At 53.9% G+C, this 68,948-nt stretch overlaps 3 protein-coding genes and 1 non-coding gene across 7 annotated transcripts in view; 1 reads left to right on the forward strand and 3 right to left on the reverse strand.

Annotated features, from left to right (window-relative positions):
* The first annotated feature begins 8,477 nt into the window (after positions 1–8,477).
* Positions 8,478–25,704, forward strand: SLC7A10 (solute carrier family 7 member 10). Of its 3 annotated transcripts, XM_010359602.1 has the most exons (11): positions 8,478–8,775; positions 18,413–18,617; positions 21,339–21,490; positions 21,713–21,838; positions 21,907–22,060; positions 22,813–22,936; positions 23,022–23,125; positions 23,452–23,548; positions 23,733–23,882; positions 24,872–25,049; positions 25,336–25,704. In XM_010359602.1, exons 1-11 carry the CDS (start codon positions 8,625–8,627, stop codon positions 25,464–25,466), a joined length of 1,572 nt encoding a protein of 523 aa, XP_010357904.1. In that variant the 5' UTR covers positions 8,478–8,624; the 3' UTR covers positions 25,467–25,704. The 3 variants fall into 3 exon arrangements, with proteins under 3 accessions (XP_010357904.1, XP_010357905.1, XP_010357906.1); XM_010359603.1 differs by lacking the exon at positions 24,872–25,049 and having other exon boundaries at positions 8,509–8,775; positions 25,386–25,704; XM_010359604.1 differs by lacking the exon at positions 23,733–23,882 and having other exon boundaries at positions 8,509–8,775; positions 24,931–25,049.
* Positions 25,705–26,720: 1,016 nt separating this feature from the next.
* Positions 26,721–41,457, reverse strand: LRP3 (LDL receptor related protein 3). Of its 2 annotated transcripts, none has more exons than XM_030913334.1 (7): positions 40,896–41,457; positions 38,830–38,877; positions 31,406–31,579; positions 29,521–29,735; positions 28,011–29,127; positions 27,647–27,779; positions 26,721–27,378 (listed from the first exon to the last, which is right to left on the reverse strand). In XM_030913334.1, exons 1-7 carry the CDS (start codon positions 41,198–41,200, stop codon positions 26,791–26,793), a joined length of 2,580 nt encoding a protein of 859 aa, XP_030769194.1. In that variant the 5' UTR covers positions 41,201–41,457; the 3' UTR covers positions 26,721–26,790. The 2 variants fall into 2 exon arrangements, with proteins under 2 accessions (XP_030769194.1, XP_010357903.1); XM_010359601.2 differs by having other exon boundaries at positions 31,406–31,544; positions 40,896–41,453.
* An 18,522-nt stretch (positions 41,458–59,979) lies between these two features.
* TRNAT-AGU lies at positions 59,980–60,053 on the reverse strand. Its single transcript has one exon. It is a non-coding gene; the product is annotated as a tRNA-Thr (tRNA).
* A 1,263-nt stretch (positions 60,054–61,316) lies between these two features.
* The window catches only part of WDR88 (WD repeat domain 88), a 46,014-nt gene continuing 38,382 nt past the window's right edge, over positions 61,317–68,948 (reverse strand). Inside the window, exons 10-11 of the mRNA XM_030941597.1 lie at positions 64,665–64,757; positions 61,317–61,709 (exon numbers count right to left, since the gene is read on the reverse strand). Of these exons, the coding sequence (XP_030797457.1) occupies positions 61,533–61,709; positions 64,665–64,757 (270 nt within the window). The 3' untranslated portion in view covers positions 61,317–61,532. The remainder of the gene's footprint in view (positions 61,710–64,664; positions 64,758–68,948) is intronic.

A 68,948-nucleotide genomic window follows, 5' to 3' on the forward strand; every position in this document is an offset into this window, starting at 1 on the left:
TGTCTCGGCCTCCCAAAGTGCTGGGATTATAGGCTTGAGCCACCGCGCCCGGCCCAAAAATTTTTTTTTAAATTTCAGTCTCATTAAGAGTGTTTTAAAGGTTGATAACTGAACAACAGTGAATTGTGGGAGAGGACAGATGTCAAAAAAAGATCCCCACAGGCCCGAAGATGTGGGGCTGAGTGTTGAGTGCATGTGTGGATGAGTGTGTGAATGGTTGTGTGTGATTGTGAATGTGTGGTTGTGTGAGAGGTTGTGTATGGCTGTGTGTAGTTGTGAATGTGCGGTTGTGTGTGTGGTTGTGTGTATGAGTGTGTGAGCATGCAGTTGTGTATGTGGTTGTGAGTGTGCAGTTGTGTGTGGTTATGAGGGTGCAGTCGTGTGTGGTTGTGTGTATGTCACTATGTGAGAGTGAGTATGCGTGGCCGTGTAGGTGGTTGTGTGTGGCTGAGTGCATGTGGTTGTGTGTGTGGTTTTGAGTGTGTGGTTGTGAGCATGAGTGTGTAGGACTGTGTGGGGTTGTGTGTGGTTGTATGTAGCGTGTGGTTGTGTGCATATGAGTGTGTGAGAGTGTGTATGTGGTCATGCATCTGGATATGTGAGTGAATGTGTGTGGTTGCGCATGTGTGTGGTTGTGTGTGGTTGTATGTAGTTGTGGTTGTGTGCATGTGTGTGAGACTGAATGCGTGTGTGATTATGTATGTGTGGTTGTGCATGTGAGCGTATGTGTGAGGTATGAGTGTGTGGGTGTGTGCATGTGAGTGTGTGGTTGTGTGTGTGTGTCTGAGTGTGTGAGATATGACTGTGTGGTTGTGTGCATGTGTGTGAGACTGAATGCGTGTGTGATTATGTTTGTGTGGTTGTGCATGTGAGCATGTGAGTGTGTGAGGTATGAGCGTGTGGGTGTGTGCATGTGTGTGAGAGTATGTGGTTGTGCATGTGTGTGAGAGCGAGTGTGTGGTTGTGCATGTGTGTGTGTGAGGTATGAGTGTGTGGCTGGGTACATGTGTGTGAGTGTGTGGTCATGCATGTAAGTGTGAGAGTGTGTGTGGTTGTGCATGTGTGTGTGGTTGTGTGTGTTGTATGTAGTTATGTGTGGTTGTGTGAGTGTGTTTTCTGGGCAGCCTGGTGTCCTGGTACCTGTCTGTGCTCCTTCCCCGTCTTGTTACTTGGTGAGATTTTGGGGAGGAGATAAGAATGCCCTGGAAATGCCAGGTTGGAAAAGCGAGGTGGAGAAAGGGTGTCCAGGCCAGCCCCCACTCAGGAGCATGCTCACACCCAGGGGTCTCGGGCACTGTCCTAGCTCCCACCCCAGTGGATGATGGTCATGAGAACAGGCCAGGGGACGGGAGGCTGAGGCAGGAGAATGGCGTAAACCCGGGAGGCGGAGTTTGCAGTGAGCTGAGATCTGGCCACTGCACTCCAGCCTGGGTGACAGAGCGAGACACCTTCTCAAAAAAAAAAAAAAAAAAAAAGAACAGGCCAGGGGAGATCACGCCCCAGGGGCGGGCTGCAGGGCCAGGTGCAAATGAGGGCTGCATTGTGGGAGCAGTTTCATCTCTAACTTGGAAATATGTAGGCCTCCCAGGTGTGGGGCTTGAGTGTGTGTTTGCGCCCTTGGCCCACCAGTGCAAGGGTTGAACATGGTTGTTGGGGGGAGGCCCAGGGAGGGTGCAGAGAGGAGGCAGGAAATGCAGGGCGAGGCCAGAGAAGGTGGAGAGAGAGAAGGAGGCAAGCACAACAGAAACAATGTCCAGAGCTGAGAATCCATGAGACAGAAGCAGAGAGGGGGCCATCAACTAGCAGGTGTTTGCAACTTGGAGAGGGAGTGGTTTGGGTTCAGGATGGTAGAAACCAAGGAAAGTCTGGGGCTGCCTGAGGGAATACCTGGGCTGGACCTGGGAGTGAAAAAGAGAATGGAAGTGGCGTGGGAGTGCTGAGTGAGTTTAACACCCACGAGGGACTGTGGAGTCAGAGCAGGCCACAGACCCCCTCCCAGCATGCAGATCCTGACCCACCCAGGACCCTGCCCAGGTCATGTGTAATGTCCCATGTTTGTCAAAGTGTAATCTACACACACACAAACATGCACCAATCACAGAGTGTTCACCTCGTTGAATTTTCATAAACTGAACATATTCGTGAAACCAGCACCCAGATTAATAAGTCAGGCATGACCTGCACTCCAGGGCCCCTCTTCATGCCCCTGCCCAGTTCCTACCCCCAAGAGAGTAAGGATAAACCTCTATCTTGACTTCTAACATCATGCATTTTGCCTATTCTAGAATTATAAATGGAATCATCCCAGAACTGGATCTCTTGAGCCCAAGAGTTCAAGACCAGCCTGGGCAACAGAGCCAGACCCTGTCTTTACAAAAAAAAATTTAAAAATTAGCCAGGTGTGGTGGCGCATGCCTGTAGCTGTAGCTGCTCGGGAGGCTGAGATGGGAGGATCACTTGAGCCCAGATGTTGGAGGCTGAGTGAACTATGATGATGCCATTGCACTCCAGCCTGGGCAATAGGCTGAGTCTCTGTCTCTTAAAAAAAAAAAAAAAATTAATGGAATCATCCCAAAATGTAATCTTGTGTCCAGCTTCTGTTGTTCAACATTGTTTATGAGATTCACCACGTTGCAACATAGTAGTAATTTGCTCATTGCCTTTGTAGCACAGAACTCCGGAATCTACATGTACTCTAAACATGTTAATCCATTTTACTGTGAATGGCTATCTGGGTTGTTTCTAGTTTGGGGCTACTAGGAAGACTGCTGTGAATGATATCGTAAATGCCTTTTAGTACATTTATATATTTATTTCTGTTGGAGACATACCTAGGGGTGTATCTTAGATCGTCTTCTCCAGAAAGCAGTGCCCGCGGCAAAAGCTCAGAAGGTACTTCTGTTTTGTTTTGTGTTTTTAGAGACAGGATCTGGCTCTGTCATCCAGGCTGGACTGCAGTGGTGCAATCATAGCTCATCACTGCAGCCTCAAACTTCTGGGCTCAAAGGATCATCCCACCTCAGCCTCCCGAGCAACTGGGATTACAAGCGTGCACCACCATGCCCAGCTAATTTTTAAATTATTTGCAGAGATGGGGTCTCACTATGTTGCCCAGGCTGGTCTCAAACTGGCCTCAAACAATCCTCCCCCATCAACCTCGCAAGGTACCGGGATTACAGGCGTGAGCCACGGTGCCTGGCCTTAGGTAGAACTTAATTGGGGGGTACAATTACAGGGAATCAAGAGTAAGGGGGAAAGGAAGTGAACAGCGAAGGCATGAGAGCCAATATGAGGGTGAGTTTCAGAGCTGGCCACCACTTGGTACCAAAGGCAGCTGATGCTGAATCTTGTAGTAACATCTTCCAAGAGGTTTTATAAGGAATGTGATTCATAACAGTTCATCTGGGATGAGGTAGAGGGAAGAATTTATCCACTGACTCCCATCTGTCATTTAGCCATCTGTCATTGTCCAAGTGAGATAGGAGACCAGGGAAAATGAGGCAGGAAAATAGCAAAGGGAATTGAAAGTTGGATAAAGGGCAGAATAAGTAAAAGCAGACAGCAGAAGCAGCAAGGTGAAGGGGCAGGTGAGCAAGAAGCCAGACAAAAAGCAAAGGTTCAGCAACCAAAACAAAAGTAAGATAAAAAAGTGAGCAGGGCTAGGCGCAGTGACTCACGCCTGTAATCCCAACACTTTGGGAGGCTGAGGCAGATGGATTACTTGAGGTCAGGAGTTCAAGACCAGCCTGGTAGACATGGTGAAATTCAGTCTCTACTACAAATACAAAAATTAGTCAGGCATGGTGGCGGTTGCCTGTAATCCCAGCTACTCGGGAGGCTGAGGCAGGAAAATTGCTTGAACCGGGAGGCGGAGTTTGCAGTAAGCCACCGAGATTGTGCCACTGCACTCTAGCCTGGATGACAAGAGCGAGACTCTGTCTCAAAAAAATAAAATAAAATAAAGGTGAACAAGACCCCATGGCTGGCAGGATCGTGACCAAACCAGTAAGGGGCTGCTCTTCAGAGATGGGCATGCGCATTGGAGAGAAAAGGTATCCTTAACATAACCTCATTATGGTAATCAGCTACTTAAGGCTCATGCATATGAGCTGCATATCATGTATGTACTTAGGATTATGGGATGGAGGCAAGGTGCAAGCTCACGGGGGCCAAAGTAACTAAGCAACACACCTATCAGTCAAAAAGACAGACACTGGCTAGAGATTAGGCAGCCTTGGGAAGAGGGGAAAAAAAAAAAAAAGTAGAAAGGTCCAAAGTACACCAAACTAATACCGATCTCATCTCACAGAGATCAGTCTGCTCCTCCTCTCTGAGAGTGGAATACTGCACTTAATACACTTTTTGCTATCTGTATGTGTCTCATCCAATTCTTTGTTTGAGTCACCCAGACCCTGGAACTGTGTGGCACCATTCAGTAACACAACGACAGGCCTGAGTGTGTTAACTCTCCTACATTTCTGATTGCAAGTCTGTGGGTGCCAGGTTGGTCCCTTATTATCTCATTCCTCAGGGGCATCAGAGAAGCCCTGAGGGTGAAGGGAGGTGCTGGCAGGTTGTACCTGTACCTGAAGTGGGAGGAAAAGTGGCAAAGCCTTCACACCAAGGTGAGGCTAGAGGCTGGGGAGGTGGCATGATATCCAAGAGCTATCTAATACATAGTGGAGATGCTGGATTTGGAGGTACTGCCAAATAGTTTTCCAAACTGGTGATACCGTCTCCACATCCTTGCCAACACTGGGTGTGTAATTTTCACCATTTTGGTGGCTACTCGGTGGTATCTTACTCTCATTTTAATTTGCATTTCCCTGATGACCCATGAGGTTTGAGCACCTGTTCAGGAGTTTAACAGTCATTGGACATCCTCTTTTGGGAAGCACCTATTTAAAGGCCTTTTTTGTTTGTTTGTTTGTTTGTTTGTTTGAGATGGAGTCTCACTCTGTTGCCCAGGCTAGAGTGCAGTGGCATGATCTCAGCTCACTTCCACCTCTGCCTCACAGGTTCAAGCGATTCTCCTGCCTCAGCCTCCCGAGTAGCTGGGACCGCAGGCACTCACCACCACCCTCCAGCCAATCTCTGCATTTTTACTAGAGACGGGGTTTCACCATGTTGGCCAGGCTGGTCTCAAACTCCTGATCTCAAGTGATTCACCTGCCTTGGCCTTCCAAAGTGCTGGGGTTATAGGTATGAACCACCATGTTTGGCCTGTTTTAAAACTTTTTCCTGTTGACTTGATATGTACTTTTCAATACAAGTTATATGCTTATATTTTTAGATATAAGTCCTTTATCAGCCATATGTATTGAAATAACTGCTCTCATATGTGGCTTACTCATTCCTCTTTAATCATGTTTTTTGACCCACAGAAGTTTCTCATCTTAATGTAGTCCAATCTGTCACTTTCTTACTGTGTTTCTTGTGTCTGTTTAAGAAAATATATCTATTCTCTCCCCTAAGTTTTCTTCTAATAGCTTTGTTGTTTCACGTTTCATACCTACATTTCACATGTACATCACCTGGGACTGGTTTTAGAGTATAATGTAAGGGTGACATTAAAAGGGTTTTGGCTTTTTCCTTCAATATATAGATCCACTTATTGAAAAGCCTGTCCTTTCTCCACTGTTCTGCAATATCAACTTTGTCATAATAAACCAGGATAGGTCTGTTTCTGGATTTCTGTTTTCTTCCACCAATAGATTTGTTTCTCTTTGCATCAATGCCACACTGTCTTCCTTACTGTAGTATAAGTACTCCAGATTTGTTCTTCTTCACATACTTTTTAGAATCAGCTTGTTGAGTTTCATCCCTCCAAAAAAGCCCTGTAATCAACAACAAAGTTGTCTGGTGCTTTGATTAAAATTATATTGGATGTATTTACCAATTCTATAGATCAATGGGGAGACCAACATCTTAAATTCCAATCCATGAACATAGTATATCCCTCCATTAACTTACATCTTTAACAATTTCTCTCAGAAATGTTTTGTAGTTTCTTGCATAAAAATTGTACACATTATTCACTAGATTTATTCTTAGGTATTTGATTCTATGCTATTATTAATTTCATTTTCTAATTATTGCTAGTATATAGAATACAATTAGTTTTTGTATATTAAACTTCTATCTAGTGACTTTGCTAAATGAATTTATCTTCGTTAAATTAACCTGTAATTTTTTTTCCTACATACTGAATCACATCACATGTGAATGGCAGCTTTATCGCTCCCTTTCCTATCTTCATACCTGTTTACTTATTTTTCTTGCCTTATTGCTCTGGCTAGGACCTCCAGTACACCATTGTATAGAATATTGATGAGTGCCAACATCCCTTCTCATTTCCAATCTCAGTAGAAAAGCATTCAAATTTTCACCATTAAACATGATGTCAGCTGTAGGGTTTTTGTTTGTTTCTTGGTTTCTTGGAGATTTGTTTTTAGATAGATACTTTTATCAGATTAAGGAGGTTCTCTTCCATTTCTATTTGCTAAGAGTTCTTTTGTTTGTTTAAATCACGGATGACTGCTTTTTGCATCTGTTGAGGTTTTCCTTTTTTCTCTCTATTAATGTGGAGAATCATGCTGACTGGTTTTTGGATGGTAAACCAATTCTATCTTTTGTTCCCATTGAAGTTTGCAGGTTCTAGTTCAATTCCACGAAAAGGACCTCCTGAGCTATGGGGCCTGGCCGACAACATAGAAACTCCATCCTGTGCAAAGCCGTAGGCCGACCTTTCCCCCACAAACCCATGCTCCACATTCCAGGTCCCAGAGAGACACCCTCGAAAACCACAGGCTTCAGAGCTTTGAGGCTTGCGCCAGCCCCTGCCCCTTGGCAAGCTGCCCCTGACTGCACCAGCCCTGGCTAGACCCTCTCCCAGCAGACCCTAGAGTTGCAAGGGCAACTGAGGGGCTGGGGAGAGTCAAACCAGAAGGTCGAGGCCCCTGGCCCCTAACACCCGCGACAATCAGGGGTCTCCGGAGCCAGGGCTGCCCCCACCCTGCGCGAGGCTCCTTTAAGAGATTCGGCCTCTGAATGGTCTCTGGGGCTGGAGGTGGAGGGCGCCAAGAATGCCGGACTCCGACGACAGAAGCGAGAGGGATGCAGCTTCGCCGGGTGGCCTCCCCCTCCACGTCCCCCCAGCACGTCCACCCTAGATCCTCCCGCTCCTACTCCTACCCCACGTCCCCGCCCCCAACTTCGAAGCTCCCGTACGTCTGCAAACGCCGGCCCCGCCCCGCTCCCACCTCCACGCTCCGCCCCTGCCGGAGACCCGCCCCCGCCCCTTCCCACCCGGGTCCACCCTGCGGCCGTCGGACCCCTGGCAGGGCCCCAGCAAATCCAGAGGCAGCAACTTGGGGGAAGGACGGGGCGCCCGGCGCGGCCTCATCCACATGCAGGGGACGGCGCGTCGCGGCGGCCGCCAGGAAGAAACAAAGGCTGTTCCGCCGCCGGCCGCACCGTGCCAGGCTCGCCCCGCCCGCCGCCCCGGTGGCCCCGACGCGGCCCTCCTGGATCTGCTCCGCCGGCCTCAACTGCGCAGTCCGGACGGCTTCCGGGAGGAGGCAGCCTCCCTCGGATCCCGGCACGCCCGACCCTCTCCCGTGACCACAGTCTCCTTCTCCATGTCCCCCCGGGCATTCAGGTCGCCTGGCCTCCTTGAGCCAGGCTGGATCGCACGGGACCTGCACCAGAGACCGGAGTTCTAGTCCGCTGAGCCCTCACTCTGACCTGGGACGAGGAGCCTGTAGTGGGGACCTCAGGCCACAGAGGTGGCCCAGAGCCTGGTGGGGTGGGAGAGCAGTGTCCAGGACTCCTCACAGGCCTTGAGTCCCCGTGATGAGGATGAGGGCCCCCGAGATCTTCACCTCAACCCTCAGGCCTTTGATCCAGGGTGCATAGGACACCCAGACCCCTCAGAGGAGTTCCAGACCTCAACCCCCATCCCTCCTGAGGTTGTCCGCCTGGGAGCCAAGGGGGCACGAGGAAGGCTTTGGTCTCAGCCCTGCACTTGCTTGGCGATCGCTACTGATCTCTGGGCCTCAACTTCCGCCTGTAGAATGGACTCACCCTGGGAGCTGTCTCCTACACACACACACACACACACACACACACACACACACCGTGCAGGCATGGAGTACTAAAGGGAGCACACACTGGATGCCCACATGCGGCCAGCTCCTATTCTTGCCGTCCCCCTCAGCCTCCCTGAGCGCAGGGATTGTCTTGTCTCGGAGCTCTGCTCCCCCACCCCGCCCTAAGAATGGATGTAACTCAGGCAACTGCCACCAGTCCCTTCCTTCGCCCAACTGGGAAGTCCTTCCTAGATCTGCCCCAAGTCCTCTCCTTCCTTCCCAGGCCGGGACTGGGGGAGGGGGCGTTCCCTTTAAGGGAGGCGGGGGAGGGGGCTGCGGGCCGGCCCTCCTTCCGCCCCTCCCGGGCCCCCGCCACCCGGGGGCCCCAGTCCCGGGCCCCGCGCCAGCGCATGCGCCCGCCTGTGGGCGCTGTCCCGACTGCGAGGGCCGTGAGCTCACCGACCGACGAACGGACGGGCGGCCGGCCGGACAGACGGGGCAGCGCAGGGAGCGGGAACGCGGCGGCACAGCGACATGGCCGGCCACACGCAGCAGCCGAGCGAGCGCGGGAACCCCAGCCCTGCGCCCTCGCCCTCCCCGGTCCCAGGCCCCGTCCCCGGCGCCTCGGAGCGAGTGGCGCTCAAGAAGGAGATCGGGCTGCTGAGCGCCTGCACCATCATCATCGGTGAGCGGGACCCAGGTGGGAGGGTGCCGGGCGGAGGCCGAACGAGGGGCGCCCCCTCTCCGGGAGCTCGGACGGGTCTGCCTGGGGCACCTGCGGTCTGGCCTCAGAGAGCGCTATGACTGCTGGGAGGGCAGGGGCTGCTGGCCCAGGGTGCCAAAGCTCCGTGTTCCCACCTCCCTGCCGCCGGCACCTGGGGGAGTTTTGGGTCCGTCCACCGCTGGACTCTTCCTCCTGACTCGATTTTGCTGCGGGGCTTTTACAAGGCAGTTACCCTCAGTTTCCTCATCTGTGAAATGGCCATGACCGCAGTCCTGCAATTAGCGCAGGAACTTGACCAGTTTAGGGGCTGGTCAGGCTGCGGCAGGCTGAGCTCCCCAAGTTCTGGACTGTGGGTCAGTCTGAGTACCTACTGTGGGCAGGGTCCAGGTGCCACGCAGTGCAGTGACTTATTCTTGGAAAGCAGGAGGGCCTGTGAGTAGAGTGAACAAGCTCGCAGCCGGCGCAGTGGGGATGGATGTTCAGAGCATGCGATGACTGCAGGGTTTGGCAGCAGGGCTCAGGAGAGGGGGCGGGTTAGCCAGCAATTGGGGGAAGAGGGCAGCAGTGGGCAGACCCAGCCTGCAGAAGGCCAGCTGCTCCCTGGGCTGGGATCCTGGTGGGCACTGGGCACTGGCCTGGTCTGGAGGCCCTGGACTCCAAAGTCTCCCTCTGAGAATGGGTCCAAAGTCCCCACCTGAGAATGGGTCCATGTCCTCCTGCCCCCACATAGGGGTTTCTGGGTAGGCAGAGAGCTCAGGGGTCATGGGAATGGCAGTGGTATTTTTCCACTCTCTGTCCCGAGTCATGGATACTGACTACTCCAGACTTATTTCTTTGTCTACACAGGGTGCCTCTGAGCCCCTCCAGGGAGGGACAGGAGAGATGGTTTAGGGGGATGAGTAACTGGGGCCTTGACTGTTCTCACCTTACTGCCAACCAGTCTTCCCGGTCCCCTGCCAGTGAGAGCCGCTTGTGTCTTCACTGTCCTCCCACCCTCAGACCCCTGGAGATGGAGAAAGTTTGGGGGCTTAGTAGGGCAGACCCAGTGTCTTCACCTCGTCCTCTCCCACCCCCACATTAGCAGCTCTTCCCATCCAGAGTTGCCCCTGAACACAGCCCCTGGCCAGGTCACTCCACCATCTCACCGCCTCCCCTTAGAATGCTGCCTCCTAGAACCTGGTCCAGACCTGGCCCTGGGAGCTTCTTGGCCTAGGATGCCCCTGCCTGACAGACGGTCTACTGGAAGGAAGGGCTGGTTCCAGGGATTTGGCCAGGGTGCTGGTTAGAGCTTTTTCTTGGCCCATACCCCCTCCAGGAACTGTCCTCCAGGGAAGGGGAAGCTCACACCATGAGCGGGTCATAGGATTGAGACCATGCCTAGAGGCAGCTACAGCGCCAGGCAGGTGCAGAGAGACACAGCTCTGCCTGGGCTCCTCAGCTAAGCCCAGCATCCTTGACCTGTCTTCCTACTCTGTCCCCTCCCCACATCCCATCCTCCCCAGGCCACAGGGAGGCTGCCTGGCTCCTCTCTTCCCAGAAGGGGGTCCCGGTGGTAGTGGTGGTGGTGGTGGTGGCGGCAGTGGTGGTGGTGGTGGTGGTGATGGTGGAGGTGGTGGTGGGAGTGGAGAAGGCCAACTCCACCATCACCCCCTCCTTTTCCAGGACAGACTCTAAGTTTCCCATGCAGCCCAGGTCTGCCCTGACAGCTCCCCTACCCTTCAGTTCCTTCCTGCTGTGCCAGGTCCACTACCTTGGCCTGCAAACCTTGAAGACTGAGCCAGGGTGAAGGGCCACTTGGCCAACCAATTCAGCTACAGAACCCAAGCCCAGAGCACTCAGTGGTGGTCTTGGGGAGCCTTGGTCTTGGCCTGGCCTGGGGAGCCTTGGAGGGTTACAGCAGGCAGGAGGCTGGACGGGGCAGGACAAAACAAGGAGAGATCAACCTCAACCAGAAGGTGATAGGAGGTGGGGACTGGGCAGATGAGGACTGAGCTGGGGTCTGCACTGCCTTCCCCACCTGAAGTCCTAAGGGTCTCCCCTCCCCAGCCCACCCTACCTTTCTGCCCCAGGTGGGCTCACTCTCTCTCCACCAATACACTGGGGAGCCTGGTCAGAATCAAAAATGTCTGCAAAGTGTCATATTTTAGCTCTAAAAGTCTTACAAATTTGACGTCCTGCTTCATCTTTCTTTCTTTCCTTCTCTCTCTCTCTCTCTCTCTCTCTCTCTCTCTCTCTCTCTCTCTCTCTCTTTCTCTCTTTCTTTCTCTTTTTTTTTTTCTGAGACAGTGTCTGGCTGTGTCCCCCAGGCTGGAGTACAGTGCCGCAATCTCAGCTCATTGCAACCTCCGCCTCCGGGGTTCAAGTAATTCTTCTGCGTCAGCCTCCTGAGTAGCTGGGATTATAGGCACACACCACCGTATCCAGCTAATTTTTTGTAATTTCAGTAGAGACAGAGTTTCACCATGTTGGCCAGGCTGGTCTTGAACTCCTAACCTCAAGTGATCTGCCTGCCTCGGCCTCCTAAAGTGCTGGGATTACAGGTGTGAGCCACCCTGCCCAGCCAACATCCTGCTTCATAATCTACCTTTGTTTGTTACTATTACTGAACATGTTATTTCCAAAACTTCCACAGCTACCCTCCTAGGAGATCCTATCACTCTCTCCCACATATACCCTCTGCTCCAGCTCAGACTGGGAAGTGAGGCTTTCGAGAATGGGAAGACCTGGAAGAGCAGGCTATGGGCCGGCGTGAGACTCACGTCAAGTATGCTTAGGGCAGTGCCCGCCGGCCACCGCAAGCGCAGATGGAAGGGAATTGGCCAGGCTGGAGGAAATAGAACTGGGGCAGGGGTTCTGTAGGACATGGTCACATCCAACATCTGTTCAGAAAAACACCTCTTACTGCCTTATGAAAATGTGTTATTCCTTTATCTCATTTGAATCTCATGCCCACCTTGCAGGGTAGGAATTTTAATACTCATTTTACAGAGTGGAAACTAAGGTTGGAAGTGAAATGATACTGCTCCAAGTGGTAGGCTCAGGATTCGGAACCAGATTTGGACTCTATTCCCAATCCAGTGCCCTTTATTATTTTATTTTATTTTATTTTATTTTATTTTATTTTATTTTATTTATTTGATTTTATATTTTTGAGACAAGGTCTTGCTCCATAGCACAAACTATAGTGCAGTGGCATGATCATAGCTCACTGCAGCCTTGACCTCCCAGGCTCAAGCAATCTTCCCACCTCAGCCTTCCAAGCAGCTGGAACCACAGGTGCCCGCCACCATGTCTGGCTAATTTTTGTATTTTTTGTAGAGACTGGGTTTTGCCGTGTTGCGCAGGCTGATCTCAAATTCCTAGACTCGAGTGATCCTCCCACCTCAACCTCCCAGAGTGTTAGGGTTACAGGCGGGAGCCACCGTGCCCAGTCCCGGTGCCCTTTACACTATTCTGATGCTGGGCGAATTGGGGCTAGAGTCAGAGCCCTTGATGGGGGAGGATGGGGGACTGAGCTGGGAGTTTGTCCAACTAGGCTTCACTGAGCTCCTATCCTACTCCACTACGGGTGGAGAAACAGACGGCCAGGGAAGTCTGCCTCCCCCTCGGCGGCTGGACTCATAGGACCTCTCATACTGACCCAGGAACCTCGGCCAGCTCCCTCGCAGGATCCACAACCCAAGGAACACACCCAGGTCCTCCAAAGTGGGAGTCCCCCCTGGGTCTGCTGACCAGGCCCTTCCTCTGCTCTCTCTTTGACTTTAGAGTCCAGCTCCTGCAGGGGTTTGTGAGCCAGATGTGTGTTCAGGGACTCAGGAGTTGACGTCATGAACCTCATCTCCTCAGGAACTAATCCCTGCTCACCCAGCCTCAGCCAGGACCCTCCTGGTCTCCAGGGCTGCAGGTGGCTGGGCTTCCCAGGGGGGGTAGACCTCTGCAGAACCCCAGCCCCTCTTCACCGGGGCACTGGGAACTGGGCACTGGGAACTGTGCAGGGCTTGCCTCTTCCCCACCACAGTCCCATTTACAGGTAAGGAAACTGAGGCAACCTGCCCTGGGGTCAGATACCCTCAGTGTGCTCCGGGACCCCAAGGGAAGTCCCAACTATAATTTCAGGGGCCTGCCAGTCCTGGGCACACTTATCCATCTATTCAACCACTACATACTGAATGGTGTCAGGCACTGGCTTATGTGCCAGAGACACCATGGGGGTCAAGACAGACAAAATCCATCTTCTGGAGCTGACATCCTGGTGTGGGAGTCACGCAAACAAGATGAACAAGCTGAATGCATGTCTTGTTAAGTGCTAAGACCAGACAGTCAAGCCAGGAAGGAGGATGGAGAGAGCCAGGGTGTGGGATTTCAGGTTGGAAATGAGCTGAGATCTGGGGTGGGGTTCAGTGTGAGCAGGGCATTGCAAGCTATGTTAAGGGCATTGCCTTTTGTTCTCTGTGAGGCAGGAACTCTGGGTTTTGAGCAGAGGGGTGATGGAATGGGGCTAAACAGGACTCACTATGGAAAAGAGGCAGTGGGGGAATAAGTGGGAGGAGGAGGAAGGCCATTCAGAAGGCTACCTACCTGGGTCTCCCCGGTCAAGAGACCACAGTGGCTCAGGGCCGGGCGGTGGCCATGGTGGTGTCAGAGGAGGTTCCATTCTGGATGAGTTTGGAAGATGACAGCCAAAGGATTTGTGATGGAATGGATGTCCTGGGGGAGAAAGAGAGGAATCATGGGTGACTCAAGGTTGTGGTCCAAGCAATTGGGAGGATGTTTTGCCATTTATTGATCAGGGAAGACTGAGAGGAGCACTTTGGGGGCAAGGAGGTGAAAGTCGGGAATTCCATTTTGAACATGGAAAGTCTATGATGTCCGCTGCTGAGTGGTTTGTTGCATATACAGATTTCATTTAGCAGAGCGGTCTATGCTAGGGATATAAATCTAGGAGTTGCCAGCAGAAGTCAAGGTAATAGATGAGGTCTATCTATCTATCTATCTATCTATCTATCTATCTATCATCTATCTATCTATCTATCTATCAAGAAAGCATAGAAAGAAAAAAGAAGAAGCCCCAGGACTGAGCCCTGGGCACCCAGTGTCTAAAAGTCAAGCAAGATAAGGGATTCTGAAAAGGAGAAGCCGGTAAGGCTGGGGGGAGGCCAGGAGGCCGAGTGAGGAGGAAGGAATCCACTTGCCACATGTTGCTGATGAGTCAATAACGTGGCCTAGGGCTCGACTATTGCATTTGGCAATGTGGAACTCACTGGTGACAGTGAGAAGCCTCAGCCAGGAGACAGGGTCCCGGGCGAGGTTTGCTTGGCTGGGCTGGCTGGGCTGAACGAGCCGGAGAGGGCTGCACACTTCCGCTCATCTCCTGTCTCCAAAGGAAAGTGGGTTAGGCTGGAGGCGGGTGCTGGCCAGGTGGCAGTTCCAGGCACATCCTGGATGTCCCCACTCACCTCCTTGGGGTGCTGCCCAGACCTCAGAGGTCACAGTCGTCATCCCGGAAAGGTACCTGACACAGGCCTGCTGTGAGGACGTGAGGACACCCGTGCGCTTGGTGGGGTAGGCTTCACCCAGGCCACAGCTGGTCACCCCGCGGTGTTGGGGTCCCAGGTGACTCAGGTCTCAGAGGAAAGATGGGGCTGCCTAGGGGGTCTCCAAGGCAGATGGCAGTGCGTAGTGAGATCCAAAAGCACTTTCCATGGCCTCTGATGTGCCAGACGGGATCAAGAGAATGCCTGCATCAAATAAAAGAATCCCTTTCCAGCCATCATCCAGGTACCACAGTTGTGGGGCGACGTCCAGATTGCAGGGGCCAAGGTGGCTGGTCAGGGAGAGCTTCCTGGAGGTGGTGTTGCTTCAGGGAGACCAGTGAGCTGGGGAGAGGCCTACCACAGTGGGGGACAGGGCCCCTGAGCAGACTGTTTCCTTGGCCCAGCACAGACATGCAGGGTGCATCCTCCCTGCTGAAGTCAGGGTTGGACTAGCCCTCTGCTGCCCCCTAGCCCAGTGGCCCCACCTGGCAAATGGGGAAACTGGGGCTCAGAAGGGCAGTACTAGCCTGAGTCACACTGTCAGGTCCGGAATGTGCTTCAAGGCATGAGGACTGGTGCCAGTGTCTTGGCCCGACAGGCCCTCCCTGCCCCTTCCCCAAATCAGACTGCACATTCCCTACACACACCACGGGAGGTGGCTCGCTCTGCAACTTGACCTCCACGGGCCTCCCCTGTGACCTCCGTGGTCTGCCGCTGCCTCCAGAAATAGGTCAGCGCACACCACAGTGGCCACGGGGAACAATGGCCCTTTCTTCGTTCCTCCAAGAAGCCGAGTAAGCCCCATCAGGCCAAACATCTTAATGTGATAAAAGCTACCCAGCGAAGTCTCAAGGAAGAGGGGCGGGTGGTGTAGACTCTGGGAAGGACGACTTGGGGGACACTCACTTCCTCGCCTACCTGCCCGGAGCTCTGGCCCCTGGAGGACCTGCAGGGACCACTGAGCTGTCATCCCACTGGGTGGACAGGAATGTAGAGGCCTCAGAACCCGCATGTCTCTGGTCAGCCATGGGTCAGACACCCAACAGGGGCTCAGTGGTATCTCCAGGCCCATCCCGCGCCCCCTCATCCTGTTCCACTCTGAGTTCCTGCCCCTTTAAACCAGGGTGCCCCAAGGACTGGGCCTCTTCATTGCTGCTTCCAGAATCAGGTAGATCTGCTTGGCTGAAATACGGAGTCTGGGAAGGGAGACCCTCCTGCACCAGTGGGAGGAACCCCGGCAGCCCCCTTCCAGCTCCACTGATCTGGCCGGGCATGGTGGCTCAAGCCTATAATCCCAGAACTTTGGGAGGCCGAGGTGGGTGGATCACTTGAGGTCAGGAGTTCAAGACCAGCCCGGTCAACATGGCAAAACCCCATCTCTACTAAAAAAATAAAATAAAATAGAAATCCACCAGTCCCTCCCACACCCTTCCTATAATCATTGGAGCACTGGAGGCCCCCATCCCTGTCCACAGCCCCCTCCCTCCTCCATGCCCAAGCCTGCAGCCCCGGCTGCTCCATGCAGTGCCCCACCCACCCTTCATGGTGCCGGGAGCAGCCAGTGTGGGGGGTGCATGATGCGATTTTCTGCCACCTTCAAACATGCTCCTGGGGGAGATGCTGCGAGTGGTCTAGGCCCAGAGGGAGAAACCCCTGAGGACCTCAGAGACACTGGCTAACGCCTGTGGTCCTTTGAGTCACAAGGGAGGAAGTCCTGAACTGTGGCCTGAGGCCACGTGTTCAAAACAATAGTGGCCTCCCCACCCCTGGCGAGCCCAGTATCCGAGTCTTCAGCCACTGGGCACAAGGCTAGTGATATGGCCCCTAGAAGATTGGGTGCCAGATATGGCTTCCCCCAGAGCTCCACCCAGGAGGCCCCGCCAAGCAGAAGCATGGTGGGCTCTCTGCAGGGTGGGTGGCTCAGGGCCTGGGATGCTCCCAGCGTGAACATGCTCAGCTCCTTCCAAGGCCACCCAGCCCCCGCTGGCTTCCAACCTCCCTGGCTTTCGGCAAATCCCACTCCGCCAGGTCCTGAGAACAGAGGCCCTGCTGCCGGATGGAGGGAACTCAAAGGCTCTTTAGAAACCTTACAGCCCACCCAGGCCCAGACCCCTCTGCCAGATGAGGGAGGCACTTCTCTCCCCCGAGAAGTAGACTAAGGGTACAGCTTACCTCTGGGGGTTGAGGCACAGGAATTAGTTCATCCTTATCTGGATGTATTTAGGGCTCCTGGGATGTGACCGGAAAACCGAGTGGGGCGTCGTAGCTGTCCAGACTGGAAATCTGTGTCGGCCAGGGCGGGGGGCGGGCGGTGGGGGAGCCCCGTGGACAAGGAGTGAATACAAATTGGCGGCTACAACCGTGTCCTTATCCAGCCCTCTGTGGGCCTGGCAGGTAGAGGAGGCGGGCTCCACTCTGAAGGAGATAGATCCGTCCTCTCAGGACCTGGTCTGGTGTGGCTACTGCATAGAGGCCGAGCCGCAGGTGCTACCAGGGCTGTTTGTTCATAGGGCCTGAGGTTCTGGGTTTATTTCTTCTTAGACAGGCCCTAGTGCAGATCTCCAGTGAGGTTACCTGATTCATGTGCACAGATGGTGAGATCTATATAACCCAGAACATTGTCCCTCTTTGCGGAGCTCAGGGCTCAGCAGGCACTCCGAGTCTTGCTCATCCTGGGAACCCGTTCTACAGACCACAGCTGGCCCCTCTGAACGTTTCCCATCATGTCAGAAAGCAGAGGGGCCAGGCACGGTGGCTCTCGCCTGTAATCCCTGCACTCTGGGAGGCCGAAGTGGGTAGTCGATTGAGCCCAGGAGTTCGAGACCAGCCTCGGCAACATAGCAGAACCCCTCAACTCTACAGTTTTTTTTTTTAATTAGCCGGGTGTGGTGGCACTCACCTGTAATTCTAGCACTTTGGGAAGTCAAGCAGGGAGGGCCACTTGAGCCCAGGAGTTGGAGACCAGCCTGGGCAATATAATGAGACCCTGTCTCTACAAAAAGTAAAAAAAAAAAAAAAAAAAAAAAAAGGCTGGATGTGGTAATACACCTGGAGTCCCAGCTAGTAGGGAGACTGAGGTGGGAGAATCTCTTGAGCCCAGGAGTCCCAGGCTGCAGTGAGCTATGATCACACCACTGCACCCAGCCAGGGTGGCAGAGCGAGACCCTGTCTGAATGAAAGAAAGAAGGCCAGGCACAGTGGTTCACACCTATAATCCCAGCACTTTGGGAGGCCGAGGCAGGTGGCTCACTTGAGGTTAGGAGTTTGAGACCAGCCTGATCAACATAGTGAAACCCTGTCTCTACTAAAAAAATACAAAAAATATTAGTCAGGCATGGTGGCTCACGCCTGTAATCCTACTACTTGGGAGAGGCTGAGGCAGCAGAATTGCTTGAATCCAGGAAGTGAAGGGAAGAAAAGGAAAGAAAGGAGAGAGCAGAGGAGAGGAAACTGAAGTAGGAAGAGAAGCCCAAACCTGATGTGGTCAAAGAGGGCTTCATGGAGGAGATGCTACTTCCTGAGCCACTCCATGAGTTTGGACTTTGGCCGGTGGGAAAGCAGCAGGAGAGTGGTTGAAGTCCTATGTTAGGGGCCAGCTCTGGCCAGCGGGCTGGAGGCAGGACAAGTGGCTGTAGGCTGATACGCCTGGGGCTCTGAGTAGACGTGAGGGTTGAGCATGGGCCTTGTGGGGTGCCTGAAGAGCCACCGTCTGCCATCACTCAGGTAGTTCAGCCTCCTCATTTTGCTGGCCCCGCCTCACAGGGGCAATGGAGGGCTGAGGAAGTCAGACAGGGACCGTCTCTGGCAGAGGGGCCTGGCCGGCTGGATGAGGTACCATTTCCCATGTCAGGGACTGAGGAAGGGGCAGATAATAAGCCCAGAATGGCATTTGCTGGGCTTGGGGGGCCAGTGGCATTCTATACCTCCAGCCCACTTCCTGCCTCCTCCTCCTCCAGGAAGCACCCTGGGCTCTCTTCCTCCTGGCAGCAGGCAGATCCCCACACAGAAGGCCAGGCTGTGAAAGGGACCCCAGGCCTGATGCCTCCCCATCTCTCCCCCAACAGGGAACATCATCGGCTCGGGCATCTTCATCTCGCCCAAGGGGGTCCTGGAGCACTCGGGCTCCGTAGGTCTGGCCCTGTTCGTCTGGGTCCTGGGTGGGGGCGTGACAGTTCTGGGCTCCCTCTGCTATGCAGAGCTGGGAGTCGCCATCCCCAAGTCCGGCGGGGACTACGCCTACGTCACAGAGATCTTCGGGGGCCTGGCTGGGTGAGTGTGGGGCACCAGCGGGTAGGGGCACACCCTCTCAGAAACGGGATGGCCAAATAAGCCCTGGCGTCCGTTTCCACTCCTGCTTCCAGCTTCCTAGGGAGGTCGTGAGGGTGGATGGAGAGAAGGTGTGGGGGTGCTGCACAGCCTTCTGAGGCCAGGGCAGGTGGAACTGAGGCCCATCCCACCCCACTGATGTGTGTTGGGCACTCCTATAGGCCTCTGGGCGTCTCTGGATCTCCTTTTCAATAGAGGTCCCTCTGAACCCCACCCCCTGCCTCGTACTCAAGGAGGGGGGATGCTTACTGTCTGAAACCCCTAGGTAATATGAGTGCCCAGGCGAGGAGGGGCCTCGATTTTGGTAAACCCATATGTTGCATGAGGAGCAAGGAGGAAAGTGTGACATTCTTATCATATACCCTGCAGCATGAGGTGCTCTTTTTTTTTTTTTTTTTTTTTTTTTTTTGAGACAGAGTCTTGCTCTGTTGCCCAGGCTGAAGTGCAGTGGCATGCTCTCAGCTCACTGCAACCTCTGCCTTCCGAGTTCAAGTGATTCTCCTGCCTCAGCCTCCTGAGTAGCTGGGATTATAGGCACCCGCCACCGTGCTTGGCTAATTTTTTTTGTGTTTTTAGTAGAGACAGGGTTTCCCCATGTTGACCAGGCTGGTCTGGAACTCCTGACCTCAGGTGATCCACCCAACTCAGCCTCCCAAGTGGTAGGATTACAAGAGTGAGCCTCGGCGCCCGGCCAGAGGTCTCCTTTCCATAGCACCCTGCTATCCTTCCTTCCTTCACCAGGGAACATTTGTTGAGCACCTACTGTGAGCCTGGGGGTGGAGAGGCAGTGATAGAAAGGTCTGTCACTGTACTCAAGCTGCTCACAGAGCAGAGAGGAAGCAGCCCCTTAAATGGGATTAAGGCCTGGAGGAGCCTTGCTTTAAGAGTGTGTACAAGAGGCAGCAGCCACACAGCAAAGAGAATGGTGTGCGCCACCTAGGGAGAACTCCCAGGAAAGCAATGCTTGCCCTGAGGTTGGGAGGAAGAGGATTTTCCCCGCCTGGGCTAGCTGACCAGTGAGGAAAGTATCCCAGGACGGGAGAAATGTGAACAGAGGGTGCGGTGGCCCAGATGAGCGCAGGGAGTCTGCTGTAGCTAGAGGTGAGGTCAGGTTGGGTTTACGGCACTCACCGGGGCTTGGAGAGCATCAGGGGATTGAAGCTGTTGTATTTGTTCAGCTGCGTTGTGGCAAGAGCTGCAAAGGTACAGGCAGATTCTAAAATCATTTAGGAGCCTGATTCGAGAGGACCGGGCAGTCAGCTTGGGAGAGGTGGGTGCAGCCGGAGTGGCACCCACTTCCCTACTGAGAGTCTCCTAGATGGTCTGGAGCTCAGAGGAAAAGTATGGGCTGAAATTTACGAAGTTTGGTTCTGAGGGATATGAGCCAGGGGTCCTTAACTGGGCAGCCTTGCATGGGGGGACCTGCCAGGGCTTGCATGCCACTCTGGGTGCATCTCTGGCACTCTCCTCTGGGAAGAGGGTCCTCAAAGGGGCTGGGACCCAAGAAAGCAGAATAATCGTGCTTCAGGCCTGGAGTGTAAAGAGGGCCGGGGAGAGAGAAGAGGGCCAGGACCTCATCCCTGGGCACGGAACATGGCGGGGTGGGCAGAGGGGATGCCTGGCAGGGGAGGAGGGCCATGGAGCTAGGATGTCCCAGAAGCCGAGCGGGGATGGTTGTGCAGAGCAAGGGGCAGGTGATCCAGAGATGGCTGATGTCCCTGATGAAGCAGTCCTCTCCCTGGAGGGCTGGCCAGGGGCTAGGACCACCCCCAAGGGCAGACCTGCCCCTGGGTACAGGAGAGCCCCTGAGAACATGTCAGACTCACAGCTGGGTGCCCTGCAGAGGCAAGATTTAGGTAGAAGGGGCATCCATCACCCTCCACCCCCAGCCAGGGCTCTTGGTGAGGTCTAGTCTCTGCACCCCATAGGTTTCCCTCAGGGGGACACAGCTCGGAGTCACCCATCTTCAGCCACAGTACTCTGTGAGAGCCAGGGCTGAAGCTGAGAGGTCTAGGGACAGATACCCTGGCTCAGGAAACAGCCTGCGTCCAATGGGGAGCCTAGTTGTCATTAGAAAAGTGTTTGGTGGCTGGGCACAGTGGCTCATGCCTGTAATCCCAGCACTTTGGGAGGCCGAGGCAGGTGGATGACGAGGTCAGGAGATCAAGACCATCCTGGCTAACATGGTGAAACCCCGTCTCTACTAAAAATATAAAATATTAGCGGGGCGTGGTGGCGGGTGCCTGTGGTCCCACTGAGGCTGAGGCAGAAGAATGACGTGAACCCGGGAGGCAGAGGTTGCAATGAGCCGAGATCATGCCACTGCACTCCAGCCTGGGCAACAGAGCGAGACTCCGTCTCAAAAAAAAAAAAAAAGAAAAGAAAAGCGAGCGTTTGTTGCCCATGTTGTTCCCAGCGCCTGCCCCACAGCAACCCTGTCAATGTTTAAGTATGTGTAATGCCTTCTCTGTTAAAACAGTCTATCAATGCAGCCACAAGACCTCAACAAGGTCAACCCTGCCTCCCTGGACTGGTGCCAGCCTCTGGCAGCCTCGCCAGCCCCCGGGTGCCGGGCCCAGGGCAGCCCTGCTGCACACATCAGGGCTGGGTTGGCTGGGAAGGGCTCTGGGCCGCCTGAGCCACTCCCGCCCCTGCTCCTTCCAGCTTTCTGCTGCTCTGGAGCGCCTTCCTCATCATGTACCCCACCAGCCTGGCTGTCATCTCCATGACTTTCTCCAACTACGTGCTGCAGCCCGTGTTCCCCAACTGCATCCCCCCTGCCACAGCCTCCCGGGTGCTGTCCATGGCCTGCCTGAGTAAGCGTCCCCCTTGGGCAGCTGTCCCCAGATCAGCCGCCTGCCTGGCCCCACCCTGTCCTGAGCGGGAGGACAGAGGGGTGAGATTTCCCTTTGGATCTGGGGTTCTTGCATTCCAGCTGCTGGAGGGGATGCCATTCTCAGGCCACCTGGGCTGGACTTGGCCATGGTCCAGTGTAAAAGGTCCTGGCCTCAGCGCCCACCCCCCACTTCCCTCCACAGTGCTCCTGACGTGGGTAAACAGCTCCAGCGTGCGCTGGGCCACACGCATCCAGGACATGTTCACAGGCGGGAAGCTGCTGGCCTTGTCGCTCATCATCGGCATGGGCCTTCTCCAGATCTTCCAAGGTAAGGCCAAGTGGGGGTGAGGGCCGGGCTGGGGAGATAGTGCTGACCCCCGACTTCTGGGCCTCCAGGACACTTCGAGGAGCTGAGGCCCAGCAATGCCTTTGCTTTCTGGATGACGCCCTCCGTGGGACACCTGGCCCTGGCCTTCCTCCAAGGCTCCTTCGCCTTCAGTGGCTGGAACTTCCTCAACTATGTCACTGAGGAGATGGTTGATGCCCGAAAGTGAGTGGGGCCCCCAACCAGGCCCTGGGAAGCAGCCAGGCCCTCTGGTGGGAGAGGCAGTCTCTCCGCTCAGCCCCACTGCCACCCGAGGCTCAGGCTGGTCCTCGGTGGCCCACGCCTGTTGCCCTGCAAAAATGGCCCTGGAAAGATAGCCGGGGGGCTTGCATTCTAGCCTGGCCCTGTTTTCTCTGGCTATGGACACATCACAGCCCCTTGCAGGGCCTCAGAAAGGCTGAATATCATCATCCTGCTGTAAATAGATCCCGAGATTTGCATTTGGCCTAAAATTATGCATATGCATACAATATGGTCCCTACGAATGAAGCCAATGACTGCGTCTGATGCTCAGCCAGGGATCTCAACAGTGAACCTTTGCAGCTGAGCAAGCTGGGACTGGAGAGTTCCAGGAAGACTCTGGGTCTATGGACTGGGCTCTGGGGCCATTTTGGGGAATTTTCCAGGCCGATTTTGGCTGTATGCAATTTTGTCTTTCTGCACAGACATCAGACCGTGTCCTCAGGATGTGATGGGGCCCCTTCCCCATCTCCCATCCTACCAGCCTGTGTCCAGGTGGGGATGGGCAGGGCAGACATAGGGTCCCCTTGCCTCGTGCAGCAATGCTGCCCCCTTTCCTGCCCCAACACCCCTGGCAGACACAAGAGATGGAGACTCTGAGCCGCTCCCGTGGCTGGGTCTCCAGGGTCCTGCACCCTCAGGAGGTGACGCTGACACACTCCACTGCCTGTCCCCAGGAACCTACCTCGCGCCATCTTCATCTCCATCCCACTGGTGACCTTTGTGTACACCTTCACCAACATCGCCTACTTCACAGCCATGTCCCCCCAGGAGCTGCTCTCCTCCAATGCGGTGGCTGTGGTGAGTGGGCCCTTGCTCGGTCCCTGGCTCCTGCCCAGGCCCCTGCCCCGGCCTCACACACAGCCTCTCTCCTGTGCCCACCCAGACCTTCGGGGAGAAGCTGCTGGGCTACTTTTCTTGGGCCATGCCCGTCTCCGTGGCTCTGTCAACCTTCGGAGGGATCAATGGCTACCTGTTCACCTACTCCAGGTGACTGCACTGGGGAGACGTGGGCATGGGGAGGGAAGGTTGGGGCACAGGTGTGCGCAAGTCATGCGGGGGGGCCAGAGGAAGGGAAACCTGTCGGGGGAGGAGTCCGCCTGAAGCTGGGGTGATGATCCCACCGGTAACAAGTATCTGATCACAACTGGGAGGCAAAGAAAGCAAGAGGGAGGCAGGTTGAACAAGGTGAAGAACTGTCCGGTGGGGCTGCTGGGCCCGAAGTGGGAGGTCAGAGGCGACAGTTTAAGAGGGACATCAGGTCCAGAGCTGAGACCCAGGAAGTGGCCGGTGCCCATCTCTGTCCCCAACACTAGGCTATGCTTCTCTGGAGCCCGAGAGGGGCACCTGCCCAGCCTGCTGGCCATGATCCACGTCAGACACTGCACCCCCATCCCCGCCCTCCTCGTCTGTGTAAGTTGGGGGACCTGGGCTAGGCAGGGTGTGGAGGCAGGGCTACCCCGCAATGCAGGACCTTCCGGGTAATGGCAGGGGTGAGCCATTCCGGGGTGGGGGTGTGGGGTGGGGCCAGGGCTCATCCTGCAGGGGCGACAGGAGGCAGGCTAGGGGCCAGCTGTCAGCCCCAGTCCTCTCCCAGTGCGGGGCCACAGCCATCATCATGCTCGTGGGCGACACGTACACGCTCATCAACTACGTGTCCTTCATCAACTACCTCTGCTACGGCATCACCATCCTGGGCCTGCTGCTGCTGCGCTGGAGGCGGCCTGCGCTCCACAGGCCCATCAAGGTGAGGCCCTGGGACGGCTGGCCCGTGGGTGCTGGGTGCTGCCAGAGCCACCCCTGTATCCACAGTGGGCACCAGAGGCAGGTGGGATGGGAGGTGCCAGCTTTTGTGGAGTGTTGGGCCCTGCTCAGGGCTCTCTGTGCACTGAGGCATCCACTCCTCATAGCAGCCCCATGAAGACAGAGCTGTGAATGCTCCCAGTGTACAGACGGGGAAAATGAGGCTCGGGACTGGGTGCAGGGGCTCATGCCTATCCCAGCACTTTGGGAGGCCGAGGTGGGAGGATTGTTGGAGCCCAGGAGTTTCAGACCAGCCTGGGCAACATAGCGAGACTTCCTCTCTGCAAAAAATTAAAAATAAAAGGATTAGCCTGGTGTGGTGGTGCGCACCTGTGGTCCCAGCTACTTGGGAGGCTCAAGTGGGAGGATTGCTTGAGCCCGGGAGGTCGAGGCTGCAGTGAGCGGTACTAGGGCCACTGCACTCCAACCTGGCTGACAGAGGGAGACCCTGTCTCTAAAAAAAAAAAAAAAAAAATTAAAGAAAATGAGACGGGAACTGTTCAAGGTCACAAAGGCTGCCAGGATTCCATGGGCCCACAGAAAAACAGAAGACCATAGCCTGAGCTAAAAGCAAAGCCCCCCAATGTGTGTATAAATCCTTACGTGGAGAAGTGCTCGGTGCCTGAAATGTGAAACACCAAAAAATCACTGACCTCCAGCCAAGTGCAAGCGTCAAGTCCACACACAACTGCTGTGTGGAACTCGGTGCCGCTGAGACTTTGAAAAATCCTCAGCAAAACTGGCCAACAGCCTGATGCATGAATTGGCCTCAAACACACTGGGCTGTCGCCAAGAGGAGGGGTAGGTGGGTTCAATTGCTGTTCAGGCCTCAGATCCCAGGGAAGGGAGAAAAACTCCCCAGACCCTCAGGGGTCAGGGGTACAGACAGCTGGGGGTCCTGCACCATCGGTGTTTCTGCTCCCCCTTCCCCAGGTGAACCTTCTCATCCCCGTGGCATACTTGGTCTTCTGGGCCTTCCTGCTGGTCTTCAGCTTCATCTCAGAGCCTATGGTCTGTGGGGTCGGCGTCATCATCATTCTTACGGGGGTGCCCATTTTCTTTCTGGGGGTGTTCTGGAGAAGCAAACCAAAGTGTGTGCACAGACTCACAGGTGAGCCGGGCAGCCGCAGGTCACCGGGCACAGAGGGCCGGGGCCTGGAAACGGGACCTCCTTCTTAGAGGTTCACCCCAGAGCAGGGTGCCCTGGCAGCTGAGGTGGGAACACAGGGCCCAGCCACCGCCACATGTCTCTTCCCAAGATGTACCCAAAGTTTCCAGAACCATGTGTACCGACAGAGCAGCTCCCTGAAGACCCCTGCCCAAGGGGAGGTGTCTGGAGCTGGGGGTCACCCCTATCCCGAGAGGCCAGGCCCCAAGGTCCATCTGTCTGTCCTCAGAGTCCATGACACGCTGGGGCCAGGAGCTGTGTTTCGTGGTCTACCCCCAGGATGCCCCTGAAGAAGAGGAGAAGAGCCCCTGCCCACCCTCTCTGCTGGCTGCCACAGACAAGCCCTTGAAGCCACAATGAGATGTTTGTACAGACTGAAGCAGCTGTTTCTGTTTACATGTTGTTTATTGAGGAGGCGTTTTGGCAAAAAAGTTTTTGTTTTTGTTTTTTTCTGGAAAAAAAAAAAAAGAGAGAGATACGACTTTTAGAAGCCTGTTTTAAGGAAACCCTGAAATGTGGACTGGGTTTCCTGTCTTAGCGCTGCCCTGCCAGCTTTTCCTGAAAAAGCCTATAAATAAACAGGGCTGGCTTTTCGCTCGTGCTATGGGGAGTCCATGATGGGCACAGATTGGAGTGGTCGGGGCGTACCTCGGTGGGTGCACACATGTTGCTGGCCAGGAAGATGCCGTGACAGGCCCTGGAGGAGACTCTCGACATTAGGGGGCTTTGCTGCTTGACACAGGCACTCCCTACCATGGCACCCAGAGTCCCCCTGCCCTAAAGGGACATGGAGGGGAGCAGCTCAGTCCACCCCTCCCCCAGGCCCCTCAATGCCAGTCTGAGTTTGGCCACCCAGGAGAGTTCAGGGGCTCCTAGCTGGGATCGTCTTTCTTCTCATAAACCAGCACAGAGTGAAGGTCAGGACTTCAGAGCCCACAGTCTCACCCTGGCTTACAGGTGGGGAAACTGAGGCCCTGAGCTAGGATGGAACAGATGTGGCCACTGCTGTTGGTGTCTCAGCTTCTCTGTCCCCAGAAAGCACACAGCAGCATGTCCTGGGGGCTTTGAGGCCTGCAGGGAACTCAAGGGGCTTCCTGTATGCCAGGTATACACCCCAGCCCTGCCACAGTGCCCAGGAGATTGGACCCTCAAGGAAGGCAAAGGGCACCTGCCTGGTCAGGGGCCTGAGGGCTTGGCAGGAGCTGCCCAACCCAGGTCCTCCAGGGGCCTTGCTAGACAGGAAGAGGGTAAGGCATGGGCAGAACAGTCACCACGGATGAGACCCAGTGTCCCCATGGCCCAGCCCCATCCTCATGACAACTTCCAGCTCTGTGGGCAGCTGGTGCCACTGCAGGGCAGATGAAGCAAAAAAGCTCTGGTTCTCTGCTTCTTTGGAAATGGGTTCCCAGAATGAAGTGGGGGGAGAGAATTGAGACCCCAGGGTGCTTGTGGACGCTGGGATCCTGCAGACGGGCTCACCGCTTCACCCTTCTCCCCCACTGTTCAGTCCCAGAGCTCCCGCCCACCATGCCCACCAGTGCAGCCAGCTGGCTGAGGGCCCAGCCCCTCCGCTGGGGTCCCCGGAGGGCCTCTCCATAAGAAAGGACGCAGAGGCAGGGTAGAAATGACTGTGTATTCCCTGGTTACAAAGCGGGGCTGTGGCGGTCACCAGCGAACCCGGCGGTCAACAGACCAACAGGGCCTCATCATCGCTGGCCTCCAGCATTGGGGAGCAAGGGGGCGGGGGGCTCCTGCAGACTCCCAGTGGCTCTGGCGAGTGGGGGCCCAGGGTGCTGCTGGCAGTGGAGGCCTGGGGGTGCGGGTCCTGGACTGAGCAGGGCTCCCGAGGTGCATCCGCAGGAGCTGGACCGTCTGCCAGTGGCTCCCTGCAGACCTTTCTGTCCTTGTCCACAGGCCTGCACTCTGGGTCTCGCAGGCCTGAGAGCAAGGGTGGCCCTGAAGGTCCCACCTCCGGTGCATGGCCTGGGGCACTGGGGGGCCCATCTCCGGCCACCCTGGGGCTGCCTGTGTCCGTGTGCAGTACTGGGGGGTCGGGGGCAGCCCCTGGAGCAGGCTGGAGGAATCCATCACCCAGCACGGTCTGTGAGGGGCGTGCTGCGGTCAGCAGTGGGATCTGGCCTCGGGGCACCCGCGGCCGGTGAAAGAGCCGGTTCCAGAGGCGGCCGAGGCGGCGGCGGGAGGGCCCCCGGCGGGAGGCGTGCCGACGCATCTGTCTCCGCATGGCTGTGCGAAGATTCTGCAGCACAGAGGCCTGTGGGGTGGGGTGGGGTGGGGTGGGGCAGGGTGGGGGCAGGGGGATGCGGCTGAGGGGGCGACCAGGCTGTTCAGGGGCAGGAGTCAGCACACCCCCAAGGGACCTGAGACCCAAGAGACCCCCTTGTCCACCCCCCCACCTGGCCATGGGCCCCCAGGTCACCCTGCCTAGGCCTTGCCTTCCACTCCTGTGACTGCTGGACCAGCCTCCTCCGCACACTGTCCCACCTGGCCCCAGAGGGGCCTCGCGCCCTCCAGGGGCTCACCTGGGAGGCACTGTAGACAGGAAAGTCCTCCACGGGTGGAATGAGGCCCTGCGCGATGAGCTGACCGTAGGATGGAGGTGCCTCCCGCCGCACGAACTCAGCCTCCAGGCGCGTCATCTGGGTCTCGAAGGCCCTGGAAGTGGTGGGCAGAGGGTGACATGGCTGGGCTGCCCCGGACCTGCAGCAGCAACAGGATTCTGGGTCCACCCTCCACCCAGACATCCCAAGATGTAGGGACCCCAGGGTGCACAGGGCAGCCTCCACGTAGCTGGTCCAGGCCCCCATCTGCAAACCCACAGCTGCGGGGACAGCAAGCCTGGGCGATGAAGAAACCCGGTCCCCTGGCTGTGGGCACAGCGCCCACCTGTACTCCTGCGTGCGCAGTGAGTAGAGCTTGAAGGCGCAGCCCAGTGCGATGACCAGCAACAGGCCGCACACCAGGCTGCCGATGAGCGCCGCGGTGATGACCTTGCGGGGCACGGCGGCCAGGCAACCGTGCTCATCGCTGCCGTCCTGGCAGTCTTCCTGGCCGTCACAGCGCCACGTCTCAAAGATGCACAGGTTGGTACCGCAGTGGAAGGTGCCGGGCTGGCAGGAGAAGCAGTTCTTCTCGTCCGCCCCGTCGGGGCAGCTTTTCTGGTTGTTGCAGCGGTCGGCAGGCGTGTAGCACAGACCACTGCCACCCTCGCAGGGGTACTGATCCGGTGGGCAGGCAGGGCAACCCTGCTCGTCTCGGCCGCTGGCACAATGCCACCAGCCGTCACAGCGCTGTGGTTCCGAGAAGCAGCCCTGGTCGCCCGCGCTGCCCCCATCACTGTCACTGCTGCTCCCACACGGCTGCTCCCAGGGAAGGCAATAGCCCTTCACCTGATAGGTGGCGTTGAAGCCATGGCCGGCGCTGCGGGCACGCGCATGGTACGCCACGGTGAGGCGGCCCTGGGCGGCCTCCAGGCTCACGGGCCGGTGGTTGCTGCGGTAGGACAGCGTCTGCAGCAAGCGGTCCCCGCGCTCACCCAGGCCCTCGTATACCTGCACGTAGTCGTCGTAGCCCAGCCGCAGTTCCAGCTGCAGCAGCACCCGCCGCGAGTCCTGCGTGTCCACCAGCCATGTGCAGTGAAGGTCCGAGGGCCCACGGGCCGCGCCGAACAGGTCTGGGGAGGCAAAGGAGCCGTAGAAGCTGCCCAGCCGCCTGCCACACGCCAGGTCGGGGCAGCCCGCCTCATCCGAGCCATCGCCGCAGTCCTGCAAGCCGTCACAGCGCCTCTCCACAGGCAGGCAGCGCGTGGAGCGCGCCCCGCTGCACGGAAAGGTCCCCCCAGGACACAGGCTGCCTGGAGGCTCCGAGGCCGGCGCGGAGCAGTTGCCCTCATCAGAGCCGTCTCCACACTCATCCACTGCGTTGCACTGCCACGGGCCGGGCAGGCACTTGCCATTGTCACAGCGGAACTCATCTGCCTGGCAAGATGCCTGGCCCAGCTTCCCTGTGGGGTGGAGAGGTAGCAGGGGACAGTCAGGAGGCAGAAGAGCCTCCCTTTGGCCAGGGGGCCTGGGGCCAAAAGTGGGCAGGTGGTTCCCCATCACCGTGGAAGCAGAGACCCCTCCAACACCAGGGTGGGCTCAGTCCCTGACCTGAGTCTGGGGTTAGGGGTGAGTTCCCACAACTAGCCAAGACTGGGAAGTAGGGCCAGTGACCTTGAGAGGTCTGAGGCATCCACATGCCCAGTCCTGCCACTGTCCTGAGATTGACAGGGTGGCCAGGGGACATCCTGCAGGGAGCCGGAGCCCTGTGGAGGGTGCTGCCCCTGTGGGCCAGGAGCCTTTTGGCACGCACGGTGTGCTCTGTGGTGTCCTGCCTGCCCTGCGCCCACTATCACCTCGGATGTAAGACAGACGGAAGCCCTGGGCCTGGCCGGAGCTGGAGGCGTCTGAGTGGAAGAAAATCCAGACGTGGTCTCGGGCAGAGATGAAGGCAGGCGGGATGGCAGAGCCACAGAGGCGGAAGGCCTCCTGGCGGGGCGGGGCCGCTGGGCCCAGCAGGAGCCAGTCCAGGGAGCACTGGTGGGACTCCTCCACGTCAAAGTTGCGGAAGCTGCAGGGAGGCGGAGAGGACCCAGACATGAGGCCGTAGGCAGGACCTCCATGGCCGAGGACCAGCACAGAGTAGTCAGGCTGGAGCCACGGCCAGGACAGCCAGCCCCGTCCCGGCCAGCCGCCCCCGCTCCTCGTGTTCCAGATTGCCTGGTTCCTCCACTCCCAGCCACTCTGTCCCCACACTGTCCCCATCCAGGTGTGCACAGGAGGCTCCATGAAGAATTGTGATATCCATACAGGTCATTTCCAGCTCTGCTGCAGCTACGCTTCCCTCCATCAGTGCACACGGCACCCCCAGCCTGAAGCCGAAGTGCAGCAGGAAGTCAAGAGCCTCCGTCCCAACACCCTCCCCAAAAGGGCAGAGGCCCAAGGGCCCAGACGCCTCCATCTGGGGACCACTAGGATGGGCCCAGCACAAAGTCCCAGGCATGGGCAGTGAGGATGAGACTGTGCCCATGAGGCTGGCCGAGGCTGCAGTAGGTTGACAGCTTGTCATCTCCAGATACACTGGCCCTGAACCACCTGGCCCTTGGGGAAACTGAGGCACAGAGCATAGGACAGACCCTGCCCATGCCCATCACATCCTCATGCATTGCAGCTATGGAGTAAGTCAGGGGTTGTGCCTTTTGGGCTCTGGCATTTAGGAAAACTATGGCAGATGGAACCTATAGTGACTCCCCAGCCAAATGTCCCCATGACCACTCCTGGCCAGGACCACCGCTCACTGCCTGGCCCCCTTTCCCTCTGCATGTCCCTGCAGCTCGAGCACCCGGGCTTTGCCTGATTCACTCCCCTCCCCAAGGCCCCCTGTGGAAACCATGCTCTGGGCTCAGTGCCAGCCTGGCCCCCAGCCACCCCTGCAGGACAGAGAGGACATCTCTGCCACCTCAGAGACATCAGACCATGCCCACCAGTCCCAGGCTGTGTTCCCAGTGGCATGTGTGCTGGCCCTGCCTTCCTGGCAGGGCTGAGTGACTGAGAACCCCCCATACCCTATGAACGAGGCTCAAACCAGGAAAAGGTCCAGCTTGGGTACCTCGCCACAGAGGCCCGTGGAGACCCAGGGCACTGGACACATTTGTGTGCATGCTTTCACATGTACACATGCATGCTTACGGCTCACGCATGGTTACACCCATTATCTTACATGCATGCACACATACATGCTCTCTGCACCTGTGCAGGCATGGCTCGTGCACATACATGTGCTCACACATGCACTCTCTCACATGTGTCCTTTATGTCTCCCCGACATGTGCTTGTCCACGTACACAAGCACACGTGTGTCCACATACATGCACAGACACGCACTCACATATGCACACACACCTACGTACATGTGCTCACATGCATGCACGTGCCACATACCTCAAATACCTACACACGCCTGTCTCACACATGCACACATCTGCATGCACACACACCTACTCATAAATGCTCACACACATGCAAACACCCACACACCTGTTCACACCTGCTCACACATGAGCGCTCACACACACCTCACACATATGCTCACACACATGCATGTGATCCCACACCTGCTCACACACACGTACACCCTCAGGCGTGTGCCTTCCACACCTGCTCTCACACACACACATTCTCACTCATCCCACGCATGTGGGCCCACGTCGATTCCTTCTGACACCCCCCAGGTGCCCCTACCTGATGGTAATCATGTCACCACGGTCACCCTGGATGTACCAGCTGCAGTTGGTGCCTGGCGGGTAGTTGAGGGGCCAGGCCGGGCTGTAGATGACCCCACGCCGCTCCGTGTGCTGCTCCAGCTTCCCGCTGCAGGCCGCTGTCGGGAGACGAGGCCGAGAAAGGCCGGCCCATCTTTGGTTGGGAAGTGGGTTGCAGCTAGGGTTAGGGGCTTCAGCACAGCCCTCCCCCATGGGGGGATCTAGCCCAGCCAAGGGTGGCCATGGCCAAGGGCAAGGCCACAACTTGTCACTTCGTGGCGGTGGTGTGTACGGGAGGCCAAGTAGGGCCCCCTAGACTTGGGGCAGCTATAGCCCCCAACCCTATGCAGTGGGCTAGAGCCTAGGTCCTGTCCCCCGCATCTCTGGCAGAGATGGGAGGAAACCCACCAACAACCCCTCCTGGCAGCCAGCACCTCCAAGGTGTAGCCTCGTGGCCTCGGCTCAGTGGAAAATTCCACACCCCTAGGCCTGCCCGGCCGGCATAGCCCATCCTGCGACAGCCCCCTGCCTGCCTTCCCTGGGGCTTTGCTCACTCACCTACTATGTGCCAAGCATGCATGGTAAGCACGCTGAGTAAGGCTCAGTAAGGCTGAGTAAGGCTGAGTAAGGAGGGAATAAGGCCTGCTCTATGGAACCCACAGGCTGGGGATGGGAGCAGATGGACTTTACGCAGATCCCCTGGGTAGAATGAATATCCTACAACTGGGCTGAAGAGAGGTGGCAAAGTCCAGCTGTGGCTGGAAACGCCACCTAGGTCTGATGACACCCTGAGCAGAATTTGGGTTTTATCCTGAGTACAAGTGAGAAGCCACCAAAGGTAGATTTAGGAACCAGGTGAGGAAACAGGCTCAGAGAGGGTCAGCAACTTGCCTGGGGCCACACAGCTAGGGAGGGCAGAGTCAGGAATCACTGTAGTCCTCTGGGGACCTCAGCTTCTCACTGCAGCACTGAGCCAACATGCATTTGTGGAGTGCCAACTGTATACCGCTCAGGTTGAGCAAAGAGCATCATGCCCGCCAGCTCAAATGAGGAGCCCTCCATGCCCAGCTCCACGGGCCTCACTTTAATCCATCCATTCTCCATGCTGTCTGCTTCTAAACCATCCAGGGCAGCATGGTGAGCCTGCCCTGCCCTGCTGTGCCCTGGCCCTCCCAGGACCGGGAGGCTGGTCCCAGCAATTGACCGCACTCCCAACCCCACAGCCCCCTGACCCTTCCCTGCCCTGGTCCATCTGATTCTCACAACAGCCTGAGATGAAGGCAGGGCCCATTTTACAGATGGAGAAACTGAGGCTCGGAGAGGCGAGGGACGACGCTTTTCCCGAGCCCAGTGACACTCTCTCCTCGCTCTCCCATGGCTGGCCCCTGGCACCGTGACCTTGCAAGCCGAATTCTCTCTGGTTCTCAGCAAGACTCCCTGGGACCCAGCTGCAGGACAGGCAGGAGAGCCCTCTGGCTGCCTCCCATGCTCTTAGGACAAAACCACAATTCACTGCAGCAGCCCCAGCCCCTCCCTGCCCCACACTCTGCCTCATCCCTCCCATAACCCCTAGCCCCCCGGACCTCTCCGATCTCTCACATTGGAGGGAACCTTGCTCTGGAGGCCCTGGTGGTCCCTGGTGGGTGCTATCCCCACCTTCTTATCCCATTCACAGACTCCTCAGCTTCCACCCCCTGCTCCATGGTCCCTTCCCAGGGAAACCCTCCAGGCTGCCTCCCGCAGAGCTCCAGCCCTCCACCCCTCCTCCCAGCCTGGGCCACAGAGCATTTCCCTTTTGTTGTTGGGACTGACCGGATGAACATCACATAGGCAGGCAGGGCTGTGCCGTGTCCCGGGACTCTGCACAGTGCCTGACGCACAGCAGGTGCTCCATAGATGTGGGCCCCTAAGTGGACGGGTCCATCTGAGGACCTGCTGGGCAGCTGGAGCCATAAGCTGAGAGCTGAAGCCCCTTCCCCCAGGGGCCTACTGGGACCATGAAGGCCCAGGTGATCCAGGACAGTGACTACTAGGGAGTCGGTAACCCCCATGAACAGCTCGTGAGAACATCAAGGATAAGAACAGAACTCTTGGTCCTAAAGCAAGGCCAGCCACCACCGCGTCACCCTCAGACCCCTGACAGTCTTGGGTCAGTGAGGTGCAAGTCAGCACCTCTCCACCTGGAACTCACACATGGCCCTGGGAGGCAGCCCCCACAACCAGCCTCCGATCCTGCCCCAGAAATAGGGCGCTGTACACCCTGCTCCCAGCCCGAGAGGGCAGGAGATAAACTCAGAGAGGGGTCTTGGGGTGCAGCCACCCAAACATGCAAAGTGGCCCCAGCCCCAGCCTGGTTCCCTCTGCTGCGTGAAGCCACTGGCCATGAGGACCTCACAGAGCCCTGAGGTCTGAACTGGGATTCCTTGGGAGGTGTAGGGTTAAGAAATCCAAAAGAAGCCGGTGCAGTGGCTCACGCCTGTCATCTCAGCACTTTCGGAGGCCGAGGCGGGGGGATCATTTGAGGTCAGGAGTTTGAGATCAGCCTGACCAACATGGGAAAACCCCGTCTCTACTAAAAGTACAAAAATCAGCCAGGTGTGGTAGTGGGTGTCTGTGATCCACAGCTACTCGGAAGGCTGAGGCAGGAGAATCGCTTGAATCCAGGAGGTGGAGATTGTGGTGAACCATGATCATACCACTGCACTCCAGCCTAGGTGACAGAGCAAGACTTTTTCTCCAAAAAAAAAAAAAAAAAAAAGAAGAAGGAAATCCGAAAGAAGAGATCTTTCCTGCTGAAGGGGTCCGAAAAGGAGGTTCCACAAAAGTGAAGGCCAGGCCGGGCGCGGTGGTTCAAGCCTGTAATCCCAGCACTTTGGGAGTCCGAGACGGGCGGATCACGAGGTCAGGAGATCGAGACCATACTGGCTAACACGGTGAAACCCTGTCTCTACTAAAAAATACAAAAAAAAAAAAAAAAACTAGCCAGGCGTGGTGGTGGGCGCCTGTAGTCCCAGCTGCTCGGGAGGCTGAGGCAGGAGAATGGCGTGAACCCGGGAGGCGGAGCTTGCAGTGAGCCGAGATCCGGCCACTGCACTCCAGCCTGGGCGACAGAGCGAGACTCCGTCTCAAAAAAAAAAAAAAAAAGTGAAGGCCCAGTGAGGCTGGGGTGGTAACGTCCCCCACATTGCATCTCTAAAGCACATGCTAAGCCGAAGTGTCAGCCTCTGAGTCAGCACGGCTGGGAACCTCCCATGTTCACCTTTTTGCTGAGGGGTAAAACCCTATGAGGTGCCCTGTCCTCCATAGGGGCAGGACAAGGCACTGTCCATTCCTACCCAGCCCTGGAGGCCTTCCCTAGGGGATAGACATAGACCTGCCCCTTTCCTCGGGGCCCTTGGGGGCCAGGTGTCTCACCCATACTTTCTAGGAAAAGCCAGGGGTCACCTGCCACCTTTCTCTCTTCCCACTCACCTAGGCCAGAACCCTTCTCCCTCGTAGACCTATGCCTGGCCCCTTCATCAGGGCTTGGGAGGCCACCAGCCATATCAGGAGCAGAGGAAGGGACAACTGCCAGTCGCTCTGCCTCTCGGCAAAGCCCTGACAATGGGTGCCTCCAAACAGCCTCACTCCTGGGGGCTCCCCGGAAATTTCCACATCAGGGCAACTTGGTTAAACTGTGTGCTCTTCTCCAAAGTGGGTTGGCAGAGATCACGGTGGGTGCAGCAGCAGCCCAGCCTCATGCAGAGGGGATGCGGGGCCAGAGGGAGGCTGGGCTCTGTGCAGGGAGCTGCAAGTTCTAGGCAGGGACTCTTTTTTTTTTTTTCTTCTGAGACAAGGTCTAGCTCTGTCTCCAGGCTGCAGTGCAGTGGTGTGATCACAGCTCACTGCAGCTCAAATTCCAGGCTCAAGTGAACCTCCTACCTCAGCCCCCCAAAGTGCTCACACTACAGGTGTGCCCCACCATGCCCAGCCTAGGCAAGGACCCTGCTTGACCTGAGGCAGATGTGCATGTGGTAGGGGACTGGGGTCAGGGGCTGCCAGTGAGGAGGGGGGTCTCCAGGAATGCCCCGTGGAGGTGAGGTTCATGATGGGCTGTGTAGCAGTGGGCAGGCAGTGAGGGCAGATGGGAGGACTGCATGATTTGCGGGATAATGGGGAAGAGGGAGGGGTTCAGGGGTGTTGGGGGCAGTCGAGAGGTCTGTCTGAGCTTCAGCTGGAGGTGACCTGCCTTCTCTCAGGCAGAAGATGGCCTGGGCCCTGGGAGCCATGGTGGCCCACACAAGTAGGGAAGGAATGACCAGGCACTTTTAGGCCAGTGTCCTTTCCTGGTCCAAAGAGTCATCAAATATTCCTGAGAGGACACTGCAAGGCCTGAAGAAGTACAATTTGCAGATCCGATTTCCAAAGTTGATCAATACTCCCGCCAACCTGCCTGGTGTAACCCGAGGACGGGGAGCTGGGAGTCCCATCCCAGACGTGCCGGGGAAGCTGCCAGTTGCCTGCAAACTGCATGAAGCCCATGCCCAGGATCTCTCTGCTGGGGCCATGGTAGCTTCAGGGCTGAGCCCAGAGGCCGGGGGGATGCAAGAGGTGTTCTGACCAGTCAGAGCCTTACATACCTAGGCTTAGGATGGGGTTTGCTGGGGGGTAAAAAACCTGTGAGGTCCCCAGACAGCCCTGCCAGACCCTCTGGAGCACCTGAGCCTAGTGAGGGTGGAGAAGGGGCTCGGGGAATGGTTCCCAATCCAGGGTCCCATGCAGCAGGAATCCCAGGGAAAGCCGTGGAAATGCAGAGTCATGGAGCCGTGCTGGGAGGGGGGTACCTTGGGCCATCTGCAGCTGGTCAGTAACACTGGAGGTGTCAGAAGTGGACTCTAGGACAGCTAGGATCCCAGACCGCCACCCATGGCCTTCTGCACTGGGTGTGCAGCTTCCATCACAGAGGGCACCAGGGGCTGCAACGAGGACCCTGTTGGGACCTGAGATCTTGACAGCTAAGGACCTGGACAGTGTCCTCCTCGCCCAAGCTCCATGAGTGGCCCTAGTCCTCAGGGAAGCACTTTTCTAAACGTGGGGTATATGCGCATTTGGGGTGACACACCCACCAGCAGGAGGGTGCCCTGGGGCTCACATTCATAAGCTGTGACACCCTCATTCCCCCTTCCCCTGACTCTCTACCATGGCCACGGACATCTGACCCAGGCCGGGCCAGTGAGCCTTTTCCTGGAAATTGGGATGGGAGACTGGGCCACCATCAGTTGTGGGGACCAGGACAGCAGACAGGGCTGGGGCTAGGTCAGCGCTGAGCAAGGCCTGGCCCTCGGCCAGCCCGAAGCAGCAGAGGCGGCTGGGCTCCCGAGAGCACAGCTCAGGACAGAGAGAGGGAAAGAGGCCCGAGCCTGCCAGAGGAGCCAGTGAGCACAGCTTCTGTGCACCCTGGGCCTCCTCCTCAACCACAGCCAGCAGCAGGGGTCCCACTGCCTGACAGCTCCAGGTCCTTTCTCCAGCAAGCCGGGTCCTGCACAGAACTAGAAACCCAGGCACCTCCTGCCCCACCGAGCAGAACAGCAGGCAAGGAACAAGTCAGAGACCCCCGTTGTTCTCCCTGGCTGCACCTTGACCTCAGGTTTTGGTTTTTGTTCTACAGACAGGGTCTCGCTCTGTCACCCGAGCTGGAGTACAGTGGAGCCGTCATAGCCCACTACAATCTCAAACTCCTGGGCTCAAGCAATCATCCTGCCTCAGTCTCCCGAGTAGCTAAGACTACAGGCACATGCCAATGTGCCCAGCTAATTTTCAGATTTTTTTGTAGAGATGGAGCCTCACTACGTTGCTCAGGCTGGTCTCAAACTCCAGGGCTCAAGCATTCTCTTGCCTTAGCCTCTCAAAGTGCTGGGGTTACAGGTGTGAGCCACCACACCCAACCAGACTTAACATTTTTATGGAAATACTTATGCTTACTTTAATACCTTTTTAGGGGTTGTTGGAAATGGCAGTATATAGGCGGAATTAGCAAGAGATGCAGAGGTCTATGGGGGCTTGTTAATGATAGAACAGGCTCCCTCAGGCCCCCCTCAGACTCTCCAGGTGGCACTCAGGGCCCCGGGGGGTCTGGGCTTATCCACTTGCCAACCAGCAGCCCCTTACCTCCAGTAGTGAAGGATGGATGGGCTTGGTCGCCCCTCTAGCTCTTGATGACCTTTGTTGTGCTTGGGACTAGGCTGGAGTTTAAAGACAGCCAGCGGCTGGACAGACCCATGCCAACAGGTAGAGGCGGGGGCAGCGTGCTCACTGTGTCCTCTCGAATTCTGTATGTACTTTTGGCCAAAATGTTTACCTCTGTCTTGCAAGTCAGCTGCCTGAAACTCACTTTTCACGTGCAGCTGATGCAAGGCCACGCCCTCTACTCACCTTCTTACCTAACCTCCCACACCAAGCCAGTATCTTCCCTGCCCTGAAGCATCCCCAGACCAGCTACCAGGCAACCAGTGGGCACCCCCATAGCCCAAGCCCAGCAGAATGACTCAATCCAGCCAATCCTAAACTGTTTACTCTGCCCTGCCTTTTCTTTTTTTTAGAGACAGAGTCTTGCTCTGTTGTCCAGGCTGGAGTACAGTGGTGCAATCTCAGCTAGTTCACTGCAACCTCCACCTCCCAGGTTCAAGCGATTCTCCTGCTTCAGCCTCCCGAGTAGATGGGATTATAGCTACCTTTTAGTAGAGGTGGAGTTTCGCCATGATAGCCAGGCTGGTCTCGAGCTCCTAAACTCACTCAATCCACCCACCTCCGCCCACCTCCCAAAGTACTGGGATTACAGGCATGAGCCACAGCGCCTGGCTGCCGCTTCTTTCCCATGAAGCTGTGATGCCAGCTCTAACTTACACCTTTCTTCCACCCTTGCTCCTGCTTGTCCAAACCTAGTAATTCCCAGGTGGCCCTGCATGGCATGGCATGTCCCCTCCTCTCAAGAAAAATAATAAAGCGTTCTTTCCATGGCATGGGCCTCTCTGTGTCATCCCTCAGTCATACCCCTATAAATTAAATCCTAGGAAGCCCACAGCCTGCGTGAAGCACAAGATGTCAATTCCATGGGACCCTCGGCAGCTTGCCAGTGGTATAAAGTCACCATGTGCCAGGCACTGCACTAAGAGCTTGCCTCCCTGGCTCGTGGAATACTAGGAGCCAGGTTTTCAGTAGACCTTGTTATTTCACCCACTTTACAGATGAGGAAACTGAGGCTCAGAGAAGTTGAAGCCTGCCCAAAGCCGAACAGCTCCTTTGTGACGTGGAAAAGATGCACACAGGAACTCGGGGTGGAGCCAGGACCCTGAAGGCCTGTCCTCAGGGCCCACTCACCCAAGAGGGCCCGGAGGAATGGAGGAAGGAGAGAAAGTGCTTACTTACCTAAGGCAGGAACCGCACTGCTGAGCCTCCCGGTGAGAAAGATGTTCACTGTGGGAGACACAAAGAAAGGGTCAGGGGTCTCAGGTGCCTGCTGGGGACCAGCAGCAGCCCATGAGGGACACCACAGGTAAACCCAAGGCTGGCCCGCTGGTCCCCTTCCTCTTATAGGACAAGGCCCAGAGCGTAGCCCAAGACTGCCCATCAAGAGGGCCCCTACCCACCTCAACCCCACCTCTCTGCCTTCCCTGCTCTGTTTTCCAGGCTGAAGTGCATAGCTCACTGCAGCTTCAAACTCCTGGGCTCAAGCAATCCTCCCACCTGAGCCTCCCAAGTAGCTGGAACTACAGGTGTGCACCACTATGCCTGGTTATTTTTTTATTTTTTATTTTTGTAGAGATGAGGTATCACTGTGTTGCTCAGGCTGGTCTCAAACTCCTGGCCTCAAGCGATTCTCCTGCCTTGGTCTCCCAAAGTGCTGGGATTACAGGCACCTGCCACCGCGCCTGGCCTGCTCCTACTACTTTGACCAGCTTCCCCCTCCAAGGGGGAAGCAGCAGCAGGGGCAGGAGGGAAGGCAGTTCTGCTTATCCCCATTTACAGGGCATGCAGCTAGTGACGGAACCATCCTCTTCCCCCGTGCCACGCTGACCTTCAGAAGGAAAGCAAAATTCCCCAGCCACCCCTCAAGCGCCCACCTCTATGGGGTTTGGCCCTTACTTTCACCTTCTTTCACCCCGGGATACCGCGGCCGGAGAGGGGGTCGGTCAGGGCGTGGGGCGGAGCTGCCACGCGGGAGACCCGGACCCGCCCGGCCCGCGCGGCCCACTCACGCGAACAGACGACCGCCAGGTGCACCCGGGCGCCCAGCGCCCTCCAGCCCCGCGGCCATGCGCTTCTGGCCGGGCGGGGGGTTATGGGCCCAGAGCCGAGGGGCAAGCCCAACTTCCCAGGGTTCAGGATGTGGGTCAGATCCCGCCTGGCTGGGAAGCAGGAACCGCTGCCCCCACCCAGGACACCTGGACAGAGCCAGGCCAAAGCTCCTGAGCACGGAGCGCCTGTCCCCCTGCCCTGCTCACCACGGATGCCAGCACCCAGCAGCTCAGAGCCCAACACACATGACCCTGCACCCAGGTTGGGGTGGGCGCGCTGAGGTTACACCCTCCATGCTCCCCAGTGGCACATTCCCATTGAGCCAGGCTCACACAGCTGGGGCATGGGCCTGCCCGGGCCTCAGAGCTCCCTGAGGCCTGGGGGTGATTACTTTGTCATTTCAGTGGCTTCAGCAAACCTGTCAGGTTACAGAGCCCTCACTGGTGACATCATAGGGTGTCCCCTAATAACCCCCAGTTCTTATAATGGCCTCCCTCCTTCATCACAGTAAATAAAGGAGCCATGTGAGTTGGGGATTTAACTCCTTCTCCTCTCGCCCACACAGAGCGCTGGAAAGCTGGACAAAAAAACTCCCAGACAGGGCGGGAGCCCCTCCCACCCCATGCCTGGCCTGGACCGGTCCCTGGCCCGACCCAAGCACCCTCCTAAACTGAACAGGCCTGCCCAGGGGCTGAGAGACACAAAGGGAAAACAGGAGTCCCCTGGAAGCCGCCTCCACACTGGCACCCTCCTCCAGCCCTGCCCCGCACCCCGAGTCCCCATCTGCGGCTCACACCCGCCCCCACCCCAACTCCAGGCCGGAAATAGCTGCTTCTTCAGGGGACAGCCGGCCTGGCCTTTGTCCCCAGCTCTCGGAGGCCCCCTCGACTCCAGGCTCAGCGCGGGCGGGCCGGGTGAAGGCTGCCGCCTGCACGAAGGGCCGCCTGCCAGCGCTCAGCCCGGGCTCCGGGCACTACTCCGAGCGGGGCGCGAGCCGGGGCTGCGCCACCAGAGTCGCCCGCGCAGGCCCGGGGCCAGGCGGGCAAGCGGTGCTGGCCGCTCTCTGGGCCTCCGCGCGGGAGCCACCGCGGTGCGGGGCCCCGGGATGTCGCGGCCGGAAAGGGGGTTGGTCAGGGCGCGGGGCGGAGCTGCCACACGGGGGACCTGGACCTGCCCGGCCCGCGCGGCCCACTCACCCAAACAGACGACGGCCAGCTGCGCCCGGGCGCCCGGCGCGCCCTCCAGCCCCGCGGCCGCGCGCTTCTCCATACCGGGCCCGGCCGCCCGCGGGCGCCGCCTCCTGCCCCCCGGCTCCGGGTACGGATCCGGATCCGGCTCCGGCTGCGGCTCCTGCTCTGGCTCTGGCTCTGGCTGTGGCTCGGGCTCGGGTTTGGGCTCGGGCTCCGGCTGGCGCGGCTGTTGCGGCCCGGGTGCAGGCGGCGGCTCCTGAGGCGTCTTTGTGCGGTGGCGGTGCAGGCCCGTAGCGCGCGCGGGGCCACATCGGCCGCGGCGTCACGGGCCCCGCGGGGGCTCAGCGGCGGCCGCCAGGGAAGACCCCCGCCCGCCGCTGCCCCCGCGCCCCGGGAGCCCCGCCGCGGCCGGCCTGGGCCCGGGGACCCCCGGCGCGCCCATGCCCCGCGGCGCGCAGCCCGCCCGGCCCCGGCGTCGCCGGGCCGCCCAGCGCTGCGCCCAGCCCGCCCGGCCGGGTGCCGCCGGTGGAGCGTCCGTGGGTCTGTCCGTCCTCCCGCCCGGCCCCTCGCCCGCTCCCGGAGCCTGGAGGCCGCGCTGCGCCAGCCACGTGACGCGCCCGCCGAGCCGCAGTGGCGCTGACAGGGCGGGCGGAGGCGGCTGGGGCGGGCCGGGGGCGCACGCCCCGCCTCGGGGTGCTGGACAGCTCTGCGCACCAGCCCCGCCCCGCCCGCGCCCCCCGCCGCGCTCTCTGAGCTCCAGCTCAGCGCTCCAGGCGGCCGGTGCTCGCCTGGCCTCCTCCCGGGCCCAGGAGAATTGATCCCTCCTGGAGCCAGCTGTGCTAGGAGGGTCGGGGAGCGAGGATTGGGAAAAGCTGGGAGAGAGAGGGCTGCTTAGGGAACCTCATACGGGTGGCACAAGGCTAAGGCCTGTCTTCCTCGCAAGGTGTCCCTGTTCCTGCCCCTCCGTCTCTTTCATTTGCCACGGTTCAAGTGCCCTGTCATGTCTCTTAAGAAGAACCCCCTGTGCCGAGCAAGACCTGTGAGGGGACATTGGTGAACACGCCAGAGGCCTTTGGAGATCTCCCAGGGCCCCCTGAGCCCACTGTGTTACCCACTATTCTCGTGAGGCTGAGGACTTGGGAAGAGGCCTGCTTCTTAGGCTGAGGCTGCCCTCTGGGGAGCTGCCCACCAAGAGGTTGAGTCCGGTGAGGCAGGAACCAGGAGAGACAAGGGGAAGGTTGAGAAGGCCATTTAGGGTCAAGACGGATGTGAAATCAGACGTCCCCAAAGGCTCCATGACACAGAGGGCCCACCAACATGAGCTGAGGCTCCCAACCCTTTTCTGACACCCCTAGCCCCTCATTTGATATTCTCCGTTTATGGAGAGAAGGTTGAGAGAAACTGATGGTCCGTTAGTGAAAGCGTAGACAGTCACTCACTCACTCGCCCTGTGCAGGTTGACTGCATTTTAATAAAAAATGGGGGGAAGAAAAATCTTTTTAGTTTTTTCTGGGTTTTCTTATTCTCTCTCTTCTAATTCCTTTGGTGATTTTTCCAAAGCAGACTTCTTAGGAAATGTATTAAAGGATGTAAAAATCAAATAACAAGATACATTACAGATTGATGGCATAGAGCACTAGCCTATGTGTAATTTGGTTTCAGAATTTCCTCAGACTGCTGACTGCGGAAAAGCAGGCATTTATTTACACATGGCAAAAATGCTCAACAGAGGCAGGGGCAATGGTAGGGTGGATCTGCAGTTTGTTCTTTTGTTGTTGTTGTTGTTGTTGTCATTGTTGCTGCTGCTGCTGCTGCTGCTTAGTGTTTTTAGAAACAGAGCCTCACTTTTTCTCCCAGGCTAGAGTGCAGAGCTGCAACCATAGCTCACTATACCCTCAAACTCCTGGGCTCAAGCAATCCTCTCCACCTCAGCCTCCCAAGTAGGTGGGATGACAGGTGTGCACCACCATGCCAGGCTAATTTTTTCATTTTTTTGTAGAGACAAGGTCTTACTCTGCTGCCCAGGCTGGAGTGCAGTGGTGCAATCATGGCTCACTGCAGCCTCAAATTCCTGGACTCAAGGGATCCTCTTGCCTCAGCCTCCCAAAGTGCTGGGGTTACAGACATGAGCCACCACACCTGGCCAAAATATGCGGTTTTGTTGAAGATGCTGCCTGCTTCAATGCATGTTTTGCAAGTCATGCAAGGAATCTAGGGTCTAGACCAATGACTAATATGGGAGTCATGTTGGAGCCTGAAGCAAAAGAAAAATGTGAGCCCTTAGACACACTTATGAAAATATCCTCCCATATTTTGAACAAAGTGGAAAGGCTAATAAAAGCTCTATAATCACAACAAGACTTTATCTAAATCCCCATGCTCCCCAATCTATGCCTATCCCATTGTGAACCCTCATAAACCCATATGGCAAGAAATGGCCAAGGTACCCAGGAATCTTGGACTGATTGGAAACAACTGTCCCCATTGCACACACAAAAAAATTTTCATTAAAGCTGGTTTATCTTCATTATTGAGTTTTTTGGCACTTCCTTCAATTCTGTGCCCAAGGTGCCTCACTCCCCTATCCTACTCCCGGCCCATATAGAGATCTTGGCTATCTGACCCCCCATTTCCGGTTTGTCTCATGATGGTCTAGTGCCCCCTAGAGGCTGCTGTGCTGGCAAGACCCTTGCTGGGGTTCCCAATGCAGCTGTGGCCCAGTCCTCACCGCCACCGCCCTCTCACCACTTCTGGAAAGGTTCCTGGTATTCCTGTCTCTGCTTTGACACTCTTCCACCCTAGCTGCAGTCGCCTGGGTCTCTCCACCTCTGGAACCTTTTCATAAACCTCCCTCACAGACTCAAGCTATATCCAGAACGTGTCTATTCATCACAACCCAAAAACTTCTAACTAGTGGAGAATTCAGTACTGGGAAGGAGATGATGGGCATGGACCCAGAATATGGGAACTGGCTGGGGCAGGTGAGGGAGCAGTGGTGGGGCCGAGGGGCTCAGACATGAGAGCAGGGTCTTCCTGGCAAGAAGCTGACCTTCCCAGTTAGCAGGAAGCAAAGCTGCTGTCACAGTCTCTGTGGGCCAGTGATGCCTTCAGGAATCTGCTCCAGGAGTGAGGGGCCAGAGGACACGCAGAGAGGAGACGGAAGGACATAGAGGCATCCCATGTAAGTCCCCACTCTATCCCAAACAAGAGGGCCACCACCATTGCCCACTCATCAGCCACATACCCCAAGCCCTCATGTGACACAGAAGAAACCAATGACTCAGGAGAGTCCCACATCCTCCCCCAACATTCACCTGCAGGCAGATGCAAACTCAAGCACTCTCTTATCCAACTGCTTACCAGACACTAATGAAGAGGACTCTGAGTTAAATGGTAAGTGTCTTTCCTGATTTCAAATAACTAGAATCATCCAGGTGTGGTGGCTCGCACTTGTAATCCCAGCACTTTGGGAGGCCGAGGTGGGAAGATCAGTTGAGGCCAGGAATTCGAGACCAGCCTGGGCAACATAGCAAGACCCTGGCTCTACAAAAAAAAAAAAAAAAATTTAATGTGCTGGGCATGGTGGTATGCATCTGTAGTCTGAGCTACTCAGGAAGCTGAGGTAGGAGGATTGCTTGAGCCCAGGAGTTTGAGGCTGCAGTGACCATGATTGCACACTGCACTCCAGCCTGGGCAACAGAGTGAGACCCTGTCTCAAAAACAACAACAAAAATCCTACTATCTATTTGAAGGTCAAAGGCCAAAAGTGACTTTGGCAAATACAACTGAAAAAAAAATTGTTTTATGATCACCTGCCCAGGTTTACCAGAGGTGACTTCCAGGAGGGCACACCCCTCATTATCCATTATCCTAATTGAGCCATAGACCAGACACCCCTCACCCTCACATCTGCCCCTTCTCTACTGTGCTCTAGTCAGTTCATGGCCACGTCCATTACTGAGTCGATAATTCTTACTCCAATCTCCCTACATCCAATCCATCACTATAACCTGCTGGTTCCCACAATTTATCTCAAATCTACCCAGCTCTCTCCATCACCATGACCACCTCCCTGGTCCCAGCCACCATCTCCTCTCTCCTGGACCTCCACAGAGGCGCCCCCCCATGTGGCCCCTTGCCTCTCAATTCATTGCTCACATTTTTAACATGCAAATTGGTTCATTCCCACTGCTGAAAATGCTCCAGAGCAGACTTCAAAGTTTTTAGCTCAAGCTGCATGATCCTGTGGAATAGCCCTGCCTGCCACCTTCTCCAAGCCCCCGTCATCACCAGTTTGCTCTGGCCTCAGAACGTTTCCACTCCTCCCAGAGCTGATTTCTATCCTTCTGCCTGTTCCATCAGGCAAATAGTCAAGCCAGAGAGCATTTGGAGGGAAGTTCTTGATCCTTCCAGCAGCCCCTCCAGCATATGGACATACTGATGGCCCCCAGGTCTCCAGGGTCCCCTTGGAGAGAAGAACTGCAAGCACCTGGGGCCAGCAGTGAAAGAGGAAAGTCTGTATGCCTAGTCTCTCCTTGGGCAGAAACTGTCCTGAAGTGCTTTGTGCAGTGGTGTGATCATGGTTTGTTGTAGCCTTGATCCCTCCCAGGACCCTAGCAGATGTGCCTCACAGGATGATGTCTTCTAAATGGCTATTTGCTCTCGTAGACATTATTTTTTTAATTTTTTGTTTGTTTGTTTGAGACAGAGTCTCATTCTGTCACCCAGGCTGGAGTGCAATGGCGTGATCTTGGCTCACTGCAACTTCCGCCTCCTGGATTCAAACGATTCTCCTGCCTCAGTCTCCTGAGTAGCTGGGATTACAAGCATGCGCCACCATGCCCAGCTAATTTTTGTATTTTTAGTAGAGATGAGGTTTCACCACGTTGACCAGGCTGGTCTTGAACTCCTGACCTCAAATGATTCACCCACCTCAGCCTCCCAAAGTGCTGGGATTACAGGAGTGAGCCACCACGCCCGGCCCTCATATATATTAAAATCCATGTTTCTCCAGTGACATTTGAAAAGCTCAGCCATTTGGCCGGGCGCGGTGGCTCAAGCCTGTAATCCCAGCACTTTGGGAGGCCGAGACGGGCGGATCACGAGGTCAGGAGATCGAGACCATCCTGGCTAACCCAGTGAAACCCCGTCTCTACTAAAAAATACAAAAAACTAGCCGGGCGAGGTGGCGGGCGCCTGTAGTCCCAGCTACTCCGGAGACTGAGGCAGGAGAATGGCGTAAACCCGGGAGGCGGAGCTTGCAGCGAGCCGAGATCTGGCCACTGCACTCCAGCCTGGGCGACAGAGCGAGACTCCGTCTCAAAAAAAAAAAAGAAAAAAAAAAAGAAAAGCTCAGCCATGAGGGCCTGTGACTGTGGGATTTCTGAACAGAAGTTAATATCCAACTTTGGAGTAAGATGGTGAAAGGACAAGAAAGAAAAGAAGAGAAAAAATGGAGCTTTTGAGAAAGGGTGTTGGTATGGTTTGGCTGTGTTCCCACCCAAATCTCATCTTGAATTGTAACTCCCACAATTCCCAAGTGTTGTGGGAGGGACCTGGTGGGAGGCAATTGGATGATGGGGGTGGGTTTTCCCATGCTGTTCTTGTGATAGTGAATGAATCTGATGATATCTGATGGTTTTAGAAAGAGGAGTTCCCCTGCACAAGTCCTCTCTTGCCTGCTGACATGTAAGAAGTCTCTTTGCTCTCCCTTCATCTTCCACCATGATTGTGAGGCCTCCCCAGCCATACAGAACTGTGAGTCCATTAAACCTCTTTCCTTTATAAATTACCCAGTCTCAGCTATGTCTTTAACAGCAGTGTGAAAACGGACTGATGCAGGTGCTAAGGGTTATTTGAATTAAAAATATCAAAACCACAACAAGATACCACTTTGCATCCATTAGGATGGCTACAGGGCAGGGGGAATACACAGAAAACAACACATGTTGGCAAGGATGTGGAGAAATTGACATTTTTGTGCATTGCTGGTGGGAGTGCAAAATGGTGCGGCTACTGTGGAAACCAGTATACTGGTTCCTTCAAAAATTAAAAATGGAATTACCATGTAATCCAGCCATTCTACTTCAGGGTACATACCCAGAATAACTGAAAGCAAGATCAGACAGATCCTTGTACACCCATATTCATTGTGTCATCATTCACAATGGCCAGAAGGTGGGAGTAACCAAGTGTTCCTTGATGGATGATGAATAGGCAAAATATGGTTCATCTATACAATGGAATATTGTTCAGTTTTTTGTTTCTTTGGTTTTTTGGGTTTTTTTTTTTTTTTTCAGACAGAGTCTCGCTCTGTCACCCAGGCTGGAGTGTGGTTGTGCAATCTCAGCTCACTGCAGCCTCCACCCCCCAGGTTCAAGCGATTCTCCTGCCTCAGCCTCCTGAGTAGCTGGGATTATAGGTGCGTGCCACCACGCCCGGCTAATTTTTGTGTTTTTAGTAGAGACAGTGTTTCGCCATATTGGCCAGGCTGTTCTCAAAGTCCTATCCTAAGGTGATCCACCTGCCTCAGCCTCCCTAAGTGCTGGGATTACAGGCGTGAGCCACCTATTCAGTCTTAACAGAAGGAAATTCTGACACGTACTATGACATGGATGAAACTTGAAGACATTATGCTAAGAGAAATAAGCCAGTCACAAAAGGACAAATATTGTCTGATTCCACTTACAGGGGCACCTTGCATAGTCAAATTCGTACAGACAATAAACAGAATGATGGGTGCCAGGGGCTGAGAGGAGGGGCAAATAGAGAGTTATTAAATGGGTAAGGAGTTTTAGTTTGGGAAAATTAAGAGTTCTTGAGATGGATGTGTGGATGGTTGTACAACAATGTGAATGTATTTAATGCCACTAAACTGTACAGCTACAAATGGTTAAAATAGTAAATTTCATATGTGTCTTTTACCATAAAAACAAACAACAACAACAAAAAAAAATCAAACAAAAAAAACAAAGCCAGAAGCAGTAGCTCACACCTGTAATCCTAGCACTTTCGGAGGCCAAGGTGGGCAGACCACTTCAGGTCAGGAGTTCGAGACCAGCCTGGTCATCATGGCGAAACCCCCATCTCTACTAAAAATACAAAAATTAGCTGGGCCTGAAGGTGCCTGCCTGTAATCCCAGCTACTCGGGAGGCTGAGGCAGGAGAATTGCTTGAACCTGGGAGGTGGAGGTTGCGGTGAGCCGAGATCGTGCCACTGCATTCCAGCCTGGCGACAGAGTGAGACTCTCTCTCCAAAATAAAAAATTATTATTATATTAATAATAATAAAAATAAATTTAAGGCCGGGCGCGGTGGCTCACGCCTGTAATTCCAGCACTTTGGGAGGCCAAGGCGGGCGGATCACGAGGTCTGGAGTTCGAGACCATCCTGGCCAACATGGTGAAACCCCATCTCCACTAAAAATACAAAAAATGAGGCCGGGCGCGGTGGCTCAAGCCTGTAATCCCAGCACTTTGGGAGGCCGAGACGGGCGGATCACGAGGTCAGGAGATCGAGACCATCCTGGCTAACACGGTGAAACCCCGTCTCTACTAAAAAAAAAAAACAAAAAACTAGCCGGGCAATGTGGCGGGTGCCTGTAGTCCCAGCTACTCGGGAGGCTGAGGCAGGAGAATGGCATAAACCCGGGAGGCGGAGCTTGCAGTGAGCTGAGATCCGGCCACTGCACTCCAGCCTGGGCGACAGAGCAACACTCCGTCTCAAAAAAAAATAAAAATACAAAAATAAAAATACAAAAAATGAGCCGGGCCTGGTGGCGCACTCCTGTAGTCCCAGCTACACGGGAGGCTGAGGCAGGAGAATCGCTTGAACCCGGGAGACGGAGGTTGCAGTGAGCACAGATCACGCCACTGTACTCCAACCTGGCAACAGAGCAAGACTCCATCTCAAAAAATAAACAAATAAGTAAAAAAATAAATAATAAAAATAAATTTAAAATACTACAAATAAACTGGCAACATATATGGTTGCAATCACAGCTTCCTGAGCTCAATGGGGTGGGGCAGCCAGCCCGGGTTGCTGCTTTGACTTCAGTGCAACTTCCTAGCATTTCTGCAATCCCGGGGCAGTGGTGGGGGCGGGAGGGGCAGTGGAGTTTGGTCAGTTCAGGTGGGAACTGCAAAGCTCAGAGCTGAGTGCCTGCTCGCCTGTGGAAGTGCCCAGACACACCCAGCCACAGTGCACCCATCCAGCCTGCTGTGTCTGCAGGCACGTCCCGGACAGTGGGCACAGTGTGCCCAAGTGCATCTAGCCATAGACACTCTCCAAGCTGCAGCCAGTTCCTAGAACCTTAATAGACCAGCAGCAGTAAAGACATTTTACCTTCAATATTGAGCAGTAATTTTAAAATTATAGGCCTGAAACGGTGATAGTAAGTATGTCATAAAAGCACCATTCCAAAAAAAAAGTGTTTTATTGCAATGAAAATGTTAGCAGCAGGTCGCCCCTTGGTTTACATAACCCTTTCTGCAGGAACTTCCAGTGCTGAGTGCAGTTTCCATTTTCAACTGAAAAGCTCCCTCAGCCTTGCTGAAGCACTCAGAAGTACCCTGAAGCAATAATCATTTGTGTATTGATTTGGGGGAGAATCAATCCAATCCTGTCTGTCCACCTCACTAAATTATTGATGAAGTCAAGTACATCAGAAACCCCAAGACGGGTTAACAGGTAAGGTTTATTCTTTAACTCTTTTGGCGCCTGATATGGTTTGGATATTTGTCCCTGCCAAACCTCATGTTGAAATGTGGCCCTCCAGTGTTGGAGGTGGGGCCTCGTGGGAGTTGTTTGGGTCTTGGGGGTGGATTCCTCACGAATGCCTTCGTGCCCTCCACACAGTAATGAATGAGTGAGAGCTGATTGCTTAAAAGAGCCTGGCACTTCCTCTCACTTCCGTCCTCTCTTGCCACGTGGCACTGCTCCCCCTTTGCCTTCCGCCTTGATTGGAATTTTTTTTTTTTTTTTAGACCAAGTCTCACTCTGTCGCTCAGGCTGGAGGGCAGTGGCACAATCTCGGCTCACTGCAACCTCCGCCTCCCAGGTTCAAGCAATTCTCCTTCTTCAGCCTCCTACGTAGCTGAAATTACAGGCACCTGCCACCACGCCCCGCTAATTTTTGTAATTTTTAGTAGAGATGAGATTTCACTATGTTGGCCAGGCTGGTCTCGAACTCTGGCCTCAAGTGATCTGCTTGCCTCAGCCTCCCAAAGTGTGGGGATTACAGGCATGAGCCACCATGTCTGGCCCTAATTGGAAGCCTCCTGAGGCACTCGCCAGAAGCAGATGCTAGTGCCAAGCCTCTTGTACAGTCTGCAGAACTGTGAGCCAAATAAACCTCTTTTATTTGTAAATTACCCAGCCACAGGCATTCCTTTATAGCAACACAAAACAGGTTACTACAGAGTCACAAGAATAAAGGTGGGCCGGGCGCGGTGGCTCAAGCCTGTAATCCCAGCGCTTTGGGAGGCCGAGACAGGCGGATCACGAGGTCAGGAGATCGAGACCATCCTGGCTAACACGGTGAAACCCCGTCTCTACTAAAAATACAAAAAATTAGCCGGGCGAGGTGGCGGGCGCCTGTGGTCCCAGCTACTCAGGAGGCTGAGGCGGGAGAATGGCGAGAACCCGGGAGGCGGAGGTTGCAGTGAGCTGAGATCCGGCCACTGCACTCCAGCCTGGGCGACAGAGCAAGACTCCGTCTCAAACAAAAAAAAGAATAAAGGTGACATCCTGAGACAGTCTGAGTCTCGAGGCCTAAGTACAGAATGTGGGAATGCAAGGCTGGAGGGGTGGATGAAGAAAGCCATGGACAAGCCCTTCTGTCCTAAGGAGTGACCCCTCCTTAATCATAGCAGGTGAGAGGAGCAGACCAAGCTCACTTTCAGCCAAGCTCAAAGCAGCTGGTGTCTGGTAGCAAGACCACCAACCCTGGTGGGGGGAGGGGGGAGAGAGACACACACACACACACACACACACACACACACACACACACACACCCTGGGATTCCCTGGGGGATGCAATAGGAAGGAGGCAGTGCTACCCACCTGCTGGGACTCTGTGGGCCCCTCCACCACCACAGACAGCCCATCTTTATTATGAGCCTAATCGCTGTATTTAAATCCATTCATTTTTATATTATTTAAGAACAGTGTTATGTTGGCCCAAACCAAATGAAACATCATTACAAAGGGGGAAAGGGCTGGGCACGATGGCTCACACCTGTAGTCCCAGCACTTTGGAGGGCCAAGGCAGGAGGATCAATTCAGCTCGGGAGTTTGAGACCAGCCTGGGCAACTTCGTGAGACTCCCCCCCCATCTCTATAAAAATAAAAAATAATAATAAATAAATAAAAATAACCACGCACAGTGGTGCATGCCTGTAGTCCCAGCTACTCAGGAGGCTGAGGTAGGAGGATAGCTTGAGCCCAGGAGTTCAAGACTGTAGTGAGCCATGACTGCACCATTGCAGTCCAGCCTGAGAGACAGAGTAAGACCCTGTCTCTAAAAGCGGGGAGGGAGAGGATTATTATGACACGTGAACTAAATCTTTTTAAAAGAAAATAAACTAGGCTGGGCGCATTAGCTCACACCTGTAATCCCAGCACTTTGGCAGGTCCAGGTGGGCGGGTCACTTGAGGTCAGGAGTTTGAGATCAGCCTGGCCAACATGGTGAAACCCCGTCTCTACTAAAAATACAAAAATTAGCCTGGCATGGTGGTGCGCACCTGTAATCCCAGCTATTCAGGAGGCCGAGGCCCAAGAATAGCCTGAATCTGGAAGGCAGAGGTTGCAGTGAGTCGAGGGATCATGCCACTGCACTCCAGCCTGAGTGACAGAGCAAGACACCGTCACACACACACACACACACACACACAAATTCAATTTCCCACAAAGGAAGTGTGGCAAAGCTTATGGAATTCACTGGTGTTGCCATGTTCCCCACCAATCTGAAGCAGCTTTTTTCTTTTTTTTTTTAGACGGACTCTCTGTCACCCAGGCTGGAGTGCAATGATGCGATCTTAGCTCACTGCAACCTCTGCCTCCCGGGATCAAGCGATTCTCCTGCCGCAGCCTACCAAGTAGCTGGGATTACAGGCATGCGCCACCACGCCCTGCTAATTTTTGGATTTTTAGTAGAGACAGGTTTCACCATGTTGGTGAGGCTGGTCTCGAACTCCTGACCTCGTGATCCTCCCGGCTCGGCCTCCCAAAGTGCCAGGTATACTGGTGTGAGCCACCGCACCCGGCCTGGAATGGCCTTTTGAAAACGCAGTTACAGCATCAGCTGAGAGGCGATACCTTGCAGAGTTGGAGCAATGTTGTTCAGAAGGCCGCATAAACTCCGAATCAGTGTCCGATAGATGGCGCTGCTGCTTCTAGCCAGGACTCCAAGGTCCAGGAATCAAGGAATGGAAAAGGAATGGCACTGTTCACCATTACCCTTAGTGAGCCACTAGAGAAATTTTGTTTCTTGTTCCTCCCAGCTCATGCTCTGTTGCCCTAGAGCACTTAGCTCCAAAGGAAGGAATGATTCCGCCAGGAGTCACAGCACTGATTCCACCGAACTGGAAGTTGAGGCTGACTCCTGGCCACTCTGAGGTCCCCATGTCTCTGAATCAATGAGCAAAGAAGGGAGGGACTGGGCTGGCTGGGGTGATGGAGCCTGCCTGCCAGGGGGAAATTGGAACACCACTCACACTGGAGGTGAGTAAAAGTGTTTGGAACTCCGGAGATCCCTTAGGGGGATCTCGGTGTATGTGTTCCAAATTTCTCTCCCAGTCTATGGCTTTTTTTTTTTTTTTTTTTTTTTTTTTTTTTTTTGAGACAGAGTCTTGCTCTGTTGCCCAGGCTAGAGTGCAGTGGCACAATCCTAGCTCACTGCAACCTCTGCCACCTGGGTTCAAGTGATTCTCCTGCCTCAGCCTCCCGAGTAGCTGGGATTACAGACATCCACCACCATGCCTGGATAATTTTTCTATTTTGAGTCGAGACAGGGTTTCACCATGTTGGCCAGGCTGGTCTCTAACTCCTGACCTCAAGTGCTCTGCCTGCCTCAGCCTCCCAGAGTGCTGGGATGACAGGCGTGAGCCACCACACCTGGCCCTATGGTTTACATTTTTACTTTCTCTTCAAAAAAATTTAGGCTGGGTGTGGTGGCTTACACCTGTAACCCCATCACTCTGGGAAGTCAAGGCAGGTGGATCAGTTGAGCTCAGGAGTTCGAGAGCAGCCTGGCCAACACGGTGAAACCCCGTCTCTACTAAAAATACAAAAAAATTAGCCGGGTGTGGTGGCGGGCACCTGTAATCCCAGCTACTTGGGTGGCTGGGGCAGGAGAATCACTTGAACCCGGGAGGCAGAGGTTGCAGATTGTATCATTGCACTCCAGCCTAGGCGACAGAGTGAGACTTCATCTCAAAAACAAGCTTTGGGATTCGCTGAAAGAGGGAAATCAGAGGTGCGCATTCCAGCATCAGAGGAATCTTATCAGCCTGGCTGTCTCCAGGGCTTGATTCTCTTAGGTGTGGATTTACTGAACATCAGCTGCTGGGCAGCCATCCCAGATGTCCACCCCAACGCCTGCAGTCACCCTTAGCTGTGTGCCTGTGGGACTGAGCCAGAGAAGCTCTACTGAGGAATTCAAGGGCAGACAGGCTCCTGGAGCATCAGCTGCCCTCCAAACCATCCTTAAAGCAAGGCTCCCAACCTGCTTATACAATTCAATCCCGGATACACACACGTGCCCCAGGTAATCTGCCACACACAGCACAGTAAGCCCAGCCAGCGGCCAGCTTGGCATAATTTTATTTTTTTAAATAACTGATCACAACCTTTTCTTTTTTGTTTGTTTGTTTTGTTTTGTTTTGTTTTGTTTTTTGAGACAGCGTCTCGCTGTGTCGCCCGGGCTGGAGTGCAGTGGCCGGATCTCAGCTCACTGCAAGCTCCGCCTCCCGGGTTTACGCCATTCTCCTGCCTCAGCCTCCGGAGTAGCTGGGACTACAGACGCCTGCCACCTCGCCCGGCTAGTTTTTTGTATTTTTTAGTAGAGACGAGGTTTCACCGTGTTAGCCGGGATGGTCTCGGCCTCCCAAAGTGCTGGGATTACAGGCTTGAGCCACCAGCGCCCTGCCCACAACCGCTTCTTAGGAGCCACTCTAAATTTAAAAGAAGGTGATACATTCTCTCAGAGGCACAGATCGGTGAAGAACAAAACAACGCTGAAAGTCAGTCCACACTAATTCCAACACCACCCTTCTCTCCCCGCCTGCCTGAATTTGCCTATCCTAGGCATTCTTTTCAGGGGCGGCTGTGGGACAGGGAGAGGCCACTTCTGGTGGAAACCAAAAGCATGCTCCCATTCAGCCCCCAGAACGTGTAGTAAATTCTCTTACACCTCATAGACATCCCATGTTTGCTAAAGTTCAATTAAATTTTAATGAGTTTTTTGTATTAAAGTATAATCTAATTGACTGTAGGAAATAAAATGTGGTGCTAAATGATGTTTCTGTTTCCACACTAGTCAACCTTTTAAATTAAATGATAGAATCTGGTAAATACAGTCTGTACAAATACATTCACCATTACATTCTGATGTATAAAAATCACCCATCACTGGCCAGGCACGGTGGCTGACGACTGCAATCCCAATGCTCCGGGAGGCCCAAGCAGGAGGATCACTTGAGTTCAGGAGTTTAAGACCAGCCTGAGTAACATGGCAGGACCCTGTCTCTACAAAAAAATTAGAAATTTACCCTGGCATGGTGGCTCATGCCTGTAGTCTCAGCTACTCGGAAGGCTAAGGCAGGAGGATGGCTTGAGCCCTGGAGTTAGAGGCTACAGTGAGCCATGATCGAATCACTGCACTCCTGACTGGATGACAGAGTGAGTGAAACCCTGTCTTTAAAAAAGCAAAGCATCGGCCTGTCACTGTGGCTCACATCTGTAATCCCAGCACTTTGGGAGGCTGAGGCAGGCAGATCACTTGAGGTCAGGATGGTTTGAGACCAGCATGGCCAATATGGAGAAACCCTGTTTCTACTAAAAATACAAAAATTAGCCAGGCAGGCCAGGCGCGGTGGCTCAAGCCTATAATCCCAGCACTTTGGGAGGCTGAGACGGGCGGATCACGAGGTCAGGAGATCGAGACCATCCTGGCTAACACGGTGAAACCCCGTCTCTACTAAAAAATACAAAAAACTAGCCGGGCAAGGTGGCGGGCGCCTGTAGTCCCAGCTACCCGGGAGGCTGAGGCGGGAGGCTGAGGCAGGAGAATGGCGTGAACCCAGGAGGCGGAGCTTGCAGTGAGCTGAGATCTGGCCACAGCACTCCAGCCTGGGTGACAGAGTGAGACTCCGTCTCAAAAAAAAAAAAAAAAAAAAAAAAAAAAAAAAAAAAAAAAAAAAAAAAAAATTAGCCAGGCGGTAGTGGCACATGCCCATAGTCCAAGCTACTTGGGAGGCTGAGGCGGGAGAATTGCTTGAACCCAGGAGGCAGAGGTTGCAGTAAGCTGAGATTGTACTACTGCACTCCAGCCTGGGCAATAGAGCAAAACTCCATTTCAAAAAAAAACGAAAAATCACCATCATTGAACAGAGGTGGGTGAGGGAAATGGATGAGTGGTTCTGCCTCCCGCAGCTGAGAACTCAGTATACTGGAGACCACACTCTCAGCCTTCTCTGGCAGCGAGGAGGCACTACTCCTCCAGAGAGGCTGTAGGAGGGTTTTTCCCCAAGGTTGAGGCCACCTCTCAGTCATTAAAGCTGAAACCCTCTCCTGGAAGCAGCTGATGGGGTGTGCATATCTCTACCCTCCTAGCCCAGATGAAACCTCTCTTCCCCTCTGTGGAACCCTTCAGGCCACAGTTGCATGGGAGGTAGAAACAGAGGGAAATGGGACAGCCCACCGCTCAGCAAATGCAGGCCCTACCCTGCTGGAAGAGCATAGGCCATGGGCAAGAAATAGTTAAATCCACATGGAGCTGATGGGGACAGGCTGAGATGACGAACCAGACTGCTGTCAACATGACTTTTATTATTTTAAGTTGTTTTTTAGAGAGATGAAGTCTGCTATGTTGACCAGGCTGGTCTTGAACTCTTTTTATTCTTATTTTATTTTATTTTATTTTATCTTATTTTATTTTATTTTGGGTTAGAGTCTTGCTCTTTCACCCTGCCTGGAGTGCAGTGGTGCAATCTCAGTTCACTGTAACCTCCACCTCCCAGGTTCAGGCAATTCTTGTGGCTCAGCCTCCCAAGTAGCCGGGACTACAGGTATGCACCACCACGCCCTGCTACTTTTGTATTTCTAGTAGAGACAGAGTTTTGCCATGTTGGCCAGGCTGGTCTTGAACTCCTGAGCTCAAGTGATCCACCCTCCTTGGCCTACCAAAGTGCTGGGATTACTGGCATTAGCCACCACACCCGGCCTTTAATATTTTTGTTTAGATTAGATTGACTTTTGTGCTGTGAAATGCATAGATCTTAAGCATACAATTTAATGAGTTTTGATAAACACACACCCAAACTCCTACAAAATAAAGAGCATTTCCATCAACCCCCAAAGATCTTTTTGTACCCCTTTTGAAGAAATCAATCTCTACCACCAACGCAACTATTGCTCTGCTGTCACTATAGATTAATTTGCATTTCCTAGAGTTTTGTGTAAGTGAAATTATAAATGATGTACTGTTTCACTCCACACGACGTGAGATTTCACCCATGTCTGTGTAAGTGTCAGCATCCCATCCCTTTCTCTTGCTGTGCAGTGATCCACTGCCTGGATAACCCATAGTTTATTCATCTCCTGTGACACCTGAGCTGTTCCTAGTTTTTTGCTATTGTATTGAGAGCATCTGTGACGTTTTCTTACGGACGTTGTTTTCATTTCTTTCGGATAAATACTGAAGGCTGGGATTGTTCACAACCCAGCTTTTCAGATTCTGATAGAATGTGGTAATTTTCACTGCTTTGCTATACCCCTTGGGCCCTTCCTCTGCTGAAAATTATTTTGTCACTTACATGTGTTGTAGACATCTTTTTCTTGTTTGTAAGTTGTCTTTTTTTCCCCTTTAAGATCAAAGTTATCATTCACTATCTCAATTTGCACAATTCAGAATCTGTCAAAAAGCAAACAAGCAATCAGCAGTAATAAAACACTCAAGACAGGCAAGAGGGCTGCTTTGAAGAGCCACATTTAAACATCAAAGCCATTCCTATTTAGCAGGAGTATGCGATTTAAAAAAATTGGAATTATCCCATTCACAGTATCTAGAAATAACCCCAGCAAGAAATATATAGGACCCAGGCTGGGCACAGTGGCTCTTGCATGTAATCCCAGCACTTTGGGAGGCCAAGGCGGGAAGATCTCTTGATGCCAGGAGTCAGAGACCAGCCTGCGCAACGTGGTGAAACCCCGTCTCTACTAAAAATACAAAAATTAGCCAGGCGTGGTAGCACACGCCTGTAATCCCAGCTACCTGGGATAACAATATCTCCCCAAATGATCTATTTCCATCAAATGCAATTTCTATCAAAATCCCAGCTGGGTTGTTTGCAGAAATTTACAGGCTGATTCTAAGATTCATATGGAAATTCAACAGACCCAGAATAGCCAGAACAATCTTGAAAAGAACAACTTTGAAGGACTCATACTTCCCAATTTGAAGATTTAGTACACAGCTATAGTTATCAACACAGGCATAAAGCTAGACATGTAGATTAAGGGACTAGAATTGGAAATCCACAAATAAACCCTCATATTTATGGTCAACTGATTTTCCACAAGGGTGCCAAGACCTTTGGGAACAGAATGGTCTTTTCAACAAATGGTGTTTGGAAGAATGAAAGTGCACATGCAAAAGAATGTAGTTGGACCCCTCCTTCACATCATATACAAAATTGACTCAAAGTAGATCCAAAACTTAAATGTAACAGCAAAAGCTATAAGAAAACATTAGTATAAATCTCTGTGACCTTGAACTTGGCAATGGAATCTTGAATATGACATCAAAAGCATAAGCAAAAAGGAAAAGTAGATACATTAGACTTGATCGATATTAAAACGTTTGCACTTCAAATGACAGTATCAAGAAAGCAAAGAAGACTGGGTGCAGTGGTTCACACCTGTAATCCCAGCACTTTGGGAGGCCAAGGCGGGCGAATCAAGAGGTCAAGAGATCGAGACCATCCTAGCCAACATGGTGAAACCCCCGTCTCTACTAAAAATACAAAAATTAGTTGGGTGTGGTGGCGCGCGCCTGTAGTCCCAGCTACTCTGGAGGCTGAGGCAGGAGAATCGCTTGAACCCGGGAGGCAGAGGTTGCAGTGAGCCGAGATCACACCACTGCACTCCATCCTGGCAACAGAGCGAGACTCCGTCTCAAAAAAAAAAAAAAAAAAAAGAAAAAGAAAAAGAAAAAAGAAAGAAAAAAAAAAAAAAAAAAACAGCGGTGGCTCACACCCGTAATCCCCACACTTTGGGAGACCGAAGTGGGCAGGGCGGATCACCTGAGGTCAGGAATTTGAGACCAGCCTGGCCAACATGATGAAACCTCGTCTGTACTAAAAATGCAAAAATTAGCAGAGCGTGGTGTTGTGCGCCTGTAATCCCAGCTGAGGCTGAGGCAGGAGAATCGCTTGAACCGGAGAGGCGGGAGGTTGCAGTGAGGCAAGATCATGCCATTGCACTCCAGCCTGGGCAACAGAGACTCCATCTCAGTAAGTAAGTAAGTAAGTAAGTAAGTAAGTAAGTAAGTAAGTAAGTAAGTAAATAAATAAATAAATAAATAAATAGCAAAGAGAAAAAGAAAGGGAGAAAAGATTTCAAATCCTGTATCCAATGAGGGACTTTTTTATTTTTATTTTTTCTTCGAGATGGAGTCTCTCTCTGTCGCTCAGGCTGGCGTAACTATGAGCCAGAAATAAACCAGCTCCACAATGACGCAAGCCGAGTTTCCAACAAATTCATCCCTGATTGGATCCAAGTGAATGCTCCTATCAGCACTGCAAAGCGTCAAAGTCTCCTTACAAGCTTTCCTGGGCAATGTCAATCAAAAACAAACAAGATACAAAGGCGGAAGAATTGACTGGAAAACAAGATAAATAAACAAACAAAACCAATAAACCCAGATCCATAGAAGAGGCAGAAAGAGGAACTGCTTCCCGGGCAGGTGAATTTGACTGTTTGGAACACAGCCTCATGCCATGCCTGCAATTTCTGCACTGGGACTGTCCTGTCGGGTTTGACATGTGACTCCCTGGAGAATGTTTGTAAAAACTCCAATGCCTCACGCCACCCTACCCCACCACCCCCAAAGCCTCGAATGCACTTGCTCGGGAATTGGTTCCCACATGCAAATATGGGTAGAACCCCAGCGCTGAGCAACCAACCCCAGCCCAGGTAGCTGGCTTCAGCCCACACCCGGCCGTCTGCAGCGAGGACAGAGTCCCCTGCGATCTTTCCCTGGTCTGGGGTTTCCACGCAGTCATCGGACTGACGGTCACGCTGACCGGACTCAGTCCCGCACCCCTCCCCATGGGGTCCCCTTGGCCTTGTCGGCCCAGGTCTTGCATTTGTGAAACGACTGCAACCACTGCGCGGCTGCAGGGAGACGGGCAATCTTCAGTCCTTTGAGAGGCTCAGCTAAGCCGGGCGACCGTCGGGGATGGGCACCCGCATGGGCTCCCCCAAGTGGCAGCTTGGAGCCAGGAAGATTAGTGCGAGGAACTCATGCCACAGAAGGCGGCGCGGGAGAGCGCGTCCACCGCCCGCCTTGAGGAAGCAGCCTCGGGGCGAACACCGGCTGCTGGCTGGACTCTCAAGGCTGTTTCCCCGCCCGGCCGCCTCCCACAGCCAGCCAGCACCATGACAACCGCGATCGCTTAGGTCCCCGCGCCGCCCACGCCCCTCAGCGCCTGAGACCAGAGTAGGTGGAGTCCGAGGCCCGACTGCACTCGTTGGGGGACCCGGCTACATCGGCCTCCCCCTCACATCCACATGGTATCGGGCAGCCGGGTGAGGGCACAGAGCACAAAAGCGCAAGAGCAAAAGTTGGAAGAGCTTGGACGCTCGGTTGAGGCACCGCTGGGATTCGAACCCAGGATCTCCTGTTTACTAGACAGGCGCTTTAACCAACTAAGCCACGGCGCCGCCCGTGCAAACACCTCCAGAAATGACTCCTCATTACTATTTACCATATGAGCCGTGCGCATGCGCACAGACTCTGCCTGTTGTGGCGCACGCGTCGTGTGGTCCCCGATTCACACCGGCATCTGAGACAGACCGGAAGCTCGGGCTGCAAGGAGCGGGCAGCCTGGAAAGGCGAAGCTTACGGGTCACAATGTCTTTTCCAACGTGGAGCCAGGACGCTCCGCCTTTGGGGAACGCTGGCGCAGGGCTTGGGCCTCGGCAGTGCTGCCGAGCCCCTACCCACCCCTACCCACTCCGGAGAACCCCCGGCCCCGCCAGCGCGGCCGGGCTGCTGGCTCCCCTGGCATCAGGTCCGGGCGCACACCCGCCTCGGTTCGACGGTGACCCGGGTGAGCTTCGGACCGTTCCGCCCGGGGACCTCAGCCTGAGAAGGCCGAGGCCCTGCCAGCTCCCGGAGCCATAACTTCAGTTGAGTCGCTTCTTCCGCGGATCCTGAGCTGGGCAAAAGTTGAGGAGTCAGGAAGGCTCAGAGGAGGGATCGTGGGCTTCGGGGTTCCCAGGCTGCTGGCGTGGGGCACCAACACCTTATATGGAGGGGTTTCTGCTGCCAGAGCAGGCAAGGCCTTCCCCTCCCTGGTTTCTCACTTGCGCCTTCTGGGTGTCCTCACGCAACTACACCAGCCACTGGTTTCCGCACTTTCCAGAGGGCCTGTGGCAACTACGAAATCGAACACTGCCAACCCATCCACCCAGCATCCCTGCAGCATGCACAGAAAGGTTCACCCAGCATGGTGTGCAATAGGAACCTAAGCTCCTATCTCAGCCTATTTATGGACGGATGCACACTGTGCAAAATGTCGTGGCAGCAGGAAGAGGGCTGCACATAGACATGGGCGTTCTGGAAATTGAGACGTCTAGAGGAGAATGCATGTGACATCCTGTGACGGCAATGCCACCGCCACCCCCTTGCCTAATCAAACGGTCCTCTGCGCCGGGCAGGTGGCCATCTGGGAGCATTAGCCAGGGAGGCACCCATTGTGTCTTGCCATCACGCCCACAGAGGCGGCCCCACATCTTGTCATACTCATTTGACAAACTCTCCAGAACTGCTGGTGCCAGCCCCCACGGGTCATCTTACAGGCAACTCCAGACTCCACAATGTGAGTCTAATATGTGTTCCAAGTATCAAACAGGATGAGCGCCAAGGCATAAAGCTTAGAAATAGCAAGACTGCTTTTCAAATGCACATGCATACTTGTTTTCCAAAGGAATTAGATTTATTCTGCATGAAAACGGAAAGTTTCAAGCTGAAAGCTGAGGAGGTGGCACTGTGGTGAGAGCCCAGCCAGGGCTTGTGTCCTGCCCCAGTCTGACAGGCCTACTGAGCCTGAGAGGGGCCCAAGAGAAAGTCCCTGCAGAGCGCCAAAATCTACATGCTAGGAAGCCTGTGCTGGAGTCACTCAAAGGGGGCTGCAGCTGTCAATCATCCTCGCTTCCTCCGGGCAGCGGTGGCGAGTTCTCCCTTCCCGATGATGATGATGATGAAGTTTCTGCTGGCAAGCCCCTTGTATCTATCCGGCAGAACACGCATTGGGTGAACATTTCAGAAGAGGTGTCACTCTTGAAGATGGAGAAAGGCCTGTCACATCTTTCGCACTGACATGGGATATTTTAAAAGAGCAGAAAGGAGGTGCTGGTCAGAGGGGATCCAGGCATGCCGTTAGAATTCTCCCGCCTGATCCTGCTACTTTGAGCTGGGGCAAGGCAAGGGCTCCCCTCTCTGGAATCTCTTTTTTGTTTGTGTTTTTTTGTTTTTTGTTTTTTGTTTTTTTATGAGACAGAGTCTCACTCTGTTGCCCAGGCTGGAGTGCAGTGGTGCCATCTTGGCTCACTGCAACCTCCGCCTCTCAGGTTCAAGCGTTTTTCCTGCCTCAGCCACCTGAGTAGCTGGGATTACAGTCATGCACCACCACATCCAGCTAATTTTTGTATTTTTAGTAGAGATGGGGTTTCTCCATGTTGGCCAGGATGGTCTCAAACTCCTGGCCTCAAGTGATCCACCCACCTCAGCTGCCCAAAGTGCTGGGATTACAGGCGTGAGCCACCGGGCGCAGCGCCTCTCTGGCATCTCTAACCCCACAAAGGCGGAAGTTGCAGAGAGAGAATGAGCACAGGCTTCTTCCCCACCAATGGCTAAGCAGGTCCTGCCAGCTCATGTCTCCTGCCATGGGGGTCCTGAGGACGTGCGTGGCAAGCCCCTTGACAATCGGGAGGATGGGGTTGGGTGTCCAGCCCCATCCATTGTTCTGTGTAGAGTAAAATTGTGGGACTGAGAGGATTACTCCCTGACATCCTGAGAACACCCAACTTTTACAGAACCATGAGACTAAAGTAGGCAAGATTTCTGAACAAAGCAGGGGTGTGAAGTAGATTGACGCAGGTGCTAGGTGCCCTCCTGCGTCCCTGAGCCTGTTTCTGGCCAAAGCTCACAGAGAACACTGGAAGCAAATGGCACAACTCACCCACCACGTCTGCTTCCCACTAACAAGCAAGAATCCCATGGGATGGGGTCTCCCAGGCTATGGGCAGAGGCCCCTCAGGGGTTCCCGCCATGCATGGTCCCCTGGAGAAGAGCCTGCAAGGTGGCGCACCCCTGCCCTGGCTTTCCCAGTCCCTAGGCTTTGCTGTCTTGCCCGCTCCAGGACACTGAGGCCTGCTGGAGAGAGGGGTAAACCCCACCGGGGGCAGGCCTCGGGGCAGCCTGGCCTCTGAGGCTTCTCATGTTGATTGATTCAGAGCAAGTCAAATGCAGCAGGTTCATCCTTGCTTCAGCTTCAGGTAGGCCTCTTTCTTTTCCTTTTTTTTTCAAGAAATAAATTAGATACCAGTTCGGGCTCAGAGAGCTCACGCGTGTAGTCCCAGCACTTTGGGAGGCTGAGGTGGGTGGATCACTTGAGCTCAGGAGTTCAAGACCAGCCTGGCCAACAAGGTGAAACCCCCGTCTCCAATAAAAACACAAAACAATTAGCCGGGCGTAGTGGTGGGTGCCTATAGTCCCAGCTACTCAGGAGGCTGAGTCAGGAGAATTGCTTGAACCTGGGAGGCGGAGGTTACAGTGAGACGAGATCGCGCGACTGCACTCCAGCCTGGGTGACAGAGCTAGACTCCCTCTCGAAAAAGAAATAAATAGAGAAAAAGAAAAAAGAAATTTGATCCTTTACCTACCTTATCCTACATTCCTACATCCCACGGTCCAACCCCAGAACAGCAGGGCTCACGGAGGAGGCAGCTCCCAGGCCCTGCCCTAGGTGGCCGGTGAAAGACAAGGACCATCACTGCTCTGTAGCAAGTCAGCTTTCAGGGTTTAATGGCCAACACGGCCACAGGGACAAGGCCCGTTTGAGTCCCACGCCTCATACTCCTGCCTTGCTGTGCGGATCCCAAATTAGCCATTCCCAGAAGCTGTGGCTCCCAGCCAAACCTGAGAGGAGGTCAGGTCTAGGTGGCTCCAAGATTCCCAGGAAAGGACTCAAGTGGGCCCAGCCCACACTTCAAAGCAGAAGCCAGGTGTGTGCACAGAGAGGCTCCAGCGGGGAGTTGCCTCCACTGCCCAGGGACAGCCTCTGTGGCCAGCTCAGGCTGGGCCTGGTGAAGCAGAAAATATGCTGGCCCGACCACCAAGCTCTTGCACTAGAGAAGCATGGGCACCTGAGCCTCTTGCATGGGAAGTGGGGCACTGGGGACCTACCCAGGGTAGGAGGCTCACGCAGTGCCCAGCTGTGTACCTGGCCATTCCTCCACTGACCAGTGCTCCTGCAGGCTTCATCCCCTCCACGCCCCCTCACTCCATCCCTCCGACATACCAGGCTGGCTCCTGCCTCTCAGGCTCTGCATTGGCTGTTCTCTTTGCTGGGAATTTCTTTCTTTCTTTTTTTTTTTTTTTTTTTTTTTTTGAGACAGAGTCTCGCTCTGTCGCCCAGGCTGGAGTGCAGTGGCGAAATCTTGACTCACTGCAACTTCCACCTCCCAGTCCCAGGTTCAAGGGATTATCCTGCCTTAGCCTCCCGAGTAGCTGAAATTACAGGCCTGCACCACTACGCCTGGCTAATTTGTTTGTATTTTTAGTAGAGATGGGGCTTCACCATGTTGTCCAGGCTAGTCTTAAACTCCTACCTCAGGTAATCTGCCTGCTTCAGCCCCCCAAAATGTTGGGAATATAGGCGTGAGCCACTGCATCCAGCTGGAAGTTCTTTCCTTTAAATATCTACATGGCTCACCCCCTCACCACCTTCAAGTCGACACAGCGGTCACCTCTCAATGAGACTTATCCTGACCACCCTTTAAAATCTGGCAACCTCCAGCACTCCTATTCCCGTTTCTTGTGTATTTTTCTGTCAATTACTTATCACCATGCGACTTACTACGCATTTTTCTTGTGTCTTTCCTCTTTGTTTCCTCTCTTTTAGAATTTAAGCTCCCCCGGGGCAAAAATGTCAGTCCGTTTGTTCATGGTTGCATCTCCAGGTGCCCAAAGTTCATTTAAATGATAAATTAATTTATAGAGGGAACTAATGAAAGCCTTCACTGGGCTTAATTTTACCCGATACCAACCTGTTTCACCTTTAAGCCCATAGCCTTTTTGTACTTGATTACCAAAGGAATTTGGTCAATTTCTTCAATATTCCACAGTCTCATGGTCCTATCCTAAAACAAATAGCAAAGGAATGGTCACAAAACAGGCTGTGGTACATCCATACAAAGGAATATCATTCAACAATCAAAGACATGGGCTGTCAAGGCACAAAAAGACAGAGGAGGCTTCAATGCACATTGTTAAGCCGTAGAAGCCAACCTGAAGAGGCTACAGAGTATAATTCCAACCACATGACATTCTGGAAAAGCCAAAACTAAAGTAAATACATCAGTGGTTGCCCAGGATTATGGGAAAGAGGAGGAGGGATGAATAGTAAAACTATTCTGTATGGCCAGGCGCGGTGGCTCATGCTTGTAATCCCACCACTTTGAGAGGCCAAGGTGGGTGAGGTAGAAGTTCAAGACCAGCCTGACCAATAATGGTGAAACCCCGTTTCTACTTAAAATACAAAAATAGCTGGGTATGGTGGCGTACACCTGTAGTCCCAGCTACTTGGGAGGCCAAGACAGGAGAATTGCTTGAATCCAGGAGGCAGAGGTTGCAGTGAGCCAAGATCGTGCCACTACACTCAAGCCTGGGCAATAGAGTGAGACTGTCTCAAAAAAAAAAAAAAAACTATTCTGTATGACACTGTATTGGTGTGTATATGATATACATTTGGCAAAACCCGTAGAACTATACAACACAAAGCATGAAACGATGTAAACCATGGACTTTAGTTAATAATAGTTCCCGAGGCCGGGCGCGGTGGCTCAAGCCTGTAATCCCAGCACTTTGGGAGGCCGAGACGGGTGGATCACGAGGTCAGGAGATCAAGATCATCTGGGCTAACACGGTGAAACCCCGTCTCTACTAAAAAATACAAAAAACTAGCCGGGGGAGGTGGCGGGCGCCTGTAGTCCCAGCTACTCGGGAGGCTGAGGCAGGAGAATGGCGTGAACCCGGGAGGCGGAGCTTGCAGTGAGCTGAGATCCGGCCACTGCACTCCAGCCTGGGCGACAGAGCGAGACTCCGTCTCAAAAAAAAAAAAAAAAAAATAATAATAATAATAATAGTTCCCGAAAGGAATGCAGTCCTGTTGATACCTGGATGTTAGCCCAGCGAGAGCTTGTCAGACTTCTGTCTTACAGAATTGTAAGATATTAAATTTGTGTTGTTTAATGTTTAAACAGTACAGTCTGGTAACTTATTATAGCAGCAATAAAAAAAAACGCATACGCTGAGTATGTTACATTTCTTGATTCAGCAGTTGCAACTAAATGTCCTATGGGAAAACAAAGGGGACATTTTTGTAATAGATGTGTTGGCTTCATACTGAGTACAGCGGTCAGATCTTACCAATAAGCATACTTCCTACAGATAGCAAGTGATTTGCCAAATCGTGGCAACAAAAAATGTCCTCCTTGCTCTTAGCTACTTTAATTTGAAAGTTAGTTTCAAGCTGGGCATGGTGGCTCACACCTGTAATCCCAGCACTTTGAGAGGCATATGCGGGAGGATGGCTTCAGCCCAGGAATTCAAGACCAGCCTGGGCAATATAGCGAGACCTTGTGTCTGCAGAATAAAAAAAAAAAAAATTTGTTAGGCCGGGTATGGTGGCTCACACCTGCAATCCCAGCACTTTTGGAGGCCAAGGCATGTGGATCACCTGAGGTCAGGAGTTTGAGATTAGCCTGGCCAACATGACGAAACCCTGTCTCTACTAAAAATACAAAAATTAGCCAGGTGTGGTGCTGCATGCCCATAATCCCAGCTACTCAGGAGGCTGAGGCAGGAGAATCGCTTGAACCTGGGAGGCAGAGGTTGCAGTAAGCCGAGATTGCACCATTGCACTCCAGCCTGGGTGACAGAGAAAGACTCTGTCTCAAAATAATAATAATAATAATAATTTTTTTTAATTAGCTGGGTGTGGTGGTGCACACCTGTAGTCCCAGCTACTCAGAAGGCTGAGGCAAGAGGATTACCTGAGCCCAGGAGTTTGAAGCTGCAGTGAGCTATGATCGCGCCACTGCACTCCAGCCTGTGTGACATGGTGAGACCCTGTCTCTAAAAAAATTAAGTTGGAGTTTTTAATCTTCTGGATTTCTATGAAGATTTTAATAAAACTGCAGAAAACCAAAGCATGTTGGTCCTCATCTAAATGCAAACTAGACTTTGCTCATGTATCTCCATATTCAGCAGACAGTGCCATTGTAAATTTTGGCAAATTCCATTCCTTCTGTAAATTTCTTACCAAAGCAAATGCAATGCCAAAGGGCCTGCACACTTTGTACACAAAACTCCTAAAAAGGGAGTGTGGTTTTCTTACCTATAATGTTGGGTCTTTCATAATAAAAGTTTGGGGCCACTTTTCACCTTCCTCAAAATGTACAGAAGCACTTAATGAGATTTTTTTTTCTTTCTATAAGACAGGGTTTTATTCTGTCACCCAGGCTGAAGTGCAGTGGTGTGCTCTCAGCTCACTACAACCTCTGCTTCTCAGGCTCCAGTGATTCTCCTGCCTTGGCCTCCTGAATAGCTGGGACTATAGGCACACACCACCATATCCCACTAATTTTTTGTATTTTTAGTAGACAAATATCTAGTCTTTTAAAGCAAGCTTATAGATTTAGTACATTGAACATTTTAGTACATTGAACATTTTTGGAGTGCTGGGAAATAAAGCCTGCAAATCAAAGAACCTGTTGTTGCCAGTAAGTAAAATCTTTTTTTTTTTTTTTTTTTTTTTTTTTTGAGACTGGGTCTCACTCTGTCACCCATGCTAGAGTGCCATGACTTGATCTTGGCTCACTGCAACCTCCCTTTCCCGAGTTCAAGCGATTCTCCTGCCTCAGCGCCCCAAGTAGCTGGGACTACAGTCACGCGCCACCAAGCCTGGCTAATTTTTGTATTTTTAGTACAGACGGGGTCTCACCATGTTGGCTAGGCTGGTCCCGAACTCCTGACCCCAGGTGATCCACCTGCCTCGGCCTCCCAAAGCGCTGAGATTACAGGCATGAGCCACCACCCCCAGCCAGTAAGTGAAATGTTAAGTATCCATGCTCAAATGATTTTGCTGAGGGGATATTTAGCTTGAAGTTATCACACTGGGCTGACACCAGGAATCAGTATAATGTGGGCTTGATAAGAACAGAGCTGCGAATCAAAGCGAGTTTTACATTTGACAGTGTTCAGTTTTACCACTACAGAAACTAAAAGGATGTCCTGAAGGTTGCAAGCAGTTCAGAGAAGTATTATTTGCCATGGAAACAGAAAAGCAAAGATATCCTACTGTATTAAGGAACAGAAAGAAACATGTCATTGTTGGTTTTTTTAACTTGTGATAAAATATATACAACATAATATCATTTTAACAATTTGTAAGTATACAATTAAGACACATTAAATACATTCACAATCTTCTGTCACCATAACCACTCTCTATACCCAAAACTTTTTCATCATCCCCAACAAAAACTCCATTACCCATTAAATAATTATTTTCTCCCCACCCTCCAGCCTCTGGCAACCACCATTCTACCTTCTGTCTCTGAATTTGGCTATGCTGGATTCCTCGTCTAAGAAGAATCATTACCGTATTTACCCTTTTGTGACTGGCTTATTTCACTTAGCATGTCATCAAGATTCATCCATGATGTAGCATGTCAGAATTTCCCCCTTTTTATGGCTGAATTCCCTTGTATGGATAGACCACACTTCATGTATCCATTCGTCCAACACCTAGGTCGCTTCTACCTTTTAGCTATTATAAATAATGCTACTGTGAACATTGGCATATAAGTATCAGTAAGGCCCTGCCTTCAGTTCTTTTGAATATAAACCCAAAAGTGGACAGGGCAGAGTGGCTCACACCTATAATCCCAGCACTTTGGGAGCCGAGGCGAGTGGATCACCCGAGGTCAGGAGTTCGCGACCAGCCTGGCTAACATGGCAAAACCCTGTCTCTACTACAAACCCAAAAATTAGCTGGGCATAGTGGCACACACCTGTAATCCCAGCTACTCAGGAGGCTGAGGCAGGTGAATCACTTGAACCCGGGAGGTGTAGGTTGCAGTAAGTGGACATCACGCCATTGCACTGTAGCCTGGGCAACAAGAGTGAAACTCCATCTCAAACAAACAAACAAAACACCCAAAGTGGAGTTGCTGGATCATATGGTAGTTCCATTTAAGCTTTTGTGGAACTGCCAGGCCATTTCCCACAGCAGCTGCACTATTTTACGTTCCCATCAGTCATGCACA

This window comes from Rhinopithecus roxellana, chromosome 12 (assembly GCF_007565055.1).
Source record: "Rhinopithecus roxellana isolate Shanxi Qingling chromosome 12, ASM756505v1, whole genome shotgun sequence".
Lineage (NCBI taxonomy): Eukaryota > Metazoa > Chordata > Mammalia > Primates > Cercopithecidae > Rhinopithecus > Rhinopithecus roxellana.

What these genes read in the sequence shown, in the direction of transcription:
- LRP3 (XM_030913334.1), bottom strand. Translation starts at nt 41,200, where the DNA reads ATGTGGCCCCGCGCGCGCTACGGGCCTGCACCGCCACCGCACAAAGAC. An exon ending in CCGTCTGTCTTACATCCGAG is followed by an intron (nt 29,128 to 29,520) that starts GTGATAGTGGGC and finishes TCCACCCCACAG; the next exon opens with GGAAGCTGGGCCAGGCATCT. An exon ending in CTGTCTACAGTGCCTCCCAG is followed by an intron (nt 27,379 to 27,646) that starts GTGAGCCCCTGG and finishes CCCACCCCACAG; the next exon opens with GCCTCTGTGCTGCAGAATCT.
- SLC7A10 (XM_010359602.1), top strand. Translation starts at nt 8,625, where the DNA reads ATGGCCGGCCACACGCAGCAGCCGAGCGAGCGCGGGAACCCCAGCCCT. An exon ending in CCTTCTCCAGATCTTCCAAG is followed by an intron (nt 21,839 to 21,906) that starts GTAAGGCCAAGT and finishes CTGGGCCTCCAG; the next exon opens with GACACTTCGAGGAGCTGAGG. An exon ending in CGCTCCACAGGCCCATCAAG is followed by an intron (nt 23,883 to 24,871) that starts GTGAGGCCCTGG and finishes CCCCTTCCCCAG; the next exon opens with GTGAACCTTCTCATCCCCGT.